Below are 65,754 nucleotides of genomic sequence, written 5' to 3' on the forward strand. Positions count from 1 at the left end.
AAAAATCGAGTTGGATCGGCCGAAATAGGGCCGATTTGGATTGGATTGGTCGGGTTGGCCAAACCATGTACACCCCTAGGTGGGTATATTATTTTTTTATCAAGAAATAAAGATCGTATTACTTCAAATCATTCAAAAGATCATGGTGTAAAGCTGGGTGAATATCCACACCAGCCGGCTATGATCAGCTACTAAATAATTGTATCTCGCTAAATAGTAAGCTACATTGTTTGTAAATCGATTGATGAACCTAAATAAAATGTTTTGGTTTTCAAACTTGCAAGTAGATTTGAACAATCTTCAACCACCTTTCCTAAATATGAGAAGCTGGCTACTGAACTCTGGATGGCCCGAACAATCTATAAGTAATTAGTTTCGAGCTCCACGTCTTTCACATGCTTCTGCTCAGGGCCTCCGATATGCCTATTGCTTCCGCTAGCTCCGGATTGATCTTACCTTGAATGAACCTGGATTTGGCATTTATAAAGTCCCCTGAATGATTCCGTATCACAAAGGCATGGTTGTAGCAATTAGAGTCTTCGAATATGGCTGCATCTGTGTCTATCTTAATTTTGTTTGTCATTGGTAACTTCCGGTGCTCATATCCGTCGTCTTGGGTCATATGACACATAAAACGATTGAAAGATTTGTGTTGGGCACTCTCCCAGTGATTAAGAACAATGTACGTGCGCATATTGCATCACTTCATTAACATTCATACCACGTTGGTTCCACACCAAGTTGTTCCGTCCATTCCAAACAATCCAACAAACTATAACAGTCTTGTGAATCTGTGATTTATCCCTCTGTTAAAAACTAGTCGAAGTCATTCTGAATACGATTGGAAATCACCAACACTGTCAGGTAGGCTTATTTTATTCAAGCACGTAGAGGCAAACGAACATGTTACCAAGCAATACAGGATAGACTCTGGATGTTCGTTACACATTGGACATTGTTCGTTCTTGGGACTCTTTTTACTCGTAATAAATCTTTTGTAGGTAAGCAATTTGAACAAGCCTTTCATAGAAAATTCTTGATTTTAGGAGGAATTTTTAAGTTCCAAAGACATCTCCAAAATCTTGAATTGTCACCATTACTAGTGTGCACATTATCCTTCTGCAATAAAGCATATGCAGTTTTTACTTAGTAGTTGCTAAAATTCTCCTTGCGCTAATACCAACTATATTTTTCTTTCGTGTTTACAGGAATTGATAAGATCAAGTTAGCTTCCTCTTTTTTAAACATATCAAACAACAGATCTCTGTCCCAACTGACCCTTTGCATGTCCAACAAAGCTGCAACCTTTTGATTAGTTATACAAGCATTGTAAGATTAAACATAAGGGTTGTGTTCCACTGATATGTAAGGGTCCTCTAGAATCTTGATAGAATTACCATTACCAACTTGACAATTCACGCCTTGCTACACTAAAGATTGAGCCTCCAAAACGCTCCTCCAAATAAAACTAGGGTTGAATTCAAGCTTCGCGTTCAAATAAGTAACATCTGAGTAATAAAAAGCTTTGTATACTCTACTCATTAGCTTGTCTGGATATTGGTAAGTCGTCATCCTTGTTTCCTTAAAAGAGAAACATTAAAATCCCTTAAATTACGAAAACCAATCCCACTTAAAGATCTCTTCATAGCCATGTTGTCCCAACTTTTCTAATAAATGCTTCTATCTTTATTTTATTTTTGCATTTGAGCTCCACTAAAACTTGCACATTAGCTTCTCAATTTCTCTGCATAATTCTATAGGTAGTAAGAATACAGCCATTGTAAAATTAGGTAGAGTTTGAGCTACCATCTTTAGTGGTATCTCTTTGTCACCCTTTGACAGTGTCTTCTTATCCCACCCCTGAATCCGCTATTTCCATCTATATTTTAAGAAGCTAAAGATTGACTTCTTATTTCTCCCAATCACATTTGGCAAGCCAAGGTATAAGTTGTGATCACCTGCTTCTTGAAACCTTAGAATCTAGCATTAGTCGTGCTTCGTTGCCTCACTTGTGTTCTGCTGAAAACAACTGATGATTTATCAGCGTTGATTTGTTGTCCTGCTGATTCAAAAGTGGATAGCAGAGTGTTGCCTAGTAAAGTAATTATTCAAGGGGGTTGGATACAATTACTAAATAAATCGATGTATCACAAAAGTAAAGTAAGCACAGATGAATCAAATAACAGTTTATATTGATCTTTAATAAAATGTTACAAAAATTATATCAAGAACAATATTCTTAAGAGCTGTTAGGTTATGCGAATATTGGAGTTAAGCACTTGTGCATTACACTATGTGATAACCTATTCTGTGTTTATATACTACACAACTACAACCAATCTCTATCAATTACAAGATATGTTACAGTATAACTCTTCTACTTTCTATACATATCTAAATCAACTACGATCCTATAAATCAGCACATTCTGATTTATTTCGTAGCTCTGACTTTTCATGCAAGTCATTATCAACAGATAAGCTGATCAACGAATATATATTATAACTTTAACGGATATTCATATGTAAGTATCAACGGATGACTAAATAGATTATCAACGGATGATACTGAAGCTCTCAACGGATAATCATATCCTGACTGTTGATCATATCATGATTGTTAGACAAATCCTGATTCTTGACTTAGCCAATTCCCAATAATCTCCCCCAATTTATGTTTGGGGAAAAAGTATAAATCTAATAGAATTGTCTAGTGCCAAAAACCAGATAGACAAAATATCGAGTGTAAAGAATACTTTGTTTTAGACTTTGATCTTCATATTTCTTGATAAACTCTGCAGTATCTCTGAATAAAAGTTTCAAATCTGTCATCAATCTTCTTCAACAGAATATCTTCTAGCTTGATCTTCAAATTCTTCTCATACCCAGTTTTATCAGACAACTGAAAGATAGCAGCTCTTAGATTTCTGATTTGAGCTCTTTCTATCATCATTTTTTCTAGTGACACATAACATGTTCTTTTTCGATCAGGATTCATGGTTATATGCCTCTAAGTAAGAACATTTTCAATGACAAATCCTCATTTCTTCATGTTGACTTCTTCCCCTTTAAAATGTATGTATGTAGGAATGTATGATCCAAAGTAATATCGACCATTATCTAGTATCCTTTTTCAGATATTGGAAAGAATCATATTTGACCATTATCTTGAAGTTTCATCTTCAACTCTTAGCAAATAGTGAATATATTTCAGTTCCTTTATTGACATGATCATCAGTTCATCAAGTGAAAGAACTTGAACTTGATCATTTTGCAATAAGGGTAAGATCTTCTTCTTGGATTCTGAATTATCATGTTTGTCAAGTATAATCTTCACAGCTTCAAGTATGTCCAAGTGATCAACAATAACTTCTTGATCAGGACTATCAACAAGATTGAAGTTCAATAACTTTAAATTAACAAGTTTAGCTTCATGATGTCCTATTCCAGCTCTTGTGAATGGTTCAATAAACTTCATATTCTTGGCTTGTACTAACCAAGACTTTTTATCTCCCATGGTATGAGAACCAGGTAAACCATCTACCCTTATACCTCTAGGAATAAAGCTCATTTCATCATTACAAATGAGATCATCAACTTTTTTCCGTTTGTATTTGTTCTTGATTTTTGGAATACTTGAGCTTTCATCTCTGCTCTTTCGTATAACATCTTCATATATGTACTCCTCCATCTATTCCTTTCAGATTTTCTAAGCATGTTTATGTATGCTTGATTTGCTTTGTCAACGACAATTCTGATTTTTCCTTCCTGAGCCCTTTCTTCTCTGTCAAAAGCCATTTCAGCTTTCTTGAAGTTTTCAGCATTAAAGACTTCAACATAAGTAGAAAGAATCTGTAAATCAATCTGAAATAGAATTTCTTCTTCTTCTTCTTCTTCTTCTTCTTCTTTAATTTTAACATAATCAGGGATGATTATTACTCTTTCAGTGTCAGGAACAGAATCAGAAACTATAACTTTGTTGTCAGGAATTGAACTTGGAGTAACAAGAACAACTTCTAATTTAGATCCATGTGATCCATCCTTAGAGACTTGGGTTGACTGTGTAGTTTGATTTTGAATTCCAGATATAGTTTGAACTATCACAGAATCAGAGGTCTTCTATGCTTGCTTATCACCATCATCATCAGGATTGGCATTTTTCCTCAAAACTGATTCAAGTTGACATTTTGTCTTTGATATTATCTCCCCTTTTTTTGCAGCTAGACTTTGTAGAAGAGAGAGAATAACATCCAACTTAGAATTTATAGCACATTGACCAGCTTCCAAAGCTGACAGTTTTTCAGACATTTGATCTTGTTTGGCTTCCATGCTAAACATCATCTTTATCAATTCATTGTATTTGTTTGAACCTTTAATAGTCACAGAAAGGTCACCAATCTCTTCTCGAAGATCAACATTATCTTGCTTGAGTGCAGAAACAGAAGAATGCAGGCCTTTGACTAAAACTGTTGTGGTCTTGATAGAGGTTTTCATGTCAGGATTAGAAACCAAATGAACAACATGATCAACTAGAATCTGAGCAGATTCCAAAGGAACCTTCTCACTGAGTAAGCTCCAAGAAAGATTCTATTCATGATTTCTATGAGCATTAAGGACAGGGGCATGTCTAGATGATGAACCAAAATTAGACAATTTAGATGCTTCTATTCCAGCTTTCAGAGCAGCATCATTAGGATTATCATCATCGGAATCTTCAAACTTATCTTCATCAGAAAATGTCTCAAGATCATCAGAAATAGGATCAGGAACTTTGCCTTTGAGCTTTAAATCAAGAATTGACTTAGAAGGTTTAGTTGCCTGTGATGAACCTGAAATAAGATAACCAAAACCTAAATCTCTCTGTACTTTTAAAGTGATTGCATCACTTCTCACACATATATTACTTTCAATAGTAATATCTAGCTCACTTTTATCACTTAAATCTACCTCGCCTTTTGCAAGTACAGGAGACTACCTCTCAATAATTTTGTTTTTCTCTTAATCTTTTCTCACAATCTCACTTGAAAGGCTCAACTTACTAGGAAAAGAAGAAATAAGATGTGGAAAAGAGGAGTGGTATGTAGTCATATAAATAGAGGTATCCCTATTAATAGGTATATTTATAACCAGTCTATCAGATAAAGAAAGAATTGTACCTTGAGTTTTATAGACCATTGGTATTGCTTTGAGTGGTTGTACCAAAATGGCTTTAGTGTTGTCTTTAGAAGTGACCAGTACATCAGGATGTGAAAATTGAGGAACAGCTTCATCAGGAATTGACCTTGTGTCAGAAATTTGCTTCTTGTCGGGAATTGACCCCATATCAGGATTTGATACTAAGTCTGCAACAATACTTTAAATTGTTGGTTCTTGTGGGACTTGAGGTGTTGAAGCTTCTTCAACTCTTTGAATTGAAGGTTCTTGTGTGCTTCCCTCAGAGATGGGATCATTGATGACAGCATCTAATGTAGCAATATGCTTCTGATGAGCTTTCCTTTCTTGTAATGTCTTCTGAATATCAGCACCCACAAAGATATGACTCCCTTGAGCAGTGTCAGGAATAGTCTGTTGAATTTCAGTAATTGCACTTACACTTTGAGCAGGTGGTTCTTGTGTAGCAGGGGCATGAACAGTTGCATCTTCATATTGAGAAAATGGTTCTTGTTTATTGTACCCCTTCTGTGAATACTGCTGCTTGGACTACTTTCTGACATATATTGTGTTGTATGCGGCCTTTCTTTTAGTTTTATCAGGATTTGACTATGCGAGATCAGAAACTAGTGAAAACTTATCAGGATTTGCAGGTCCCTGACCAAGAGCAACTTGAGCTAATACTTTCAACCTAGCTTGCTGTTGCTTAGCCTGATCCTTGTCAGCTGCTTTAACTAGTCTTATTTTCTTTTGCACATGACTAGCTGCTACAATTTCAGCTCTTACTTCTTCTATACTAGCACCAGTAACCTCCACTGGTCTAACAAGCAACTTAAAAACAATTGGGCCATCACTATCAGTATCAGCATTTGATGGCTCATCTACTAGCGTAACACAAGCTGCAGTCTTTCTTTTCTTTATACCTACATTCTCCTTGATGCTTGTTGGTGATGGTGCACTTTTACTCCTTCCTCCACCTTGTTTCTCCAATGATGTAAGTGAAACTGAACCAATCTTTGAACTTGATTGTCTTTGAGACACATCAGTCCTAGCTATTGGTTTTGATTTTGCAACTGATTCCTTTTGGAAGAATCAGAGGTGATATCGTGTTTAGATTTGGTAGTTTTAAGAGAAACACTTGGGTCGAGAACATGATTGGATGTGTCCTGTGCCATAGTGTCGGGATTTGGAAAACTGTACTTGTGAGGTATTTTGTTAGACAAAAACACCCACAATTTTTTTAATGAATTAGAATTTGAAATTTCAATGAAAGAGTTGTAATATGAGATTAATATTTGACCTTTATCTCTTTTAGGGAGTGTCTCTTTATCATATGTTGCTTCTTGAAATCTTTGTACTCTAACTGTTCTTTATTTGTCAAAAATAGCTCGAGTGGAAATTACTTTTGAACATGCATTATCAAAATATTCAATATTGACACATGCATTTAAGAAAAGAATATGAACAGTCATAAGTTGTAAAGCACACTAAAGTATGAAAATTTACTAGAACATGCATCACACTTTAAGATTGATCAAGCAAGAAATTTTCATTAATGATAGAAGATGATTACAAAAATAGAAGTACAAAATATTTTTAGAGAAAAACAGTCCTAACTCCTAAAATCTAGAATCTACTCCTTCTTCATCTTCTTTGTTGCTTCATGTCTCTTCATCGCTCTGCAATGATATATGCGAGACATGGAGGATGCAAGAGAATAATATTCTCTTGTAGCTCCAGAGAGTTGAGGCGATGTTACTCATCCTCTTCTGCTCTCCTCTCTTCTCCAAGGATGATCTCTATAATGAAGAATTGAATCTCCAGTTGATCATCCCAAGTGAGATGATCAATGGCTGACTGTGGAAAGTCAGCCGGATGATAAACTTCACCGTTTATCTGGAGTTTCAGACCGAAAGGGTCGAAGTAAAGATTCCCTTCAACAGGATTGTTGATTGGAAGATAAGCGCTATTGCTACGATGGAAGAGTTGTAGGTGTGCCATATATTTGTGTAAAAGAGAAAATTTAGGTCATGAAGAGAAAGTGGAGAGTTTATCAGAGAATGAGTTATTTTTTAGATGAGTTGTGTGATTATATAAAGGAGACGTGAGGAGCTGAAGAGACTCTATTGATAGTCGTGTAATAATGAGGACATCATGCATAATATTACGCGTATCTATGCAAGTAAAAAAAACAAAGTCTCTTTATTTACTACGATTCCCAAGTATAAACGGATACTGATGATAAATTTATCATTATTACTCTATAGAGAATAAAACAAATTTGCATCAATTAAAATCACGAATGAAACAATGTTAGCATCCTTTTAAGAAAATCAAGTCTTGTCCATCATGAGCTGAGATTATATCTGCACTCCACTTTAAAAATCAAGAAATTGAATCATGATTCTCCCCTTCAGCATTTGCATTGATGGATTATGTAAGTCATATGTCAGAGACCTATTTGTACATTCGAGGATTCAACTCAACTCAAATAAGAATGTAATAAGTAAATAGTGGATCGACCGTCAGAGAGATCTCGCAAAGTAATATCTGTCAAAGGATTCAGAAACAAGGTTCATCTACAGACTTGAGGAGTTAATTCACTGGAAGAAGTTCAAGAAGTTGATCATGCCTCAGTGATATAAATCAAGATCGTGGATTTAATCAAGTGACAGAGATCTCGTCAGAGTATCAATAATTACAAGGATTTAATCTGGAGAAAATCAAAGTGTCAAAGTCAAGACATGAAGAAACGTCACGGAAGTTAGTCACTCATGAACCAGACAGTACATCGAGTGTCAACATTGAAGTGGTGGAATTGATTCATAATTCTCAGTGATTTTCAGAAGATATTCAGAAGAATGGATGCTGCTCAGGGTTAGTATTAATTCTCTATTAATTAATTAAATCATATAATTTAATTAAGAAAATAAATTATATCTGCAAAGATTAATTTATTGATTAATTAAATTAATTGATTAATTAATTCAGAATTAATTTTAGGAATTTTCAGAATTTAAATTGGATTAAAATCTGCATTAAATCATCAAGACAATTGAAAATGAACTAGCATGACAATCAGGATTATCATACCGATTGTCATGCTAGGCCATTTTCAATAGTCTCACCGAAAGTTACACTAGGAGAAGGATTGTCTTGCTAGTTCATTCTGATTGTCATGCTAGTTCATTCTGATTGTCTTGCTAGTTCAATCAATTGTCCTACCGAAAGTCTTGCCAGCTATAGGATTGTCATGCCAATTCAATTCCATTCGGTTGTTGATTAAAAAGAGCAGAGAAGCAGCAACTAAACATCCAGAACTCATTTTCAAGAACAAAGAAAAGAAAGCAGCCGCCTTCAAACATTTTATTTTCTTCTCTGCTTACATCAAGATCAAAATTCTAGTTTGTTAATGTTAAATCCAAACCACTAGAATTATTTATCTTGTTCTTGTGTAACAATCTAGCGGATCAAAATCCCTAGAACTTAATCTCAAATTGCGTTTAGCATTTGATTCTAATTATTGCAAAAATAGAAAAAGTTCATGTCGAATTTATTCTAAATTTGTGATAATTAATTTGAGATTAATTCCTTGTAATCGATACAGTTGTTGTAACACCTTTCAAGTTTAATAATATTTTTATTTAACTTGAATTTTGTTTCACATTTTTTATTCCGCATTTAATTCGATTATTTGGTACTGTTTGTATTCAACCCCCCTTCTACAAACAAATTGGGACCTAACAATTGGTATCAGAGCCTTCTGATTAACGAACAAATCAAGATCCTAGACTTTTGTGATTTTTCAACTCCTTGAATTTTTATTTATTCAAAAATTCATAATGACTTCACATAAAGTTGGAACCGTTAAAATTCCACAATTTGATAAAGAGAATTATATCATGTGGAAGAAGAAGATGCTATTATTTTTACAAGTTGCAAATCCCAAATATTCAAACTTGTTAAAGAAGGGTATAAAAACTCCGATGGTTATTGAACCGGAGGTAATAATAGATGGTGTGGTGACTACTGAAGCTAGAACCTATCCAAAAGAGCCTGAAGATTTTACTCCTGCTGAGAAGGAAGAAGCCTCCTTGGATGCCAGCCTTCAATTAATATTAATTGATTCCCTTGATCCCTTGATGAACAGACATGTGATGAACTGTAAAAATTCCAAACACATGTGGGAAACTATTGAGGTGATTAATGAAGGCACAGAGGAAGTTAGGGAGAACAAGTTGGAAATCCTAACCTCTGAATATGAACATTTCAAATCAAATCCAGGAGAAGGAATTACTGAAGTGTTTGAGAGGTACAATGCGTTGATCAACAACCTGAACATCAATGGAAAGTATTATTCAATCAGGGAGGTCAACAAAAAGTTCCTTTTAACACTGCCAGCTCATCTTGAACATAGAATCACTGCCATTAGAGAAGCTAGAGATCTGAGTGAGATTTCTTTGGACAGGCTCTATGGAGTGTTAAAAACCTATGAGTTGGAGCAGATTCAACAGAAGGAAGTCTACGGGAAGGATAGAATGGTCAGCACATCTACTGCACTTGTAGCTGAAGGTCAACAACAACAACAATCTCAACAGTTAGAAAGAATGGTACAGTTTTCCAAGGGTGAGGAAAATGAGTTAGTAGCAGAATATGATCCTCCTACTAAAAATCAATCAAGTGATGATTTTTATTCCTTGGAAGAGCTGGAGCAATTGGAAGATGAATCAATGGCCCAAATTGTCAAGAGATTCTCCCATGTCAGATTCAGGAGGAATCCCAAGCTTAAGTACAAGTCCAACTACAACAAATTCCAGAAAGGTGGATCTTCATCCTCTAACACCAGCAGTGGTGGGTACAAAACAGGGATGGTTGATCGAAGCACCATTAGATGCTATAACTGCAATGAGTTGGGACACTTTGCCACAGAATGTAGGAAGCCAAAGCAAGTAAGAAAGAACTCTGAAAGGGCTTATCTGGCAAAGGGAAGAAGCTGGGATGATACTGACAGTGAAGATGAAGATGAAGGAAATCTTGCTCTTATGGCTATTGATGGAAAAGCTTCATCGTCAAGAATAGAGGTAAAACTTTCTGATGCTGAAATGGTTTATCATCTAAGAGGTAACTTAGATTGTGCACGTCGTGATAATGAACTGTTAAGTTTAAAGATCACAGACCTTGAGAAAGAGGTCAATGAATTAAGACTTGTGCATATTAATCAAGACAAATTAAAAAAACAGGTATCTTTTCTAGAGAATAGAGTTGACTGTTATAGAAAACTCGAAACTATTCTCAAAGACAAGATCACCGGTCTTGAGACTAAGGTTAGAGCCTACTTCAATTCTTGTTCGAAGGCTAAAGAGTTCTACAGTAAGCAAGCTGTTAATCAAACATCTGGAATAGGATATGATTACAATGCTGCTATTGGAGAATTAGGCATAAACTCCCCTCCTCATGTCTGTGCTAAAGGGAGGGAAGTACCACATGTGCTTAAGGGTGTTGATGAACCCCTCTATAAAGCATCAATTGCTGAACCATTTGATGCGACCTCTTCTGTTATTCAAGAAGAAATACGTGCTGAGGATCATGCTTATGAGAAGATTGTTTCCAAGTCAAGTGAGTCGAAAGTTCCAGTCAAAGTTGTGAAAGCAACTGAGACTAACTCAGACACACATGAGTTGGATAACAATAATGCCATGTCTACCATGCATAAATTACCTGCTGTTAATCACTCTCATAAGGCATGTGGTGTTCCTAATTGTATGTCTTGTGCTTTTAATATGATGTATGCTTATTTTAATGGTAAGCATGTGTCTAATGATAAGACTACTCCTCGTCAGCATGTGAATAACAAGAAGCATGACAGGTCTAAGACTGCCAGTCCTTCTAAGGCTAGAAAGGAGACATTTGTGCCTAAGCTTAAACAGAAATTTGTTAAGGCTGTTTACAAGGTCAAATGTTCAGTCATTGAGAAAGTTGAGACAATTAAAATTAAAAATGTTGTTTTGCCTGACAAAGGACAATTCTACAAGTATGCCGGGCCCAACCAAGTTTGGGTTCCGAAGAAGGTCTAATCCATTTGAAGTGCAGGGCATTAAACAGGTGTAACCGGTAGTGTGGATTCTTGATAGTGGATCATCAAGACATATGACCGGAGATAGAGCCCTGCTATCAAATGTGGATTGAGAAAGCTGGCCCCCTGGTTACCTTTGGAGATAACAGCAAAGGTTTATTTGAGGGATATGGCTGTTTGCAAGCTGGGAATGTTATCATTGTAATTTTGTATATTGTGCTAGGTTATTATCAGGATGCAGTATCTAACATATAGCACCAGTGACGAGACTTGAGAATATTACGACATATCAGACACCTGTTGCACATTACACTTGGAATTGTACTCTAGTAAGATGTGTACAAGTGTACTCCTGGTTGGTAAGTCAAAAGAGGAAGTCAATGCACCACAGTTCATGGACTTTGCAGCTGCAGATCTATTGGACTATGCAATTTCTTCTTCACAATCTCACTTCAGGTTGGTATGAACTAGTATACTGCTCAAGCAATCGTCAAGGACATGGTATGGCACTCTAACAGAAGTTATAATTTTATATGAATAAGTAGAGTCGTCATATTAATAACTATCTTATCACTAAGCACAATCGTATTGTTTTATATGTGCAGTAGTATATTGATTATGCAACATAACAATTAGTATCTAAAGTACTTGACAAGTATCGGTCAATGATATCTTGTTAACATTATGTTGCAGATATTTGTAAGTTTTTGACATGAATGAGAATTACTTAGACTTTACCCTAAGTGATCAATGTTTTATCAAAAACTCATTCATATTGAAAAACAAAATCAAACTTCTTTCTACATTAGTGATTTCTTATTTCATGTAAAATCTTTTGAAATCACTATTGTAAATCATTTTCTCTCTATTACCATATGTTCTGTGTTACAGGTTCAGTCTCCAATGACTTTCTTTCATTGACAGTCATGAGGTTGAAAACCCACAACGTCTATCCCAGACTGTAAAGACAAACACAAAAACAGAACCAACCAACACTCTTTTACCACTAAAAGTAGTATGAATGAGCGTGAGGGAGATAGTGCCTAGTGCACCACATAAGGAAGGTTCTGTAGTCAACCCAGTAGCTCTGTCTCCTACATAGATGAGTAGTATTTAAACCGAGACAACTGCTAGCCCCCATACATCTTCTCAAAAAGATGTAATGGCTGAAAAGGCACAAAAACAGTTACTAGATTCATTCTCTCAACAGGGTGCGTCTATTGAATTTTGCCTGTCGGCCAAGGTATCCGATGTAGTGTCACCACCTCAAATATAAACAATTCTTAATGCACAAGGAAAGGTTACACACACAAAGGATGAGTTGACGGAAACAAGAGTTTCGACCATTTTAAGGTCAGATTCGATTGTTCAAGGTTCGTTAATGGACCAATTGCCTTTACAGGTGTTAGGAGAGGATACTGATCCAAAAGCCATATGTCAGTGGTCAGTGTCTACCTCCCCAGGCTTAAATCCCCTGGATGCATCTGCGGATAGTGGATCTGACATAGGTGCAGATCGGCAACTTGTTGACAATGATTCAGATATTACCTGATGAGTCACAAGGAAATGTCTTCACAGGCATTAGAAGGGAACTGTGATCTTTATGCTAAATTCTTTGGATCATTGTTTGCCTTCCCAGAATTCAAATCTGGAACCCTAAAAAGGAAACTAGCAACTTGTAAATTATGACTCAGATTCATCTGACGAGTTTAACAAGGATGGGGATTTGTGAACTCCCATTGCACCACCTGTGACCTCCTTAAGGATGGCTAAGGTGATTTTCCTTGCAGGTACAGCTGGATTATGGAGCTATGAGAGAAGAGTGATACACTTGTGAGAATGAGTGTAAACACGAGTGGAGAGAAGAGTGAAACACATGTGAGGTACACTAAACAGGATCACACACTCACAGTGAGGAAGAAAGTGAAACTACTTGTTATTTCTTTTCCAACCAAGTGAAATATGAGAACTCCTTCTGACGACGGCATACATTCCGTCTTTAAGGGGGAGATAAAAGCTTAAGTAATAGTTTGGAGGATTCCTCAACTAAGGGGGAGAAATAGCAGGGAGTAAGAAAAAGATCCTACATGTACACTACACCACACCATTGTTGTTTCTAACTACGGATCCTATTGTACGGGAGAGGTGGTAAACACAAGGTGATTTCCTAGTAAGGGAAGAAGCAGTTAGGGGAGTACCATTGGTTTTTATCTGCGGATCCTATTGTACGGGAGAGGTGGTAAAACGAAGGTGATCTTCTTTAATCAGTTGATTCTCATAGGGGGAGAAGCAAGAGATATGGGCTTCTCAACAGGAAATGTGGTTGTACAAATGAAGATGGAACTACTTGAAGATATCTTCAGTCTAGAGGAACATCTACTTGGAATCTGGAAAATGTTAAATCTCATCCAGAACTTTTCTGCTATTTACTTTGCATGTATGTTTATATCTTTTTCTTATTTGTTAGTTGAGTTATCCTCTAGGTATTTGTGTGTTATTGTCTAACAAACAAATAGGGGGAGATTGTAAGTCATATGTCAGAGACCTATTTGTACATTCGAGGATTCAACTCAACTCAAATAAGAATGTAATAAGTAAATAGTGGATCGACCGTCAGAGAGATCTCGCAAAGTAATATCTGTCAAAGGATTCAGAAACAAGGTTCATCTACAGACTTGAGGAGTTAATTCACTGGAAGAAGTTCAAGAAGTTGATCATGCATCAGTGATATAAATCAAGATCGTGGATTTAATCAAGTGACAGAGATCTCGTCAGAGTATCAATAATTACAAGGATTTAATCTGGAGAAAATCAAAGTGTCAAAGTCAAGACATGAAGAAACGTCACGGAAGTTAGTCACTCATGAACCAGACAGTACATCGAGTGTCAACATTGAAGTGGTGGAATTGATTCATAATTCTCAGTGATTTTCAGAAGATATTCAGAAGAATGGATGCTGCTCAGGGTTAGTATTAATTCTCTATTAATTAATTAAATCATATAATTTAATTAAGAAAATAAATTATATCTGCAAAGATTAATTTATTGATTAATTAAATTAATTGATTAATTAATTCAGAATTAATTTTAGGAATTTTCAGAATTTAAATTGGATTAAAATCTGCATTAAATCATCAAGACAATTGAAAATGAACTAGCATGACAATCAGGATTGTCATACCGATTGTCATGCTAGGCCATTTTCAATAGTCTCACCGAAAGTTACACTAGGAGAAGGATTGTCTTGCTAGTTCATTCTGATTGTCATGCTAGTTCATTCAGATTGTCTTGCTAGTTCAATCAATTGTCCTACCGAAAGTCTTGCCAGCTATAGGATTGTCATGCCAATTCAATTCCATTCGGTTGTTGATTAAAAAGAGCAGAGAAGCAGCAACTAAACATCCAGAACTCATTTTCAAGAACAAAGAAAAGAAAGCAGCCGCCTTCAAACATTTTATTTTCTTCTCTGCTTACATCAAGATCAAAATTCTAGTTTGTTAATGTTAAATCCAAACCACTAGAATTATTTATCTTGTTCTTGTGTAACAATCTAGCGGATCAAAATCCCTAGAACTTAATCTCAAATCGCATTTAGCATTTGATTCTAATTATTGCAAAAATAGAAAAAGTTCATGTCGAATTTATTCTAAATTTGTGATAATTAATTTGAGATTAATTCCTTGTAATCGATACAGTTGTTGTAACACCTTTCAAGTTTAATAATATTTTTATTTAACTTGAATTTTATTTCACATTTTTTATTCCGCATTTAATTCGATTATTTGGTACTGTTTGTATTCAACCCCCCTTCTACAAACAAATTGGGACCTAACAATTGGTATCAGAGCAGTTAGGTGAGAAATAGCAGGGAGTAAGAAAAAGATCCTACATGTACACTACACCACACCATTGTTGTTTCTAACTACGGATCCTATTGTACGGGAGAGGTGGTAAACACAAGGTGATTTCCTAGTAAGGGAAGAAGCAGTTAGGGGAGTACCATTGGTTTTTATCTGCGGATCCTATTGTACGGGAGAGGTGGTAAAATGAAGGTGATCTTCTTTAATCAGTTGATTCTCATAGGGGGAGAAGCAAGAGATATGGGCTTCTCAACAGGAAATGTGGTTGTACAAATGAAGATGGAACTACTTGAAGATATGTTCAGTCTAGAGGAACATCTACTTGGAATCTGGAAAATGTTAAATCTCATCCAGAACTTTTCTGCTATTTACTTTGCATGTATGTTTATATCTTTTTCTTATTTGTTAGTTGAGTTATCCTCTAGGTATTTGTGTGTTATTGTCTAACAAACAAATAGGGGGAGATTGTAAGTCATATGTCAGAGACCTATTTGTACATTCGAGGATTCAACTCAACTCAAATAAGAATGTAATAAGTAAATAGTGGATCGACCGTCAGAGAGATCTCGCAAAGTAATATCTGTCAAAGGATTCAGAAACAAGGTTCATCTACAGACTTGAGGAGTTAATTCACTGGAAGAAGTTCAAGAAGTTGATCATGCCTCAGTGATATAAATCAAGATCGTGGATTTAATCAAGTGACAGAGATCTCGTCAGAGTATCAATAATTACAAGGATTTAATCTGGAGAAAATCAAAGTGTCAAAGTCAAGACATGAAGAAACGTCACGGAAGTTAGTCACTCATGAACCAGACAGTACATCGAGTGTCAACATTGAAGTGGTGGAATTGATTCATAATTCTCAGTGATTTTCAGAAGATATTCAGAAGAATGGATGCTGCTCAGGGTTAGTATTAATTCTCTATTAATTAATTAAATCATATAATTTAATTAAGAAAATAAATTATATCTGCAAAGATTAATTTATTGATTAATTAAATTAATTGATTAATTAATTCAGAATTAATTTTAGGAATTTTCAGAATTTAAATTGGATTAAAATCTGCATTAAATCATCAAGACAATTGAAAATGAACTAGCATGACAATCAGGATTGTCATACCGATTGTCATGCTAGGCCATTTTCAATAGTCTCACCGAAAGTTACACTAGGAGAAGGATTGTCTTGCTAGTTCATTCTGATTGTCATGCTAGTTCATTCAGATTGTCTTGCTAGTTCAATCAATTGTCCTACCGAAAGTCTTGCCAGCTATAGGATTGTCATGCCAATTCAATTCCATTCGGTTGTTGATTAAAAAGAGCAGAGAAGCAGCAACTAAACATCCAGAACTCATTTTCAAGAACAAAGAAAAGAAAGCAGCCGCCTTCAAACATTTTATTTTCTTCTCTGCTTACATCAAGATCAAAATTCTAGTTTGTTAATGTTAAATCCAAACCACTAGAATTATTTATCTTGTTCTTGTGTAACAATCTAGCGGATCAAAATCCCTAGAACTTAATCTCAAATCGCATTTAGCATTTGATTCTAATTATTGCAAAAATAGAAAAAGTTCATGTCGAATTTATTCTAAATTTGTGATAATTAATTTGAGATTAATTCCTTGTAATCGATACAGTTGTTGTAACACCTTTCAAGTTTAATAATATTTTTATTTAACTTGAATTTTATTTCACATTTTTTATTCCGCATTTAATTCGATTATTTGGTACTGTTTGTATTCAACCCCCCTTCTACAAACAAATTGGGACCTAACAATTGGTATCAGAGCAGTTAGGGGAGAAATAGCAGGGAGTAAGAAAAAGATCCTACATGTACACTACACCACACCATTGTTGTTTCTAACTACGGATCCTATTGTACGGGAGAGGTGGTAAACACAAGGTGATTTCCTAGTAAGGGAAGAAGCAGTTAGGGGAGTACCATTGGTTTTTATCTGCGGATCCTATTGTACGGGAGAGGTGGTAAAATGAAGGTGATCTTCTTTAATCAGTTGATTCTCATAGGGGGAGAAGCAAGAGATATGGGCTTCTCAACAGGAAATGTGGTTGTACAAATGAAGATGGAACTACTTGAAGATATGTTCAGTCTAGAGGAACATCTACTTGGAATCTGGAAAATGTTAAATCTCATCCAGAACTTTTCTGCTATTTACTTTGCATGTATGTTTATATCTTTTTCTTATTTGTTAGTTGAGTTATCCTCTAGGTATTTGTGTGTTATTGTCTAACAAACAAATAGGGGGAGATTGTAAGTCATATGTCAGAGACCTATTTGTACATTCGAGGATTCAACTCAACTCAAATAAGAATGTAATAAGTAAATAGTGGATCGACCGTCAGAGAGATCTCGCAAAGTAATATCTGTCAAAGGATTCAGAAACAAGGTTCATCTACAGACTTGAGGAGTTAATTCACTGGAAGAAGTTCAAGAAGTTGATCATGCCTCAGTGATATAAATCAAGATCGTGGATTTAATCAAGTGACAGAGATCTCGTCAGAGTATCAATAATTACAAGGATTTAATCTGGAGAAAATCAAAGTGTCAAAGTCAAGACATGAAGAAACGTCACGGAAGTTAGTCACTCATGAACCAGACAGTACATCGAGTGTCAACATTGAAGTGGTGGAATTGATTCATAATTCTCAGTGATTTTCAGAAGATATTCAGAAGAATGGATGCTGCTCAGGGTTAGTATTAATTCTCTATTAATTAATTAAATCATATAATTTAATTAAGAAAATAAATTATATCTGCAAAGATTAATTTATTGATTAATTAAATTAATTTATTAATTAATTCAGAATTAATTTTAGGAATTTTCAGAATTTAAATTGGATTAAAATCTGCATTAAATCATCAAGACAATTGAAAATGAACTAGCATGACAATCAGGATTGTCATACCGATTGTCATGCTAGGCCATTTTCAATAGTCTCACCGAAAGTTACACTAGGAGAAGGATTGTCTTGCTAGTTCATTCTGATTGTCATGCTAGTTCATTCAGATTGTCTTGCTAGTTCAATCAATTGTCCTACCGAAAGTCTTGCCAGCTATAGGATTGTCATGCCAATTCAATTCCATTCGGTTGTTGATTAAAAAGAGCAGAGAAGCAGCAACTAAACATCCAGAACTCATTTTCAAGAACAAAGAAAAGAAAGCAGCCGCCTTCAAACATTTTATTTTCTTCTCTGCTTACATCAAGATCAAAATTCTAGTTTGTTAATGTTAAATCCAAACCACTAGAATTATTTATCTTGTTCTTGTGTAACAATCTAGCGGATCAAAATCCCTAGAACTTAATCTCAAATCGCGTTTAGCATTTGATTCTAATTATTGCAAAAATAGAAAAAGTTCATGTCGAATTTATTCTAAATTTGTGATAATTAATTTGAGATTAATTCCTTGTAATCGATACAGTTGTTGTAACACCTTTCAAGTTTAATAATATTTTTATTTAACTTGAATTTTGTTTCACATTTTTTATTCCGCATTTAATTCGATTATTTGGTACTGTTTGTATTCAACCCCCCTTCTACAAACAAATTGGGACCTAACAGATTAGTTGTAAAATCAAGAATCCCATCAGTATTAGTCAGATCGTCAGAAATTGACAAATCATCAGTAATTGAATTACAACATCAGTTCCATGTGAAGCTCCCCCTGTAACAGTGTTATCAGCTCCTGATTGAATATATTTTTAAATAGTTGAAATTGCTCCCCCTCAACTTATGCATTGTCATTAGCTAACTCAAGGTCATCATGATTTGCCTCTTTTCCTGATTTAAGCTTTTTGTCTGTAATTACAACCTTTTCATGGGTGTCTTCTTTTCCAACTTTTATACACTGATGCTTTGGTTACCAAGCAATAAAAACAATCTTCTTTGTGATCTTATGAACTACTTCACAGTGAGTAATATAGAACACAACATAGAAACATCTGTTAGTAATTTGACTGATCTCAACAGATTGTGCTTCAGTCCATCTACCAGAGCTACGTTTGAGATGATGACATTTCCAATGATTATATTGCCATATCCCAGTGTTTTTCCTACATTGCCATCACCATAAAAAATTATTGGGCCAACCTTCTCCTCATATTCTGACAACAGGGATTTAGTTCCAGTCATATGTGCAGAACAACCGTTGTACAGTACAAGCACATTCTTCTTGTTTTCCTGTAATCAGAAATATGGAAATCAGTTAGAATTTTTAAGAACCCACATTTTTGGGTCGTTTTGGACATCTTATGTATTTTTGCAGTATAAAACTTCCTATCAGAAATTGATCCATCAGGAATTGCTCCATTAGGTTTTGTCTTGACAGTTTTAACTCTATAAGATGTATGCACATTGAGTTTAGCAGTTCTATTTAAAATATCTGTTTTATTGAATTTAGGTAAAGGATCATAATTGTTGTGATACAGACTATGATAATCTTTACAAGTGTAAATAGAATGCCAACTGCTACCACAATGAGAACAATGGTTTTGTGGTTTGTAAAATACTGATCTACCACTAATATCCGACTCAGGAATCTTAGTGACTTTCTTTTTAGGATTCCTGTAATCAATAGCAATATGATTAGTATTACCACAGTTAAAACAAGCCTTTCTAGAAGCATCAGGAATATACTTATAGTTGCTCGCTTATTTATTCCTTGTTTACCATTTCTACCTCTCTTAGACCTAGATTTGTGAGTCCTAGCACTTACCTCACAAATTTTCTTGTCTAACTGATTTTTAGAAAGAAGTCCTATATTTTTACTTTTTTCTTGTATTTTAGACTCTTATTTCTTTTATCAGAAACTATAGGTCCAACTTTCTTCTTATCAGGATTCTTAGATGTAGAACCAACTTCATAAATGGACTTCACTCCTTTTTCATCAGTTATAACAAACTTAACAGAAATAGTGTTATTAATAGCCTTATTGATATTCCTATCAGTAAATTTATTTTAACCTAGACATTACTTCCAATTTTTATCACTAATGAAACTATGAACTTTTATTCCCGAAGTCATCCATGTTTTAAAAACCTCTCTTTCTTTCTTAAGAACTTTCTCTAGTCTGGCATATTTTATGTTTATCTGAGTTTCATTAAGTTGGGCCTTTTTACATGCCTTTTTATTTTTATGCATGCATACTAACTCGGCTTCTAAGAAATTATTCCTTTCTGATAAGCTTCTTATTTTCAGCAATCAAGGTGTCACATTCAATAGTCTTACATTTAAAAGTGACATGCAGAGAGTATAAGAAAGTTTTCAGTTCAGAAAAATTATTAGTATCAATAGGGAATACAACTGAAGGTACCTTATCAGTTCCTGAAGCATCCTCTCCATGAGTTGCCATGAGTGCATATAATTCATCATCATTGTCAGTTCCCGATGAGTCCATCTAGTCTTTGTTGGAGTTTGTTGTGACCAAAGCTTTTCCAGTTGACTTGGGCAACTTAGTAGCCAGATGTCGCATTTAATTACAGTTGTAACAAGTCACCTTGGTTTTGTCAAACTTCCTTCCCTTAGTGTACTGACCTTTATTCTTTTTAAACTTACCTTTGTCATCTCCAGAGTACTTTCTGTTAAAACCACATTTCCTTTATGGTTTTGCAAACCTCATCCTTCTAAAGCCTTTCACCAGTATTGCAGCCATCTCAACAACTTAAGGATCATCCAGTTCAATCTCAGAATCCTTGTCAGTATCTATGTCAGGATCTGATGATTCATCAGTATCTGACTCTTCCACTATGTTCCTTCTTCTTGAACTCCCACTCATATTTTCCTTGCATTTATGAGTCTCAGTATTTAGAGCCACAACCTTCATCTTCTGACTCTTTTTATTCTTCCTTTGATGGATCTCCAAGTCATGGGTTTTCAGCATCCCATAAACTTCATCCAGCGTCAGTAAATCAAGATCATGGTGTTGCCTAATTATTGAGGCTTGTGTATCCCAATATTCTGGAAGAGCTCTCAGAAACTTGGTGTTTGAGTCTTCACTATCATACTCTTTTCTAACCAATGATAGATCATTCAGCAGTGTCATAAATCTATCATAGATGTCAGTAATTGACTCATCAGCCTTCGCATCAAATTGCTCAGATTTTTGCACAAGAATAACTCTTCTATTCATCTTTATTTCCGTTGTACTTTGACACTGTGTCTCCAAGGCATCCCATATCTCTTTTGAAGTTTTGCAGGTAATCACCCTATTGAACATCACATTGTCCAAACTGTTGTGTATAATATTTCTGACTTTTGCATCCTTAAGCATTGAATCCTTCTCAGGATCTGACCACTTTGATTTTTCTTTCCTGACATAGTGTTCAGGAAAATCTGGTGTCATAGCCACAACTTCCATAGGGTAAGGAGGTCCTCTTTTGATAATATCAACATATGCATCATCAATAGCTTCCGAGAACATCAACATCTTTACTCTCCATGTAGAGTAATCAGCTTTCTTCCGGATGGGAATTTTTATGCTTTCATACTTACTTCCAGACATCTTGACCTTTTCAAATTAACAGTTAATTTGGCTGCTCTGATACCACTTGTTTCCCGGTAAAGTAATTATTTAAGGGGGGTTGGATATAATTACTAAATAAATCGATGTATCACAGAGGTAAAGTAAGCACAGATGAACCAAATAACGGTTTATATTGATATTTAATAAACTGTTACAAAAACTCTCTCAAGAACAATATTCTTAAGAGCTGCTAGATTATACGAATACTCGAGTTAAGCACTTGTGCATTACACTATGTGATAACCTATTTAGTGTTTACATACTACACAGCTACAATCAATCTCTATCAGTTACAAGATATGTTACAGTATATGATGAGGATCAAGGAATGAATATGTTAATTTGGATTTGGTTATGCGTACTTGTGGTGATGTTCAATTGGAGAGGATGCAAATATGGGTTATGAAGCTTACTTGGACAACAAGGAATAAAGGAGCGATGCATGAAGTTGGACAAGTAGCTGATTATTATATAATTATTAATTCAAATTTTGCTTGCAAGTTTTTACCTTTCACTTGAAAGGGTTTTTCTTGTTTTAAGCACTTAGGATTTTATTTTCCTATTTGGGTTTTGTCTTTTTTCTATTCGGATTTGGTTTTTGAATTTGTTTCCTAGAAGGATTCAGATATTGGCTAATTCAAGCTGATATTGAATTTCTCTCGGAATCCTATTGGGTTTGGGTTATTGTCTAAGCCTATAAATACCCTTCTAATGTAATCTTTTAAGAGAGGCAATGGATGATATAAAACTTTTGTTTTGAGATAAACTATGAGTAGTTTTTCTTCCCTCTAAACTTCAATTACTGGATTGTTTTGAAGGTTAGATTCGAATTACTTAGTTTCTGGATTGATCTAAGCAATTTGAGATTCAAAGTTCACGTTTCTGGATTGATCGTGTTCTTTTGAAATATCCTCTTCTTCTCTTATCCCTTTTCTTCTTCTTCTTTCTTTATTTGTGGAGAGATCCACATCAATTTGGTATCAGAGCCAAGGCTTTTTCTCCAATTTCTTAATTGTTGGGAGATCCAGGTTTCAAAAAAAAAAAAATATTACTATTCACGAGTACTGTTCACGAGTACTGTTCACGGGGGTCACTGTTTAAAAAATTACTGTTCATTGGTACTGTTCACGGGGGGGTTACTGTTCACGGGCACTGTTCATCGCACTGTTCACCAAATTTTTTTTTCAGATTTTTCTTATGGCTACGGATGAATTGCTCAGAAAATTACTTGGAAAATTGGATGAGATTGATAAACGTACTCAAAAGCTTGTTAATTCAACGAAATCGAGGCTTGATGCATGGGATAAAATTTTAATTAAGGTGAAAGATAGTGATGAAGTCTATGATCCTGGTATAGATCTTGGTTATTTTACAGGTTTGGGTAGCATAGATGATTTTGTTGAATGGGTTACACAAGTCGACAAGATTTCTGCTTATACAGGTTGGACTGAGATGAGAATATTCAAAATTGCAGCGCTTAAACTTACAAAAAATGCAGGCTTGTGGTTTGATAATCTAAACACAAAAAGAGTTAGATCTGGAAAAGAAAAGATTATGACTTGGACATCTCTGAAGAAGAAACTTCATACAAAATATATTCCTTTGCATTATAAATTCGAATGTATAATGAAGATGACATCTCTCTCTCAAGGTACTATGAGTGTTTCTGAGTATACTTCTGAATTTTATAGATTGCGCCTTATTTGTGACTTGGAGGAGACGGAAACAATTAAAATTGGAAGATTTATTCGTGGATTGAATTTGCCAATTTATCGAAAGGTTAAATCAAGTCCATATATCTCGTTTAATGATGTATGCAATCTTGCTTTGGAATTTGAATATTTTCAACAAGACGAGAAATTGAAGTCTTCCCTTCACGAGTTTACTCTTTCAGAAGAAACTAAAGAAGAAGACTTTTTCAGTGTGAAGAATGTCGCGGATCTTGTTGCTGATTACCATGTGTTACATATGGCGACTACATCAAGTTTGGATGAAAAGGATGAACCAGTTACAAAAGAAGCTATAATAGAGAAGCACGAAGAAAGACAATCACTTGTTGAGAAAGTCTTGATTGTTGAAAAATATCAGATAGATGCATCTCCTAAATTTGTGCATGACGAGATTGTTAAAGGACAAGAGATACTAAAGGAGACGTTCGAAACTAAAGAGGTTGTGTACAAGGGAAACAACATTATCCTAGTGGAACACAATGATTTTCTGGGGGTAGAGAACTTGTTGAATTCACCTATCTCATCAAACTATCTTATTCTTTCGAGTTTACTTCCAAAGATATTGCTGATGGAATTGAAATTTAAGGCTTTCAAGTTCTACGAGAAATCACCTCGTTATGTGCTTATTCTTAAATACTTTAGAACTCGAGGACGAGTTTTCTTCAAAGGAGAGGAGAATGATGAGGATCAAGGAATGAATATGTTAATTTGGATTTGGTTATGCGTACTTGTGGTGATGTTCAATTGGAGAGGATGCAAACATGGGTTATGAAGCTTACTTGGACAACAAGGAATAAAGGAGCGATGCATGAAGTTGGACAAGTAGCTGATTATTATATAATTATTAATTCAAATTTTGCTTGCAAGTTTTTACCTTTCACTTGAAAGGGTTTTTCTTGTTTTAAGCACTTAGGATTTTATTTTCCTATTTGGTTTTTGTCTTTTTTCTATTCGGATTTGGTTTTTGAATTTGTTTCCTAGAAGGATTCAGATATTGGCTAATTCAAGCTGATATTGAATTTCTCTCGAAATCCTATTGGGTTTGGGTTATTGTCTAAGCCTATAAATACCCTTCTAATGTAATCTTTTAAGAGAGACAATGGATGATATAAAACTTTTGTTTTGAGATAAACTATGAGTAGTTTTTCTTCCCTCTAAACTTCAATTACTAGATTGTTTTGAAGGTTAGATTCGAATTACTTAGTTTCTGGATTGATCTAAGCAATTTGAGATTCAAAGTTCACGTTTCTGGATTGATCGTGTTCTTTTGAAATATCCTCTTCTTCTCTTATCCCTTTTCTTCTTCTTCTTTCTTTATTTGTGGAGAGATCCACATCAGTATAACTCTTCTACTTTCTATACATATCTAAATCAACTATGATCCTATAAATCAGCACATTATGATCTATCTCGCAGCTCTGACTTGTCATGCAAGTCATTATCAACAGATAAGCTGATCAACGGATATATGTTATAGCTTCAACGGATATGATTAGCATTCTCTGTATTGATTTTGCAGAATATATATGAATCATCTGTAAACAATATATGTGTTACGGAATGAGCTGTTCGAGCCACTCGTAATTCCTTAATAAATTTCTTTGCTTCAAAATCATTGGTCAATATGGTGAACCCCTCCATACAAATCAGAAAAAGGTAGGATGGGAGCGGATCACCTTGCTTGATTCCCCTCTGAGGGATTATTGAGCCAAAAGATTTACCTGCATGAGTAATTTGGTAATTAACAGAAGCCATGCAAGTCATGAATAACTCATTCAATCGGCGATCAAAGCCCATTTTTGTTAAAACAACTTCAAGAAATCCCCATTCTACACACTCGTAAGCTTTTCTCAGATCGAGTTTCAACGCCATACATCCTCCTTTTTCTTTATACTTTCATTTCATGTAGTGCATTACCTCGTAGGCTGTCATGATCTATTATCAGCATACCTGGAATGAATGCGCTTTGATTGTCCGAGATTATCAAATCAATAATTGATTTCACTCTACTAGCAAGCACCTTTGATATGATTTGTACACGACGTTGCATAGAAAAATTGGATGTAGGTCTGTCATGCGTCTCGGGTTCCTTTTTTTCGGAATGAGCACTATATTTGTATTCTGCAACTGATTATCCAGACTTTATGTGTCAAATAAACGATCTACTACTTGCACTACATCATTTCCAACATTAGTTTTTGAATTTTCGATAAAATCCTGGGCTCATACCATTCGTCCTGGGGGACTTATCTGGATGCATACTAAATAAAGCTTTCTTTACTTCTATTTCCTCCACCCTTTCTAGCATCCTGATGTTTTGTTCATATGTGAGTTTACTGGAAATACACCTTGTGACAACCTCCCAATCTATATTCGAAGCTGTGAACAACTTCATGAAATATGACACCATAGTGTCCTTGAGTCCTGAACCTCACTCCACCGTAACACCTGCATTATTATGAAGGTTAATGATATAGTTTGCCCTTCGTCTATTCTTTGTAGTAGCGTGAAAATATTTTGAGTTTTGATCCCCCTCTTGTAACCACATCAGTTTTGACGGTTGTTTTTGGAATATTTTCTGTTAAATATAGATTTCTGACAGCCTCTTATTTTTCTTCCTGGATAATTTTTATAGAGTCAGCATCTTGTCTGCCTTTTAGTTGCTCCAGAATCCTCTTGCATTGACTGATTCTCATCTTAAAATTTCCCGTTCCCTCTTGACCCTATATGGACAGAACATTAGTACATTCTGTTAACTTCTCGTAGAATGTAAACTGACTATTTATGGTCCAAACATCTTGAAATATTTGCTGGTAGGGTTCTTTGAGCCATTCATTTTCAATACGGAAAGGTTTTTCCTGGTGCACGTATTTGTTCATGCCAAGCTTCAATAGTAACGGGAAATGATATGATGTTGAAATCTCCAAGTTAATGAGTTTGGCATCACTAAACAAGTTTTGAAAGCTTGGAGATATTAATTCCCTGTTAAGTCTCACTTCTATACTATCATATGTTCTAAGATCACGTTCACATGTGAACTGATAGCCACTCAAGTCCATGTCGATCAAATTGTAGTCCTGTAAAACATCACTAAACCCTTGGATTAGCCATTGTGGGTATTGTCTCCCTCCCTTCTTGTCATTTTGAGATAACATGTTATTCATGTCGCCTATTAAACACCATGGATATGCATTATTATATGATAGTTCTTGAATTAGGTTCTATGTTTCCATTCTCTTCGAGCGATTAGGCTCACCATATATACCACTTTGTTTAAACTATTTTACCTCTCTCGTTTTTACCACTGCATCTATGTGGTTCTTTCTATACGAATTTAGCACTACTTCATCTTTATGGCTCCATAAAAGATCAATTCCTCCACTACGCCCCTGTGTTTCTACTACTAGCATGCCCTCAAACCCTATCGAATTTGCACTCGTTCAACTTTTTCTTTCTTCCATAGGATTTCACATAAGAATATGAACTTGGTTCTTTTGGAGATTTATCTACTTTAAGAATTGGAAAGCCCGTGGGGTCCCAAACTTATAGCAATTCCACCTTATGACACTCATAATGCTATGCGAGCACTTTCCAGAGCACCCGCATCCAATATGTTTTTGGATCCACTACGCCATAAGTGGGCTACTATAATGCAAGTGTTACAAGGAGCGTTACATTAGGTAAGAGATTTTTGACCTATTGTAACACCTCTCTTGCAGTGTTACAATAGCTATAAAGCTAGTGTTGCGGAAAAATTTCGGTGTTGGACAACATTTAACACCAACAACTGGTGTTACATTAAATAATTTTTTAATTTTTAAAAATATTAAAATAGAAATATTATCATAAATTAGTATTATTTAATTATATTCTAATTTACTAGTGAATGATAAATGTAACATATAATATAATTTAAATCTAGAATTTCTTATACATAAATTCAAAGACTTTTTTTTATTTTCCTATTTAATCAATAACAATTAAATAATTAAAAAGAAAACTGAAAATAAAAATAAAAATAAAATAAAAATATTCACGATTTACTCAGTGAAATATTTGGGCGGTATTTTCCCCCAAGTGAAAACTTCTTCGACAAATCTCTCACAATCTCAGACTCTCAGCCTCCTCCCCCGCTTCACTTGTTCCCTGAAGGTACTCTCTCTCTCTCTATCTCTCTCTCTTGTATTGACTACAATATCGATTACAAACTCTTTTTCTTCTTTCTGGTTAGATTTCTCAATTTTAGTTTTTTGTTTGATTTGGAGAAAATATTTAGGGTTTTGAACTTCTTAGCATCTTTTTCTCTCTGCTTCGATTAGTAATTAATTTGTGTTTTACTAATTAAGATATTTAAGTTGGATGTTTGAGTAATTAGGGTACGAATTAGGTATTTTGATGTTTGAGTAATTAGGGTACGAATTAGGTATTTTGATGATTAGGTGTCTCGATTACCGGATTCAGCTGCCAAATCAGGTATACACCATTTTAAGTTGATCTCTCTGTATTGATGTTTTATGTGATTAATTAATTTTATTTATAAATGTGTATGGTGAAATGAAACGGATTGGATTTTAAATTTGTCAGGCACTTGCATATATAATCTATTAATAACATGGTACTGGCATAACTTTTGGTGATTTAGCCCCTAGGTAGTCATATAACTAATTGTTCGTAGATTTAGTTATAGCTTTTAGCTTCTGTCATTATCCTGATGTACTGGACTGCTTTGAATACTCAAGTATGAAATAAAAAATCTGAGATCACACCTTTGAGTTGTACCTCTCCCATCCCGTCTTCTGTTTCTTCTCATCCTCGTACTTTGTTCATTATCTTGGCCTTTTACTTTTATGTTTTTCTTGTCTTTCCCTAGTTAATTACTTAGGCCAGCTTGTGAGCTCCAACTGAGGCTGAGAGAGAGCCTTAGTGACTGATTTATTAGATAGTATTATTGTGTACGATAGTTTGTTTATGGTATCTTGCTTAAATGGCCCAACCTGGAAACATTTTAAAAAAAGTAGTTTTTGACCAACTAATGTACTAAATGTAGTTTACCCAAAAACTATTGTGAAAAGTAGTTACTGAAATTCTTTCAAGTTAAATAATTATTTTGTTTGTAGATTGTAAGTATTGCTGTGACAGTACATGAATGAAAGGTTGGTATTGTTATGACAATGTCTTATATAAAGTACTCTAATTAATGATCTTTCTCTAATGCTGCAGTATACTGGAATGATGTTACTAGAAGAGATGGCTATCTTTCTCTAATGCTGCAGTATACTGGAATGATGTTACTAGAAGAGATGGCTTTCATTTTTTTTGACTCCTTATTTGCTTATATTTATTGTGCCAGAGGTAATAATTCCACATTCATTATATTTATCTGTTGCATTTTTGAAGTTATAAACCTACTCAACATCTGTTTACAATTGCAGCGAGTGGATGAAATTTTGCTGTTACATTGATAATTTTACAGCTGATGTTGAAGGTGTTGGTCATGTATGCAGGTAACTTTACAGTGGATACTATATGTTCATTCTAAACACCACTATCCCAGAATTTTGTTTTGTAATGGAAAAATAACATAAATCTACTAGCTTCTTGAAAGTTGTGATAAATTGTAAGAGATAAAATGACATACTTTTACCAACTTAATGTGTATATTTCTCATACTTTTGCAGCTTTAGTGCCTTCGACTTTCAAATGCATGGAAATATCAATTATGGTGCACCATGGAATTCAGCTCGTGATTTTACAAATATCTTGTTGTTTGTGTATAAATAATTAACTACTTGAAAGTGATGGTGAATTTACTTTGATCATGGTTTTTCTCTGTTAGGGTAGCTATACTTGTGCTTAAAAAGTGATGTTAAACAAGTAGATGTACTATTATATTATGCATATGTAATCTATGAATTAGCTACTGATTGTGTTTAAATTACTTTTTAGAAATGATAAGTTAATGTTTGAAGCTAGCAGATGGCAATATGAGTTGCCACTTTGGGATTAGTTAGGTTTAATATTAACTATAACTATAAGTCTATTAATGGTTTTATTTTCTAATGTACGATGTTTTGTGATAACTGCACTGCAAGGTCATAGTTCATCTGGAAGTACAGGGATTGATAGAAAGCATATATTGTAATTGGTTCAGCAAAAACTCTGTACCACATCAGGAAACTGCAGAAACACAAGTATTATTCCCTTTGCACTGCATTTCTTCAATGGTTATATGGTCTAATTGTGGTACCTCCATATTCTTTTGTTCATGCTGGTGTATTTCAGTTCTTATACTAGATAAATGCGTTATATCAGAAACATACTGTGGAAAAATATAATTATGTAAAATACTTAAGTGGCATGGAAATTATTTTGTTGTTCATTGTTCTAGAACCTGTTTTCGTGTTTTGATGAATTATATACCATAATTGAGAATTTTGATGAATTTTGCTTTTAGTACATAGAATAATAAAAACTTGCACCTACTGCTATAGTGATCTTACTAACAATTATCTGCATGGCACCGTACCCCGCGAATGGACTTCATTACGTCTGAATTACATACCAGAGGAAGGTGGGGCAGATTGGAAGATGGTGAATCAGAAGCAGCATCGGAAGATAATTCTGCAGGATCAGATGATAGCTCTGTTGATACTGTTGAAATTATGATATGAGAAGTATTGAGTTTTGAATAGTTTACTTGCCATGCTTTCTGGTTTTCTGGAACTAAAGTTTATTGTTATGTTTCCATCCATTTCCTATGTTTTCACTATCCGTTTATTTTTTGATCCTAGGCTATCACAAAAATATGATCATTAAAGCCAAGAAAAGGCGGTGAAGCAGAGAAAAATGATTATTGGGAGAAGCAAAAGCCAAGAATTTGTTATGGGAAGAAGGGGATCGTTGTAAAGTATTAATAACCTTCGTAGTTTGGATATGCTTAGAGTATGGTTAATTGATCAATCGTATTGTTGTAATTTTTTATGGTATTTGTAACATTTTGGATACGCTTGGAGTATGGCTAATTGATCAATCGTATTTCAAATTTTAAAGTTAAATGTTACATATACCTATTATAGTGTAATATATGTTTTAATTTAGTGTTAGATTATAAATGCTACTATTACTTAATTAAAAAGATTGATGTTACAATTGATAGACCAGACTGTTATAATAAGTTATATGGGACCCACATGTGGTCCCACATATGCAATCATGATCAAGCTATTGTATAACTCATTTTACGTTACATTTAGGTCCGTTAGTGTTACAGTAGGCGCCTATTGTAACGTTTTCCTCTCTGTTACAATTTACAATAGATCAGTGCAGTGTTATATTAGGGTGTCTATTGTAATGCTCATATACGTAACGCTCCCTGGTGTTACAATAAACCTATTGTAACGCTTTTAGGGCCTATTGTAACACCATTTAGGCATTACAATAGCCCACTTATGACGTAGTGGTCTAACGTGGACTTTTTACTTCAATATTCATATCTTCCACATGTTCTCGTACGATCACAACTTCAGCGCTAAGGCCCATATCATTATTAAAGGCCAACCCATTACCAGTCTTGCGTTTTTTAGTTTTTATAAACAGATTATTGTTATGATTATCCTTTTCCTTAATTATCGTATCAACAATATTCTCAGCATCTATCCCTGATTTTCCGCCCTCTTTTGAATATGATTCTGATTTGCTCCACAATTGCCTCCATGCTTAACAACCCCCACTTTTGGCGGAACAAATTACAGATCTAGATTACCCTCTTCCCTGCACTGTTTCGTGTAGCTTCCTACGTTTGAATTCCTGGAACTTCTTTCATTGCCGCTACGTAGTCACTTAGCTCCAATTGGCTTCACTTGTCATTTGAACGGGGCACACATCTAATCTCCATAAGGCCTAGTAATAACCTGCACTTGGGTGACAAACAGCTGACTGCAGAATTTATATAAATTTCTGAGCATTTCATATATGAAACAGAAGGTGGGGACGTTTTTATATTTAAACGTGATCCATGAATCTCCAGTTTGCCTAATTTTCATAGGCCTTTTAAGAGGTTTTGACAGGTTTATGGTGACACGAACTCGCATATACTCCCTCCATGCTCCCACAAAATTGCTGAGACATGATTTCACATAATTACCAATATAGTCTCCAACTTGCTTAATAATCTTCTCCGACACGAATCCCACTTTTAGATCAGAGCTCGCCTATTCAAGGATCATGGACACCCTTCCATTACCCTCTTTACATCAACTTCATGATATAACTAAAAAAGAAACAGGTTTGGTTCCAGTTCTTTAATGTATACACCCATCCCTGACTTCCATAATACTATTAACGTTTGTTGCGTTGCCTGAAAATCCACATACCCTTCTGATGTCCCTTGCATTAGCCTCTTTATGCTTCATGATATAATTGCAAAAGAAACAGGTTTGGTTCTAGTTCTTTGATGTATACACCCATCCCTGACTTCCATAATACGGCTAATATTTATTGCATTGCCTGAAAATCTACATACCCTTCCGATATGAATCTCGCTACGACACAACGCTTTGCATTAAAAGCATTATGCTCTTATTGGTTGACCAAATCTTGCACATCCTCCACTGCCAATCCTCCTTCCTCATTGTATTCTAATGTAACATCGTCCTCCAATGTAACATCTACTAAATTACTAGTTGGATCCATTGAAACCGATAAAAAGAACATTGAACTGTAAGAGAGAAAACGATGACTAAACAAGACTTTCAAACCATGTCACATAGACAGTACATCCTATAACAACATCGTTTAATACAAATCATAAGAAAAATACAACTTCATAAGACGTGTAGACTTGTTAACTGTTACATGGGTGGGTATATTATTAAAAAGTATTGATAAAATATTGATGTAATAAAAGTATTATTATTTGGTAATATATTTTGATTGGTGCATGATCTTGACTATAATATAATTCTTTTTTTACGAGATTTGATATAAAAATCGTGATTGTTTACGGCAGAAAGGCTGAAATTAGCTTTTACCCCAACTTTTTGACAAGTTTTTAGGTCAAAACATTTTTAACTAGCCCTTTTGTGGGAAGAAAATAAAGAATTTATTTAAATTTCTTAATCCTTTAAAAGAATATAAAAAGTTAATTTTTGGAAACACTAATTTAATGGTAAAAAAATGAACAGATATGAACATTTTTATTAAGAAGTGTTAGATTTCTCAAATTTTTCACATGGTTAATTTTGATTTGGGGCGTATATCCCATATTATAATTAAAGAAAGTTATTATTTATATATTGACACGTTGGGAAAAATTTGGGGTTCTGGCATTTTTCCTCTATGATTTTCTTTTTAAGTAGTTTTTACGAAGATATTTGAGAATAGAGAAAAAAAAAGATTACAAGTGAAATTCTTTGAAAATTTCATTAATTTTTTTTGCAAAAATCAAATGATTATCAAGGAAGAAGTTCTCATACACATTTTCAATTTCTCCGGCATATTGTTTTTTAAAAAATCAATTTTAACTAAACTCAAGGAGCATTTCTCTTCCATTATTTGCTACAACAAAAAACTTCGGGAGTATATTGTATAGAAAGCATGTGTTATACCATAAAATTGTCATGGATATTTTATCGGATCTTTAAGGATATGGGTCGGATCACTGCCGAGGAAGAGGACGGACGAGCTCCGGAGGGCGCCCCCTATAAAACGCTCCTATATGGGAGTCGCTTACGATGACTATTGATTATGAGAAGTTATGACAATGATTGGTGAAGTTATATATGAAGGTTTACGATGAACATTACGACGGAAGATTACGACGACCATGGTGGAGGAAGTGAGCGACGACCGCTAAGACGACGGTACCATGACGGTCGCTATAGTACATGACGACAGCGACGAACAAGTATTGATAAGGAGTATATAAAAGATGATCTCAAGTTAGGGGAGAAGAATTAAAATGGTCAAAAAATGAAGAACGACCCAGGCTCTAGGGAAGTGTCCCCGGACCCTCATGGAGCGTGTCGCATGCTATATGGCCGCACGGGGTGGCCGTCCCGCAACACAAGTAAGGTGACAAGGAAGAATTAGCGAGAAGGTTGCTCCCAAAACTAAATTGGGAAGTGAACAAATTATAAGAATCATACAAGGAAGAAAGAGGAGCCCCGGAGGACATTTCCATGCTTAGGGCGCGCCCTAGGCATGGGGAGGACTTCAGAGAGCACCAACCCTTCATAGGACGCGCATCGTGAAGGAAAAGGGCCCTCTGGGAGACCCTTATCCCAAAAAGATGTTGTAGGTGTCGTTCGGTAGTCTTGCGGGTTATCCTCGTAAGGGAACGGTCGTAAACATCTAGTATGTGCTTTGGGACCCCTGTCTCCATATTTGGCGGGTTGTCCTCAACGGGAGACTTTGGGGTTATCTCGTAATTTGCACTTCTATGCTTGGGATCACATGTCATGTAGTCTGGTGGGTTATCCCCATCAGGGGATAATGATGCACTTTTATATTTGCGATAAGTCATGGTTATACCTGCAGTTATGGTCGATGGAAGTAGCGAGCAGATGGGGATATCCTTCGGCCGGGAGTTTCCTTGTTCGTGAAGTCCCGAAGTCGTAACCGGGACTTGGGCCTTTGTGACTAGGCCGCATCGTTAGGCATTCCTAAAGCAAATCAATATTTGAGTTATAACAGGTTGTTGGTTCGACAACTCCTTTTGGGCCACCGAATGAGAAGCCAAGTCCATCTAGGTTTCTTGTTCCCCAAAAACTACATCCTCCTTGATCCGTTATAAAAGGAGGTACATAGGTACATTGTGAGGGCTCATGTTTGAGAGCTCTGAGAAGGCAAACATAAACCCTAGCAATCTCAGCCATTTTTTAAGTACAAATCAACGCACTACGGTAATTTCTCCGATCACCAACAACCGCAACAAATCTTGTTTACGGCCGCAAACCTCAAATCTTTGTGAACCAAATGGTGGAAACTCTCGTAACAACGGCTATGACTCTGATGGTGAACGTACACGCAAGATCACCATGAAGATGGACACTTCAAGTAGTATGAAGATGGACGCTTCAAGCAACATAAAGATGGACGCTATGATCAAGATCAACATAAAGATGGACGCTTTAAGCAACGTGAAGATGGACGTTATGATCAAGATCAACTTAAAGATGGACGCTTCCAGCAACATGAGAATGGACGCTACGATGTGTGTGGAACTCTGCTAGTTAGCGGAACGCCACCAGTACTTATCAGTAACACCGACATAATGGAACAACTCTATCGCATGGGAGATATGCTAAATCGCTTTGGAAAAAAACTAAGTTCCATTGAAAAAAGCGAGAAGAAGAAGGATAAATGCTATTCTCACAAGTATTTCTCCAAGAGAGCCTCTGCTCAAGAAAAACCCAAGGAGAATTATGAAGAGTAAAACAAGGAAGGTCGTGTATCTCACGACAAACGCTTTTAGGGGGTAACATCATGTCACTTGAAATACACCAAGGACGTTCTGTTTGTGGAAATCCCAGGTTATGAACAATGGCGAGTGAAATCAAGAACGAAGAATAATCCCCTATGCACATCGCTCAGGACATACTCATAGCGAGATCCGTCACGATGACTTGGAGATTGAAAAGCGACGAAGGAGACTATCTTGTTTGAAGAAAAGTATCAGTATCCAATTAAGTGACGAGGATCTAAAGAAGTTGATCACAGAAACACAAAAAAATGATCAGCATGAGAAAGGACTAAAGGATGAACCAATACACCTCTTACAAGGAAGAAAGGCCTCACAATAACAAACACCCTTCCTCGGAAAGAACCAAAAGAAGCTTTGAACGTAGGAGGAAGGAAAAAGAACCTGAAGATAATGATCGCAGGAGCAACAGCTGGAGAAGTATAAGCAATAGTCAAGGACTCACATATCGACAATAATAAAATAGTAGATATCTACACATCCCAATCTATAATAATGAAATGAGGTAAAAAGGAGAATATCAATGGTCGGAAAATCGACAAAATATCAATACTCAGAATACCGTACGACCACAATTACAAGTTATTGTGCCAACACAACCACAAGGGGTCATGCCTCAACCGCAAGTTGTTGTGTCAACACAACCGCAAGGAGTCATGCCTCCGCCATAAGGTGTTGCGCCAACACAACCACAAGGAGTTGTGCTTCAACCATAAGTTATTGCGCCACTACAACCGCAAGGTGTGATGCAATCCCAAGCTCAAGTAGTGGCAACACATGTGACCTTACCGCAAGCCAATATCCAGAACATACCCGGAGTTGGAAACATCAATATGGATGATTTAACGAAGTTATTGTCGCACTTAAAATACGGAAAAGTCATGACATCCGCGCAAACTACATCTCCATTTACTTCAGTGGTTATGGAAGCACCTTTACCTACATGATATAAGAGTACCACTCATGACTTACGCTTTCACGAAAATTCTGACCCGGTGGAGTTTTTGTGAAAGTTCAATATTGAGATGGACGTGTATCAAGTACAAGATTTGGCGAGATGTAGGCTTTTGGCGGCAACCTTCAGGGATAGTGATTAATATTGGTTCCAAAAGTTGGGACTAGAAGTAGTTTCATCAGGGGAACAAATTAAGATGATGTTCCTCACTCAGTTTCAATCTGTGATGAAGTATACGCCACCGGTGACGGTCTTGGTGAATGTAAGACAAAGAGAAGGGGAGACTTTGCAAAATTATTTTAAGAGATTCAAACCGATAAGGTTTAGGGCGCTCCCGAGAAAGAGAAGAGAAGGAAAAATCTGACGATGTCGAGTTCGTCAAGTCAGGAAGTATCCACGATATCTTTGGAGGACCTCATTATGCAGGAGACACAAATGGAGTGATGAACTGGTATGCTAGGGAAGCAAGAGGACCTATATTCACTAACGTCAACCGTCTCGAGGAAAGACCTCCCAAAATGTTCCGAGGAGAGACAAGGGACATCACTTTCATGGAAAAAGACGCCAAATGGGTTCAACATCCTCACAATGATATTTTAGTGGTGAAGGTCTACATTATAGCCATGAATGTCTATCGTATGTTCATCGACAATGAAAGCTGGTCAATATCCTTTACTATGATGCTTATAAAAAGATGGGATTTCTTGACAAAGATATGAAATGCAAAAACATGTACATTTATGGTTTTGGTGGAGAAGCGGTAAAAGTAAAGGGGACAGTGAGACTCCCTGTCACTATTGGGGAAAGTCCTTTTTCGACAACACAGATCATCCAGTTCATGATGGTGGATCATGAGTCATCTCAAAATGCTCTTCTAGGACGACCATATATGAAGGACATGTGAGTTGTCACCTTCATTCATCACTTATCCATGAAGTTCCCAACACCTAACGGTGTAGGATGCATCTGAGGATGTCAAGTGGATTCGAGGGAATGTTATAACAAGTCTATAAGAGAATTCCACAAGAGGACTTCTAACCAGAGTGAGAGGATCAACATGTTATACTCTCTTGACAAGTCAGAGGAGGACAATATGAAAGTGTTAGGGCGAAAACACGCGCTAATATTCACGCAAGTATACGCGTTCGCAAGTAGTATAAGATATAAATCAGATTCGTTCCCACAGAGACTGGTTTAGGTTAAGTTCAATTTATGCACCTATGCAACAATGTAAGGTTATCGCTCAATGCTAAGACAAATAACAAATTGGGTTTTTATTAAACTAAGAGATTATACTAAATAACATTAACTAAGAGAATTGAAGTTGAATTAATATATATGATAAACATGGGATTCTATCTTCATTAAATACTTCATTCAATAGCCTTATTGTTCTTAACCTTAGCATGTGATGGTGATGACACTAATCAGATAACACGAAACTGATAAACGCCAACTTTCGTTGCACGAATACCATTCTACCAGACATCCACAAAAGAGATAGAAGCTGAATAGGCACCAATTATATTGAGACCCTATATGTCTATAGAATTTGACAACATAACGGTTTAAGAACAAGTTATCTATCTTGATTACATAGGGCAAGTAAAACGGTTAGAGTTACCTACGAATCATGCATACACATACAAGAACCTATGCTAGCATGGCAAGTTCTAAACCTCTATATTCACTGTCGCTTCAATAGAGATTAACACGCTATCTTATATGTTAGCTACTCACATAAGACGAATAAGCACAACCAATACTAGGATATCAATCAATCACCACACACCAAGATATCGAAACAATTAATTAATGAAATCCATAAGTAAATCCGCTAGAATCCCATGACAACGATTAGCCCATAATCGAACTCATCATCACCATGGGTTCCAATGAAAGCATGGTATAAACAAGGTCTTAATAAACTAAATAATAATCAAAGTACGAATAAACGAGATCTAGGTTCAACAAGAACGAAAACGAGCATCCAAAGTTACAACTAATTCAAAGAATCACAAGTTGAAAACAAGATCTTCTTTTTCGGAGTTGTTCTGTGCTTCTAGGTCTTCTCCTTGGTATCCCAATCTTCCCTTCTTGCGCAAAACACAATCTTCTTCTTCTTAAAATCCCCCTGTGAAAACGTCTCAAATCTACTTATATAATAGTCCCATAAAACTCAGATTACATAGAAGTTGGAAGCCAAACAGAAGTAGAAGTCTAAAATAATTCAGCAAAATTCCCGACCCTGCGCGGCCGCTCAGCATAGCTGCGCGGGCGCGTAGGTTGCTGCGCGGCCGCTCAGCATAGCTGCGCGGGCGCGCAGGTTGCTGCGCGGCCGCTCAGCATAGCTGCGCGGGCGCGCAAGCCTCCACTGGAAAAAATCCAAGTTTACTCCGTTTCTTTGCCGTAATCTGCCCGTTCCTTTCCTCTCGCAATGGTGAACACATGCCAAGGCTTATTCTTGATGATTCCTCCCCCGAAATGTAACTAATACCCTGAAATACATGAACACTAGAAAAACGCATCAAATACACAAAATACTTGATTTCAAGACACCAATTTAAGCCATTTTAAGACGTTCTAAGTGGTATAAAATGCCACTTATCACACCCCCAAACTTAAATCGATGCTTGCCCTCAAGCGTCACAGACTCAAAAACAAATAAAAATATGAATGAATATAATCTATATGAAAATGCAGCGATCCCCCTTACTACAATTAATCAACCAAATTGCCACATCTCAACGAATGCAGTTAGACAACTAAAGATCAATAAACTCATGCAAACGGACATACATCCAGAAACGTGGTGTGTGCAAATGCTTAACAGATATGCTTCGGAACTAGACCAATTACTATGACTAGACTATCCTCAAGGCAATCCTACGATTATACCAAGAATAAAAATTCCAGGCACAAAGTGATATACAACACTACAAGAAGTCTGGAGCATACTACAAAATCGTGCTTTTTATTTACAACTCAAATGCTTATTTGACCGTGCATTGAGTGAGGTCCACAAAAGACTTATACAATGATATCCATGTAACGAGCGTTAGGTTAGCGGATCCCAGACTCTAAAAGCCTTAGGTCGCTAGGCACAAAGTCCCCTAAGAACTTAATAACTCGAATACCAAAGAGCCCACTCTTAATCAATTATGCAATTTTTTTTTTTTTAATTTCTGAGCAAGTGCGTTTCGCTCCATCTTGCTCAACCCTAGACTACTCGCAACATACGCGAGCCGGCTACTAGCCATTCGACGCCTAGCCACAACTAGCAACAACTTCCATATTTTTTTTTCTCCAAAATTTTTCTTTTTCATGTCTTTATCACTAAGAACCTATAATCAAATTCTAAGCATAATAAGTAGATTGACCTTGAAAACAACCAAATCATAACACAATCTAGCCCTTTCGCATTCTCTAAGACTTAGTGGACTTACAATTGTTTCTAGCATGCATATCAACCTACACAACTTAATATCACTTTAATGCTATCACTACACTCGCATCAATATCACAATTCAGTCGATAAATCATTGCAAAAGGGATCATGGTAAATGCATGAGCTACATGACATTCATAAAAAAAAAACTATATGGCATAAATTATGCAACTATATGAACTAAACTATCATGAATATGCAACTAAATGACACACACACAATATTCCTTAACTACCACCCCCATACTTAAAATTTTCAATGTCCTCATTGAAGGCAATAATAAGGATTTCAGGCATACCTAATTAGCGGGAGATTCACCCTCGTCGGGTGGAGGATCAGGTGGCCAATCAACCTCGCCACCAGTGTCTCGAACAACAGTACCGAAAGCATGTGTCAAATCTGCAGCAAAATGACGGTGAATATCGTGCATGGCCTCCATACGCCTAGTTACTCGCCTGTACTGCTCATCACCAACACCAGTCCTATCAACTATCTGCTGCACATGAGAAGAACCCTCTATAGGCACTGGAGGATCCGTTCGGCTACCCTCTACATCATCAAAGATATATCCCAACCCCTTGTCAGGGGGTGCACCTAACAATGAATAACTCAAGTAATCTGGCTGTCGGTTGAGCTCAAGTATGGGAGCATCTTCAATAGACGACTCGAGACGATCCTGAGAAATTTTCAGCTCTGCTAACCCAAGAGAATCGAATGGTACATCCAACTTCCTCTTCCACAGAGGTGCATTCAAAACCTGAATTTGCTCTACTTTAAAGCACTCCTCTTTAGCTGTGGGTAATTTTATTTCCTTGAACACATTGAAAGTGACCTTCTGATCATGAACCTTCATCGTAAGCTCTCCTTTTTGCACATCGATCATAGTTCGGCCTGTAGCCAAGAATGGTCTTCCCAAGATAATGGGAATCTTCTTATCTTCCTCGAAATCAAGAATTACAAAGTCAGCAGGGAAGAAGAGTTTATCCACCTTGACCAAGACATCTTCCACTATACCTCGTGGATAAGCGATGGAACGGTCAGCTAGTTGCAATGACATGTATGTTGGTTTCGGCTCAGGCAGACCAAGCTTCTTGAAGATAGATAAGGGCATCAGATTGATGCTAGCTCCTAAATCACATAAACACTTGTCGAACGACAAGTTTCCGATGGTGCAAGGAATAGTGAAGCTTCCAGGATCTTTAAGCTTCGGAGGCAACTTCTGTTGCAGCACAGCACTGCATTCCTCCGTTAGAGCAACGGTCTCTAAGTCATCGAGCTTCACTTTCCGAGAGAGAATACCTTTCATAAACCTCGCATAGCTAGGCATCTGTTCAAGAGCTTCAGCGAAAGGTATGTTGATATGAAGTTTCTTGAACACCTCCAGAAACTTCTCAAACTGCTTATCCAGCTTTTTCTTCTGCAGCCTTTTAGGAAAATGAGGTGGAGGATAGATCTGTTTCTCCCCTGTATTACCCTCAGGAGGAGTGTGTTCCACAGTAGTCTTCCTTGGTTCCACCTCTACTTCCATCTGCACATCTTCTTCAGCCACAACTGCATTTTCTGAATCTTGAGATTTTTCAGGCTCTTCGTCTTGCTGAATTTGGGGGCTTGCGACCTTTCCAGACCTTAAGGTGATGGCGTTCACATGTTCTTCAACTTCCCTCTTTCCTAGATTGGCTTCTGTATCACTAGGAAGCGTTCCTGGTGGTCGATTCAATAAGGCATTAGCAATTTGCCCTATTTGGTTCTCCAAAGTCTTGATAGAAACGGCTTGGCTTTGGCATATAAGAGCCTGGTTTTTGCACATAAGCCTCAACTCCTCTAATTCAGATTTTTCATTCGAAGATAGACCTGCATCATGAGTTTGTTATTGAAGTTGGAGTTATTGCTGAAAACCAAGAGAGTTGAACAGCTTATTTCCAAATGGCTGGAACGGCTGTTGCATCACATTCTGATTGTTGCTCCAGCTGAAGTTAGGATGATTCCAGTTGTCAGGATGATAAGTGTCTGGAACTGGTTGTTGCGATCTCTGAAAGTTGCTCACAAACTGAGCTGAGTCGCTAGATATAGCGCATTGCTCTGTCGCATGCGGACCTGCACACAGCTCACAAACACTTATTATCTGCTTAACACCATAGTTAGCCAGAGAATCGATCTTCATAGACAACGCCTTTAGTTGAGCAGTGATAGCCGTAGCTGTATCCACTTCAAGAACTCCTGCTACCTTGCCCTGTGGATATCTCTGGGTTGGATACTGATATTCATTAGCAGCCATCAGTTCAATTAGATCATAAGCTTCCTTATAGCTCTTTGCCCATAATGCTTCGCCTGATGCTGCATCGAGCATGGGTCTGGACTGTGCTCCCAACCCATTGTAAAAACAAGTGATGATCATCCAATCAAAAATTCCATGATGAGGACACTTCCTAAGCATCTCCTTGTAGCGCTCCCAAGCTTCACTTAGCGATTCTCCCGTTTGCTGCGCAAATTGAGTAATAGCATTCCTGAGTGCAGCTGTCTTCGCCATAGGGAAGAATTTAGTAAGAAACGTCTGAGCAAGATCTTCCCAAGTAGTAATCGAACCAGCTGGTAGAGAGTGTAACCAGCTCTTAGCCTTGTCCTTCAGAGAGAATGGGAACAGTCTCAGCTTCACAGCATCTTCAGAAACACCGTTGAACTTGAAGGTGTCGCATATTACAATAAAATCCCTAATGTGTGTATTGGGATCTTCCGTTGGAGAACCCCCAAACTGGACTGAAGTCTATACCCATTGAATTATGTCAGGCTTGATCTCAAAGGTATTAGCTGTGATAGCTGGCCGGACAATGCTAGATTTAATGTCATTGATCTTGGGTTGAGAAAAATCCATCAAGGCTTTCGTTCGTGCTGCTGGATCTCCCATTGTAATGAGTACCTGAAACACAAACAAATAAACCGTGAAAGTAAAAGAATCCGAGTCAGTGAACTTTATAGACCACTGATGAAAAGCACATAAACTAAAAATTAACACCGAGTCCCCGGCAGCGGCGCCAAAAACTTGTTAGGGCGAAAACACGCGCTAATATTCACGCAAGTATACGCATTCGCAAGTAGTATAAGATATAAATCAGATTCGTTCCCACAGAGACTGGTTTAGGTTAAGTTCAATTTATGCACCTATGCAACAATGTAAGGTTATCGCTCAATGCTAAGACAAATAACAAATTGGGTTTTTATTAAACTAAGAGATTATACTAAATAACATTAACTAAGAGAATTGAAGTTGAATTAATATATATGATAAACATGGGATTCTATCTTCATTAAATACTTCATTCAATAGCCTTATTATTCTTAACCTTAGCATGTGATGGTGATGACACTAATCAGATAACACGAAACTGATAAATGCCAACTTTCGTTGCACGAATACCATTCTACCAGACATCCACAAAAGAGATAGAAGCTGAATAGGCACCAATTATATTGAGACCCTATATGTCTATAGAATTTGACAACATAACGGTTTAAGAACAAGTTATCTATCTTGATTACATAGGGCAAGTAAAACGGTTAGAGTTACCTACGAATCATGCATACACATACAAGAACCTATGCTAGCATGGCAAGTTCTAAACCTCTATATTCACTGTCGCTTCAATAGAGATTAACACGCTATCTTATATGTTAGCTACTTACATAAGACGAATAAGCACAACCAATACTAGGATATCAATCAATCACCACACACCAAGATATCGAAACAATTAATTAATGAAATCCATAAGTAAATCCGCTAGAATCCCATGACAACGATTAGCCCATAATCGAACTCATCATCACCATGGGTTCCAATGAAAGCATGGTATAAACAAGGTCTTAATAAACTAAATAATAATCAAAGTACAAATAAACGAGATCTAGGTTCAACAAGAATGAAAACGAGCATCCAAAGTTACAACTAATTCAAAGAATCACAAGTTGAAAACAAGATCTTCTTTTTCGGAGTTGTTCTGTGCTTCTAGGTCTTCTCCTTGGTATCCCAATCTTCCCTTCTTGCGCAAAACACAATCTTCTTCTTCTTAAAATCCCCCTGTGAAAACGTCTCAAATCTACTTATATAATAGTCCCATAAAACTTAGATTACATAGAAGTTGGAAGCCAAACAGAAGTAGAAGTCTAAAATAATTCAGCAAAATTCCCGACCCTGCGCGGTCGCTCAGCATAGCTGCGCGGGCGCGCAGGTTGCTGCGCGGCCGCTCAGCATAGCTGCGCGGGCGCGCAGGCCTCCACTGGAAAAAATCCAAGTTTGCTCCGTTTCTTTGCCGTAATCTACCCGTTCCTTTCCTCTCGCAATGGTGAACACATGCCAAGGCTTATTCTTGATGATTCCTCCCCCGAAATGCAACTAATACCCTGAAATACATGAACACTAGAAAAACGCATCAAATACACAAAATACTTGATTTCAAGACACCAATTTAAGCCATTTTAAGACGTTCTAAGTGGTATAAAATGCCACTTATCAGAAAGCGGAAGCGGAAGACATGGAAGTTGAAGATGAAGTACAGGATGAAACGACTTTGGCCGTAAAGGATGAAGCGTCGGAAAATCTTCCGAAAATAGATGAACAAAGGAAGGTTGAAGATAAAGAGGAAGAACTAGAAGATGAAGAGATGAAAAAAGAGTTTGATACCAGCTTGTGTATGCCATTCGGTTTGTATAATGCTGGAGCTACAAATGAAAAACGGGGATTCCTCATGTAAGACGCAGCTTCGGCCCCTTACTCGCTTATATATATGAAGTTGATTCAAGTAGGGCTTAGCACGAATAGTAGACTAGCAATAATAAAATTTCTCGTAGCCTAGGGGGTAGTGTATGTACTATCTCGCACAGTGTTAGTCGTGGGATGTTTACTTTCATTTATTTTATTCACCAACCGGCAATAGCGTCACCCAAAATGCATTATTAATAAAATTTTAAAAATTTGTGTTCCAAAGTTTCTATCTTGAAGATATGGAGAACAACTCTTATTATTATGATAAGTTTAAGGTATGTTAATCATCGAAGATAATGATTATTTCTAAGCTAGCTAGAAGATGCGAAGATAGAAGACGCGAAGTTCCCCGATGAAGTGTTACACTTCATAAGGCGCGCGCCCTAGGAAGACTTCCTCCGAGGGTACGATTGTTTAAATTAATTTTTTAGAGTTACAGGTCCACTTATCACTTTGTTATGATTCTTAAAAGCTTCAAGAACAACTCCCGGACATGCCAGAAGAAGCAAGACCCCCAGAAGGAGTCACATTCCCTTAGGGCACGCCCAGGGAAGGATTCCTCCAAGCGAAGGAATTTTGGATTTGCTCCACTGTTGTTACTTATCCTTTGGTTGTTGTTTTTGCAAGATGGAAATATTCTAAGGCAAGAACAAAGAGATAACAAGTAACAAGATACACAATATGAAGTCTAAGTATGAAAGTGTGATTAAGGAATAAGTACGTACAAATTGTAGGGATTTTAGAGAGGCCCGCACCATGAATAAAGTCATAAAAGTAGTCACAAAGTAGCAAAGGGAATATGATACATAATACAAGATGTAAAGGGCCTAAATGGGCACCTTCATAGAAACAGAAGGCCTAGCAGGAACACCCTTACTCTCTGGGGGTGGACAGGAGATAGTCAGTGTAAGGAGAAGTCGCGGGGTGAGGAACGCCACTCACAAGCATAACATCATCTGTAAGAGTAGCACTGTCTGGAGGAGCACCAATATTGGTGCATCAGCCACGACTCCTACCATGCATAGTGCTATGACTTGCGTACCCTAATCCTGAACATGGCGGTGATCGAATCTTAAGGAAACCCTCCTCTCAATAATGTCCTAATAATGACATGTACATTGTCCTTCCTAAAATCGTCAACATAAGACAATATCTCTGCGTCGAATAAGCTAAAGTCATAAGCGGGATCGTTGGCCAAGAAAGTAGTGAGAAGCATAGAAAAACCCTGCTCGATCCCCTGGTCATGAATCTTGCTTCTCTCCTCCGGCCAACTGTGCAGCTGATTCTCTCGAAGCTCATCCACCTGAGTCTAAAATTGACACTTCTCAGCGAGTTTCGAATCCAAAGTGTTGTGCAAGTCGGTGATGATCTCTCTCTACTGTGTTAGCTCCTCTACCTGTCCGTAAATCATAACATCTTTCTCCTCAGAAACCATCTTCAACTTCTCCTCCGAAGTGGTGGCACGTGCAAGTAAAATCATACGCTCCGTCTCAAGGCTCTGTAGACGAGCCCTACCCCTCGGAGCCTCGGAAGCATCCTACAAAGAAATAAACAATAGCTGTGTGGCAGCTTTAACTCTAGCACTATCTTTGTAAGCTGGTACTAAGTCCCTTCAAGAAGATAGCTCGTCATCTCCAAGAAATAAAGTAACTAAAGGACCCAAGTGAGATTCCACTTGGGAAAAAGAAGAAAAAGCCTCTACCTTCTTCGAAGTACCAACCCTCGAACTAGCTCTGAAATGCTTCGGCAAAGAGATTGGAAGCGCATAAACGACCTCCATGGTAGGTGGACTAGGGCGCGCCCCACGCCGAGAAGGAGGCTCAGTAACATTTTCCTAAGGAACTGCCCTCTCGGAAGTCAAGTCGAGTCTGAAACACCTTGGTATCTTAGGAGCCATATGATAAGTGGCATTTTATACCACTTAGAACGTCTTATAATGGCTTGAATTGATACCTTCAAATCAAGTATTTTGTGTATTTGATGCATTTTTCTAGTGTTTATGCATTTCAGGGTATTACTTGCATTTGTGGAGAGATTTCATCAGGAATAAGCCTAGGTATGTGCTTGGCATTGCAAGTGGGAAGTTAGGAGCCGAACGCAGCAGAAATCGGGAGCAAAATAAGCATTTTTCCAGAAAGGTGTTGGGCGCCCACTCAGCCTGGCTGGGCGGCCGCTCAGGAAGCTAGACGCTCGCTCAGGATTGTTGGGCGGCCGCTCAGGGTCGTAAAATTAAATAATGATTTTTTGAGTTCTATTTCTGTTGGACTTCTGACTTCTGAGATAGCTGGGTCTTGTGGGGCTTCTATATAATTAGTTTTCAGAGATGTTTCACATGTGATGAATCGTGGTATCAATCAAAGAGCAAGGAGAGAAGGAAGAAGACCGTTTTAGCACATCGCAACGAAGAAGAGGAAGCATACATTTTCTTGTGATTTTTTTATTCGTTGTATTAGTGGATGCTAGTTTTCTTTACTTTGAACCTTATTACTCTTGTGATGTACTCTGATTTTAATAAGTATTTTATTTAGTTTATCTTGTGTGTTATTATCATGTTTTCATATGAACCCATGGTGACGATGAGTTCTATCATGGGCTAATCGTGATCATGGAGTCGTAACGGATTTACTATAGAATTCTTTAGTTAGTTATTTAATACCTTAGTGTGTGATGATTGTATGATATCTAGTATAGGTTGCGCTTATTTATCTTATGTGCGTCGCGAACATATAAGATAGGGTGTTAATCTCTTCTGAAGCGACGGTGGATATTGAGGTTTAGAACTTGCCATGCTAGCATAGGTTCATGTATGTGTATGCATGATTAGTTGGTAACTCTAACCGTTTTACTTGCCCTGTATAATCAAAAGGAATAACTTGTGCTTAAATCGTTATGTTGTCAAATTCTGTAGACATATAGGGTCTCAACATAATTGATGTCTATTCAACTTCTATCTTAACTGTGGATGTTTAGTAGAATGGTATTAGTACAATGAAAGTTGGCTTTTATCAGTTTCGTGTTATTCGATTAATATCATCACTGTTACATGCTAAGGGTAATAACAATAACTATTGAAGGAAGTAGTAATGAAGTTATTATCTCATGTGTGTTTAATATTGATTAATTCAAGTATCAATTAAGTGTTTAATTCTCGTAGTTAATTATAGTTAATAATTAGTTAATCAATCTAATTATTATTTTCTTGACATTGAGAAGTAATCATACATTGATGAGTAAGTGTTAATTGAACATAACTAGTCCGAGTTTCTGTGGAAACGAACTAGAAAGTATTCTATATTACTTGCGAACGCGTATACTTGCGTGAATTATTAGCGCGTGTTTTTGCCCTAACAAGTTTTTGGCGCCGCTGCCGGGGACTCAGCGTATTTGTTTAGTTTATGTACTTACCATCAGTGGTCGTTAGCACTCATTGATTAAGACGTGTTACTTATTGTTTCCGGTTGTGTTTCAGGTACTTTAGCGAGCATTTATGCAAAAACGTTCTCGTACTCGCAAGAGGACTTTAGATACAGCTGAGGAGATAGACTCAGTTCTTGATATTCCGGAGAAGATAGATTTTGAAGATTCGGATAAAGAGAGTGAGCAGAAAGAACCAATAATCATGGGTGATCGTATAGTTCCGGCAGATCCAGCTCTTAAATGGACTTTTCTCGGTCAAAAATTGATGACTTTCAGTCAAGCATCCTTCATCCGGCTATTCAGGCTAACACTTTTCAAATCAAGCCGGGCACTATTCAGATGGTGCAGAATTCTGTTTCTTTCGGAGGTGCTGCAACTGAAGACCCCAACATGTACATCAGGAATTTTGTCGAGATATGTAGTACTTTCAAATATAATGGTATGACTGATGAGGCTATCAAGCTGAGGCTTTTCCCATTCTCTCTAAGGGATAAAGATAAGGACTTGTTACATTTTGAACCAGCTGGGTCCATCACTACTTGGCAAGACCTTGCGCAAAAGTTTCTAGTAAAGTTTTATCCAATGACAAAGACTGCAGCTATGAGGAGTGCTCTTACTCAGTTTGCGCAGCAACCAACAGAATCTATGTGCGAAGCTTGGGAGCGCTACAAGGAGATGTTGAGAAAGTGTCCATATCATGGTATGCCTGACTGGATGGTGATCACTGGTTTCTATAATGGTTTGGGGGCCCAATCTCGGCCAATGCTCGATGCAGCAGCTGGAGGCGCCTTGTGGGCCAAAAGCTATACTGAGGCTTATAATCTTATTGAAACTATGGCTGCAAATGAGCATCAAAACCCAACTCAAAAGATGATGCCTGGGAAGGTAGCAGGTATTCTGGAAGTCGATGCAGCTACAATTATTCCAGCGCAGCTCCCAGCGCTGTCTTTGAAGGTCGATTCGTTAGCCACCTATGGAGTCAATCAGATAGCTATGGTCTGTAAGCTTTGTGCATGTTCTCATGCTACGGATCAGTGTTCTCTTATTAATGAATCTGTTCAGTATGTGAACAATTATCAACGACCGCAGCAGCCTGTGCCAGCTACTTATCATCCTAACAATAGAAATCATCCCAATTTCAGCTGGAGCAATAATCAGAATGCTGTTCAACAACCATATCAGCAGCCTATCAGTAAGCAGTTTAATCCACCTGGATTCCAGCAACCACAACATTATGCTCAAAGGCAATCATATCCTCAACAAGGAGGTGCTGCTCAACCTTCTAGTGCTGATTTCGAGGAGCTCAAGCTGTTGTGCAAAAGTCAGGTTATTTCTATCAAGACCTTGGAAAATCAAATCGATCAAATAGCTGATAAGTGGCATTTTATACCACTTAGAACGTCTTAAAATGGCTTAAATTGGTGTCTTGAAATCAAGTATTTCGTGTATTTGATGCGTTTTTCTAGTGTTTATGCATTCCAGGGTATTAGTTGCATTTCGGGGGAGGAATCATCAAGAATAAGCCTTGGCAAGTGTTCACCATTGCGAGAGGAAAGGAATGGGCAGATTACGGCGAAGAAACGGAGCAAACTTGGATTTTTTTCCAGTAGAGGCCTGCGCGCCCGCGCAGCAATGCTGAGCGGCCGCGCAGCAACCTGCGCGCCCGCGCAGCTATGCTGAGCGGCCGCGCAGGGTCGGGGAAAAAGATAAATTATTTTAGACTTCTACTTCTGTTTGGCTTCCAACTTCTATGTAATTTGAGTTTTATGGGACTATTATATAGGTAGATTTGAGACGTTTTCACAGAGAGTATTAAGGGGATTATGTTTTAGATTGTGTTTTACGCAAGAAGCAAAGGAGATAAGGAAGAAGATCGATTTAGCACACTGCAACGAAGAGGAAGCATATTTTCTTGTGACTCTTGTTTCGTTGTAACGTTGGATGCTAGTTTTCTTGCTTGACTTATTTACTCTTGTGACGTACTCTGTTTTAATATAATTATTTTAGTTATTATTTTCTTGTGTTTGTTTATCATGATTTCATATGAACCCATGATGGCGATAAGTTCTATTATGGGCTAATCGTGATCATGGGGTTGCAACGGATTTATTATGGAATTCTTTAGTTAATTGTTTAATATTTTAGTGTGTGATGATTGCATGATATCTAGTATTGGTTGTGCGTATTCGTCTTATGTGCGTCGCGAACATATAAGATAGGGTGTTAATCTCTTGTGAAGCGACGGTGGATCTTGAGATTTAGAACTTGCCATGCTAGCATAGGTTCATGTACGTTGAGCATGATTAGTGGGTAACTCTAACAGTTTTATTTGCCCTATGTAATCAAAAGGAATAACTTGAGCTTAAATCGTTGTGTTGTCAATTTCTGTAGACATATAGGAATTCAACATAATTGATGACTATTCAACTTCTATCTTAATTGTGGATGCTTGGTAGAATGGTATTAGTACAATGAAAGTTGGCTTTTATCAGTTTCGTGTTATTCGATTAATATCATCACTGTCACATGCTAAAGGTAATAACAATGGCTATAGAAGGAAGTAATAATGAAGTTGTGATCTCATGAGTGTTTTATTATTGATAAATTGAAGTGTTAGTTAAGTGGTTAATTAAGTAGTTAATTATAGTTAATATTTAATCAACAATTTTAAGTGTTATTATCTTAACATTGAGAAGTAATCATACATTGGTGAGTGAGTTTAATTAGACAATAATTTAGTCTGAGTCTCTGAGGGAACGAACTAGAAAATATTCTATATTACTTGCGAACGCGTATACTTGCGTGAATATTAGTGCGTGTTTTCGCCCTAACAAGTTTTTGGCGCCGCTGCCGGGGACTCGGCGTATTTGTTTAGTTTATGTACTTACCATCATTGGTCATTAGGACTCAGTGATTAGGACGTAGTAGTTACTTACTCTTTTCGGTTGTGTTTCAGGTACTTTAGCAAGCGTTTATGCAAACTCGTTCTCGTGCTCGCAAGAGGACTTTAGATACAGCTGAGGAGACAGACGAAGTTCTTGATATTTCGGAGAAGTTAGATTTTGAGGATTCGGATTCAGGAACTGAGCAGAAAGAACCAGTAAACATGGGAGATCGTATTGTTCAAGCTGATCCAGCTCTTATGGATTTTTCTCGGCCTAAAATTGATGACATTCAGTCAAGCATCCTTCATCCGGCTATTCAAGCTAACACCTTTGAAATCAAGTCGGGCACTATTCAGATGGTGCAGAATTCTGTTTCTTTTGGAGGAGCGGCAACTGAAGACCCCAACATGCACATAAGGAATTTTGTCGAGATCTGCAGCACTTTTAAGTATAATGGCGTGACTGATGAGGCTATCAAGTTGAGGCTTTTCCCATTCTCACTGAGGGATAAGGCTAAAGACTGGTTACATTCTGAACCAGCTGGGTCCATCACTACGTGGCAAGATCTTGCGCAAAAGTTTCTGGTGAAGTTTTATCCAATGGCAAAGACTGCTGCTATGAGGAGTGCTCTTACTCAGTTTGCGCAGCAACCTACAGAATCTATGTGCGAGGCTTGGGAACGCTACAAGGAAATGTTGAGAAAATGTCCACATCATGGAATACCGGATTGGATGGTGATCACTGGTTTCTATAATGGTTTGGGGGCTCAATCTCGGCCCATGCTCGATGCAGCAGCTGGAGGAGCCTTATGGGCTAAAAGCTATACTGAGGCGTATAATCTTATCGAGACGATGGCTGCAAATGAGCATCAAAACCCAACTCAGAGGATGACGTCAGGCAAGGTAGCAGGTATTCTGGAAGTTGATGCAGCCACCGCTATTGCAGCCCAGCTTCAAGCGCTATCAATGAAGGTTGATTCTCTGGCTACGTATGGAGTTAATCAAATAGCTATAATTTGTGAGCTTTGTGCAGGTTCTCATGCTACGGATCAGTGTTCTCTTGTCAACGAATCTGTTCAGTATGTGAATAATTATCAGCGACAACAGCAGCCTGTGCCAGCGACCTATCATCCTAATAACAGAAATCATCCAAATTTTAGCTGGGGGAATAATCAGAATGCTATTCAGCCACCATATCAGCAAGGAGTGAGTAAACAGTTTAACCCACCTGGATTCCAGCAACCACAGCAGTATGCTACAAGGCAATCATATCCTCAACAGGGAAGTACAGCTGCACCCACTAGTGCTGATTTTGAGGAACTTAAGCTGTTGTGCAAGAGTCAGGCGGTTTCTATCAAGACCTTGGAAAATCAAATCGGTCAATTAGCCAATGCAGTGCTCAATCGTCAACCTGGCACTCTTCCCAGTGACACGGAAGTACCAGGCAGGAAGGAAGCTAAAGAGCAAGTCAAGGCTATTACCTTAAGGTCTGGAAAAGTGGCTGATGCTGAAAAGGCAAGGAAAGTCGAAGCTGAAGTTAGAGATGAAGAATCTAAGCAAAAGGAGAAAGCGGCGGAACCAAGGAAGACTACTGTTGAACACACTCTGCCTGAGGCTAATACAGGGGAGAAACAGCTCTATCCTCCACCACCTTTTCCTAAGAGATTGCAGCAACAAAAGCTGGATAGACAGTTCGGGAAGTTTCTGGAGGTGTTCAAGAAACTTCACATCAATATACCTTTCGCTGAGGCTCTGGAACAAATGCCTAGTTATGCGAAGTTTATGAAGACTATTCTTTCAAGGAAGGTGAAACTGGATGACCTTGAAACCGTTGCTCTCACGGAAGAATGCAGCGCTGTTCTGCAGCAAAAGTTACCACCAAAACTGAAAGATCCAGGAAGCTTCACCATTCCTTGCACCATTAGCAATCTAACTTTTGACAAGTACCTTTGTGATTTGGGAGCAAGCATTAATCTGATGCCGTTGTCGATCTTTAAAAAGCTGGATCTGCCTGATCCAAAACCCACATACATGTTACTACAATTGGCTGATCGTTCCATTACTTACCCAAGGGGCATAGTTGAGGATATGCTCGTCAAGGTAAATAAGCTCTTCTTTCCAGCAGATTTTGTTATTCTGGATTTTGAGGAAGATAAGAAGATTCCCATAATCTTGGGAAGGCCTTTCTTGGCTACTAGCCGTACCTTGATAGATGTGCAAAAAGGTGAACTTACTATGCGGGTCCAAGATCAGGATGTGACCTTCAAAGTATTCAAGGCAAAGAAATTCCCTACAGAAGATGAGGAGTGCTTAAAAGTGGATGTGATTGATACTGCGGTTACTTCGGAACTCGATCACATGCTAATGTCTGATGCATTGGAAAAGGCCTTAGTGGGGGATTTTGACAGCGATGATGAAGATAGCAACGAGCAATTACAATATCTGAACGCTTCTCCCTGGAAGCGAAAGCTGGACATACCATTTGAATCTCTTGGTACTTCTGACCTCAAGAACGCTGAAGGGAAGCTCAAACCATCAATAGAGGAAGCACCTACCTTGGAGCTCAAGCCATTACCTGAACACTTGAGGTATGCTTTTTTAGGTGATTCATCTACGTTACCTGTTATTATTTCATCTGACCTTTTAGGTAGTGAGGAAGACAAGTTCTTAAGGATTTTAAGAGAATTCAAATCGGCTATTGGATGGACCATAGCAGACATCAAGGGGATAAGTCCTTCATATTGTATGCATAAAATTCTGCTAGAGAAAGGTAGTAAGCCAACTGTGGAACAGCAGCGAAGACTGAATCCCATCATGAAGGAGGTGGTGAAGAAAGAAATTCTGAAATGGCTAGATGCAGGCATCATTTATCCTATTTCTGACAGCTCGTGGGTGAGCCCCGTACAATGTGTACCTAAGAAGGGAGGTATCACTGTGGTCGCAAATGAAAAGAATGAGCTCATCCCTACTCGAACAGTTACAGGATGGAGAGTATGCATGGATTATAGAAAATTGAACAAAGCCACAAGGAAGGATCACTTCCCCCTTCCATTTATTGATCAAATGCTTGACAGATTGGCGGGTCATGAGTATTTTTGTCTTCTGGATGGTTATTCCGGGTATAATCAGATTTGTATTGCACCAGAGGATCAGGAAAAGACTACCTTCACTTGTCCATTTGGCACATTTGCTTTTCGCAGAGTTTCGTTTGGGTTATGTGGCGCCCCGGCCACTTTTCAGAGATGTATGATGGCTATATTCTCTGACATGATTGGAAATAACGTAAAAGTGTTCATGGATGACTTCTCCGTCTTTGGACACTCATATGATGAATGTTTGAATAATCTGCGCGCCGTACTCAAAAGATGCGTGGAAACTAATTTGGTGCTTAATTGGGAGAAATGTCATTTTATGGTGCGTGAAGGCATTATCCTTGGGCATAAGGTCTCTAGCAAGGGTCTGGTGGTGGACAAGGCCAAGGTGGGAGTCATTGAAAATCTTCCCCCACCTAATTCTGTGAAAGGAATCCGTAGTTTTCTTGGTCATGCGGGTTTTTATCGGCGATTCATCAAGGACTTTTCAAAGATATCTAAGCCGTTGTGCAATTTGCTTGAGAAAGATGTGCCTTTCAAATTTGATGATGAATGTTTGGCAGAATTCGAGACTCTCAAGGAGAGTTTGATCACGGCACCAGTCATTACAGCACCAGATTGGACATAACCATTTGAGATGATGTGTGATGCGAGTGATTATGCGGTAGGTGCAGTTCTGGGACAGCGCAAGAAAAATCTCTTCCATGTGGTCTACTATGCGAGTAAGACTTTAAATGGTGCCCAATTGAACTACACCACTACTGAGAAGGAGCTTTTGGCTATAGTCTTTGGCTTAGAGAAATTTCGATCTTATCTGCTTGGTACGAAAGTAACAGTATTCACTGATCATGCAGCTATTCGCTATCTGGTTTCTAAGAAGGATTCGAAGCCGAGACTCATTCGTTGGGTGCTTTTACTTCAGGAATTTGAGTTAGAGATCAAAGATAGAAAAGGTACTGAGAATCAAGTAGCTGACCATCTCTCTAGGTTGGAGAATCCCGATTCTACTTCATAAGATAGGACGTTAATCAATGAATCTTTTTCAGATGAGCAGTTGTTTGCAATTCAGGAGGAAGAACCATGGTTTGCAGATATTGTAAACTATCTCGTCAGCAATATAATGCCTCTTAATTTGACATCCGCTCAAAAGAAGAAGTTTTTGCATGAGGTGAAGTGGTATATGTGGGATGAACCATATTTGTTTAGACAGGGAGCTGACCAGATCATCAGGAGATGTATCCCGTTCTGTGAGACGGAGGGGATATTACGAGACTGCCATTCCACGGTTTATGGTAGACACTATGGAGGTGAGAAGACGGCAGCTCGTATTCTGCAAGCAGGTTTTTTCTGGCCTACTTTGTTCAAGGATGCTCATCAGTTTGTTTTAAGGTGTGATCGTTGCCAAAGAGTGGGAAATTTGTTAAGGAAGGATGAAATGCCATTAAATGTGATGCTTGAAGTCGAGGTCTTTGATGTATGGGGAATCGATTTTATGGAGCCTTTTATCTCGTCTTGCAATAATCAGTACATCTTGCTGGCAGTCAATTATGTCTCAAAATGGGTCGAAGTTAAAGCTTTACCGACAAATGATGCAAAGGCAGTGCTAAATTTTCTTCATAAGCAAATTTTCACAAGGTTTGGAACACCTCGGGTAATCATAAGTGATGAAGGATCGCATTTTTGCAACCGTAAGTTCACTTCTATGATGCAGCGTTATAATGTGAATCATCGAGTAGCTACTGCCTATCATCCGCAAACAAATGGTCAAGCGGAAGTGTCTAACAGAGAGATAAAGCGTATTCTAGAGAAGGTTGTTTGTCCGTCAAGGAAGGATTGGTCTTTAAAGCTCGATGAAGCTGTTTGGGCTTACAGAACAGCATATAAAACTCCACTTGGGATGTCACCGTTTCAGTTGGTGTACGGTAAGGGATGTCATCTACCGGCGGAGCTTGAGCATAAGGCCTACTGGGCATTGAAGAAATTGAACCTGGATTTAGATGCAGCTGGTAAGAAAAGAATGCTTCAGCTTAATGAACTTGATGAATTTCGACTTCAAGCGTACGAGAATAACAAAATGTATAAGGAAAAGGTGAAGAGGTGGCACGATAGGAAGCTACATCCTAAGTTATTTGTGCCAGGGAAACAAGTTCTTTTATTCAACTCTCGGCTCCGACTTTTTCCTGGGAAGTTGAAATCAAGGTGGTCTGGACCTTTTATTGTCAAAACTGTGTTTCCACATGGAGCGGTGGAAATTTTTGAGAATAATTCGGACCAAGCATTCAAGGTTAACGGTCAGCGGTTGAAGCACTACTATGGGGACATGGCAAACCGAGAGGTGGTTAGTGCCATTTTGTTGACTACTTGAGAAAGGTACGGAACGTCAAGCTAATGACGAAAAAGAAGCGCTGCGTGGGAGGCAACCCATGAATTGTTGTTACAGGAACCCTTAGAAGTTAATAACCTATCCAAAAACACAAAAAAATCAGAAAACAGGGGCTGAAAAAAAAAAATCCAGAGACCCTCTGCGCGCCCGCGCAGCTATGCTGAGCGGCCGCGCAGGGGTCGAGTTCCAGAAATTTTTTTACAGTTCAGAAAAAAAAACAAACAAAAACACAAAAACAGTTTTAGCCCATAAACCCACGAATTGTTCCCACTACCCCATCATTTTATCCCTTAATTCCCAAACCCTACTCTAATCCACACCCTATATATACATACACCTATCCTACATATCTCCCACAAAACTTCCTACACTTAAACCCTCTCACAAACATCAAAAATCAGTTTTTACACACTTTTATTCACGAATCAATGGCACCCAAGAGAGCACGCACTATTGACAGCAGCAGCATAGTTCCTACTGCTGATTCATCGAGGGGTACTGCTGCAAGACCTCGGTTAACTGACAGAGCTGCGGAGGAGGAGTACACTAGGCTGTTGGGGAAGCCGATTCTGAAGGAGAGGGGGTTTTTACCATCAGGGAGGGATGGTGAGTTGTTGCCCATGATTGCAGAGAAGGGGTGGATAGCTTTTTGTGAGTCACCCGAAGCAGTACCGATGAGCGTTGTTCGCGAGTTCTACGCGAACGCGAAGGCTGAAAAGAATGGGTTTTCTGTAGTCCGTGGGCTGACGGTTGATTATCATCCTGCGGTGATTCGCCGTGTGATTGGACAGCGAGAGAGGAAGCCCGAGGAGGAGAACTGGAATGAAAAGACTGCTGAGGATTTTGACTTGGATTTGATTTGTGCGACTCTCTGTCGACCGGGCACAGTTTGGACCCGCAGTCCAGGCAATAATGAGTATTGTCACTTTCCGGCGATCGCCATGAACAGGTATGCCCGTGCATAGAATGCATTTATATGTGCTAATATTTTGCCTTCTTCACATGCACACGAGGTCACAGTTGAGAGAGCACAGTTGTTGTGGGGAATTCTGCATGATGAGTACTATGTGGACCTTGGTGAGTTTATCTACCAAGGAATTCTGAAGTTTTTGAGGGGAGCAAAGCATATGAACATCCCTTATGCATCCACGATTACGAAGCTATGCCGAGCAGTGGGAGTGAACTGGCCGGCTCATGAGCAGTTGCAGTTGCCAGCAGCTTCGATTGATTCTGGCACTCTGAATGGGATGCAGGAGTGGACCGGTGGTGAGCCTGAGGAGCATGGGCTGGGTTATCGTCTTCCAGGAGGGCGTCCAGCACGAGGTGCTACTATGGCTAGGCCAGGGCGTGGTGAGGCTGGTTCTTCGAGAGCTCAGGAGGGTGCTGGGATGGGTGATGCCCAGTATAGGAGGCTTTCACGGTGGATGGATGCCATGTATGAGACGCAGAGCAGGTTTGCTCAGGAGCTCACCCTTGCGTTAGGGACTGCTTTTCGAGGCCTTGGAGCTGATATCCAGTGGCCAGTTTTTGGTGAGGACTCTGCATACCCGCCGCCTGATATTCCACCCACTGAGGGTGATGATGATGATGACTCCGAGTAGGTATACCCTGTGTTCCTTTCTACTACTTTCACTGAGGACAGTGAAGATTTTTAGTTTGGGGGTGGTAGTTAAGGAATATTGTGTGTGTGTCATTTAGTTGCATATTCATGATAGTTTAGTTCATATAGTTGCATAATTTATGCCATTTAGTTTTTTTTTATGAATGTCATGTAGCTCATGCATTTACCATGATCCCTTTTGCAATGATTTGTCGACTGAATTGTGATATTGATGCGAGTGTAGTGATAGCATTAAAGTGATATTAAGTTGTGTAGGTTAATATGCATGCTAGAAACAATTGTAAGTCCACTTAGTCTTAAAGAATGCGTAAGGGCTAGATTGTTGTTATGATTTGGTTGTTTTCAAGGTCAATCTACTTATTATGCTTAGAATTCGATTATAGGTTCTTAGTGATAAAGACTTGAAAAAGAAAAATTTTGGAAAAAAAAATATGGAAGTTGTTGCTAGTTGTGGCTAGGCGTCAAATGGCTAGTAGCCGGCTCGCATATGTTGCGAGTAGTCTAGGGTTGAGCAAGATGGAGCGAAACGCACTTGCTCAGAAGTTATTAAAAAAAAAAAAAAAATTTTTTGCATAATTGATCAAGAGTGGGCTCTTTGGTAGTCGAGTTATTAAGTTCTTAGGGGACTTTGTGCCTAGTGACCTAAGGCTCTTAGAGTCTAGGATCCGCTAACCTAACGCTCGTTACATGGATACCATTGTATAAGTCTTTTGTGGACCTCACTCATTGCACGGTCAAATAAGCATTTGAGTTGTAAATAAAAAGCACGATTCCGTAGTAAGCTCCAGAGTTCTTGTAGTGTTGTATATCACTTTGTGCCTAGAATTTTTATTCTTTGTATAATCGTAGGATTGCCTTGAGGATAGTCTAGTCATAGTAATTGGTCTAGTTCCGAAGCATATCTGTTAAGCATTTGCACACACCACGTTTCTGGCTGTATGTCCGTTTGCATGAGTTTATTGATCTTTAGTTGTCTAACTGCATTCGTTGAGATGTGACAATTTGGTTGGTTAATTGTAGTAAGGGGGATCGTTGCATTATCATATAGATTGCATTCATGCATATTTTTATTTGTTTTTGAGTCTGTGACGCTTGAGGACAAGCATCGATTTAAGTTTGGGGGTGTGATAAGTGGCATTTTATACCACTTAGAATATCTTAAAATGGCTTAAATTGGTGTCTTGAAATCAAGTATTTTATGTATTTGATGCGTTTTTCTAGTGTTTATGCATTTCAGGGTATTAGTTGCATTTCGGGGGAGGAATCATCAAGAATAAGCCTTGGCATGTGTTCACCATTGCGAGAGGAAAGGAATGGGCAGATTACGGCGAAGAAACGGAGCAAACTTGGATTTTTTCTAGTAGAGGCCTGCGCGCCCGCGCAGCAATGCTGAGCGGCCGCGCAGCAACCTGCGCGCCCACGCAGCTATGCTGAGCGGCCGCGCAGGGTCGGGGAAAAAGATAAATTATTTTAGACTTCTACTTCTGTTTGGCTTCCAACTTCTATGTAATCTGAGTTTTATGGGACTATTATATAGGTAGATTTGAGACTTTTTCATAGAGAGTATTAAGGGGATTATGTTTTAGATTGTGTTTTACGCAAGAAGCGAAGGAGATAAGGAAGAAGACCGATTTAGCACACCGCAGCGAAGAGGAAGCATATTTTCTTGTGATTCTTGTTTCGTTGTAACGTTGGATGCTAGTTTTCTTGCTTGACTTATTTACTCTTGTGACGTACTCTGTTTTAATATAATTAGTTTAGTTATTATTTTCTTGTGTTTGTTTATCATGATTTCATATGAACCCATGATGGCGATAAGTTCTATTATGGGCTAATCGTGATCATGGGGTTGCAACGGATTTATTATGGAATTCTTTAGTTAATTGTTTAATACTTTAGTGTGTGATGATTGCATGATATCTAGTATTGGTTGTGCGTATTCGTCTTATGTGCGTCGCGAACATATAAGATAGGGTGTTAATCTCTTGTGAAGCGACGGCGGATCTTGAGATTTAGAACTTGCCATGCTAGCATAGGTTCATGTACGTTGAGCATGATTAGTGGGTAACTCTAACAGTTTTATTTGCCCTATGTAATCAAAAGGAATAACTTGAGCTTAAATCGTTGTGTTGTCAATTTCTGTAGACATATAGGAACTCAACATAATTGATGACTATTCAACTTCTATCTTAATTGTGGATGCTTGGTAGAATGGTATTAGTACAATGAAAGTTGGCTTTTATCAGTTTCGTGTTATTCGATTAATATCATCACTGTCACATGCTAAAGGTAATAACAATGGCTATAGAAGGAAGTAATAATGAAGTTGTGATCTCATGAGTGTTTTATTATTGATAAATTGAAGTGTTAGTTAAGTGGTTAATTAAGTAGTTAATTATAGTTAATATTTAATCAACAATTTTAAGTGTTATTATCTTAACATTGAGAAGTAATCATACATTGGTGAGTGAGTTTAATTAGACAATAATTTAGTCTGAGTCTCTGAGGGAACGAACTAGAAAATATTCTATATTACTTGCGAACGCGTATACTTGCGTGAATATTAGTGCGTGTTTTCGCCCTAATAATAGCCAATGCAGTGCTCAATCGTCAACCTGGCACACTTCCCAGCGATACTGAAGTGCCAGGCATGAAGGAAGCTAAAGAGCAAGTCAAAGCTATTACCTTAAGATCTGAAAAAGTTGCTGATGCTGAAAAAGCGAAAGACGGAGAAGCTGAAATTGTTGATGAAGAAGAGAAGCAAAAGGAGAAAGCAGTGGAACCAAGGAAGAATATTGTTGAACACACTCTGCCTGAGGGTAATACAGGGAAAAAACAGCTCTATCCTCCACCACCTTTCCCTAAGAGATTGCAACAACAAAAGCTGGATAAGTAGTTTGGTAAGTTTCTGGAGGTGTTCAAGAAACTTCACATCAATATACCTTTCGCCGAGGCTCTGGAGCAAATGCCTAGTTATGCAAAATTCATGAAGAGTATTCTTTCAAGGAAGGTGAAACTGGATGACCTTGAGACTGTTGCTCTAAAGGAAGAGTGCAGTGCTGTGCTACAATAAAAATTACCTCCAAAACTTAAAGATCCAGGTAGCTTCACCATTCCTTGCACCATTGGCAAGTTGTCTTTTGACAAATGCATGTACAATTTGGGAGCAAGCATTAATCTGATGCCGTTGTCTATCTTCAAAAAGTTGAATTTGCCTGATCCAAAGCCCACCTACATGTCTCTACAATTGGCTGATCGTTCTATTACATATCCACGAGGCATAGTGGAGGATGTGTTAGTCAAGGTGGGTAAGCTCTTCTTCCCTGTAGACTTTGTCATTTTAGATTTTGAGGAAGATAAGAAGATTTCCATAATCTTGGGAAGACCTTTCTTGGCTACATGCCATACCTTGATAGATGTATAGAAAGGAGAACTTACTATGAGGGTGCAGGATCAGGATGTGACATTCAATGTATTCAAGGCGATGAAATTCCCTACAGAAGACGAGGAGTGCTTAAAGGTGGATTTGATTGATTCTGCGATCACTTCAGAACTTGATCATATGCTAATGTCTGATGCCTTAGAGAAAGCCTTGGTGGGGGACTTTGATAGTGACGATGAGGATGGCAATGAGCAACTACAATATCTAAATGCTTCTCCTTGGAGGCGAAAGCTAGACATGCCATTTGAATCTCTTGGTACTTCTGATTTCAAGAATGCTGAAGGAAAGCTCAAACCATCTATTGAGGAAGCACCTACCTTGGAGCTTAAACCATTGCCTGAACACTTGAGGTATGCTTTTTTAGGTGATGCATCTACTTTGCCTGTTATTATTGCATCTGACCTTTCAGGTAGTGAGGAGGACAAGCTCTTTTTTAGGTGATGCATCTACTTTGCCTGTTATTATTACATCTGACCTTTCAGGTAGTGAGGAGGACAAGCTCTTGAGGATCTTGAGAGAATTCAAATCGGCTATCGGATGGACTATAGCATATATCAAAGGGATCAACCTTTCGTACTGCATGCATAAAATTCTGCTAGAGGAAGGTAGTAAGCCGACTGTTGAGCAACAACAATGACTTAACCCTATCATGAAAGAAGCGGTGAAGAAAGAAATTCTGAAGTGGCTGGATGCAGGAATCATATATACTATTTCTGATAGTTCTTAGGTGAGCTCCGTGCAATGTGTACCTAAGAAATATGGTATTACTTTGGTAGAAAATGAGAAGAACGAGCTCATCCCCACTCGAACAGTCACAGGATGGAGGGTATGCATGGATTACAGAAAGTTAAACAAAGCCATGAGAAATGATTACTTCCCTCTTCCATTTATAAATCAGATGCTAGACAGGTTGGCTAGTCATGAGTATTATTGTCTTCTGGAGGCTATTTGGGGTATAATAAGATTTGCATTGCACCAGAGGATCAAGAAAAGACTACTTTCACTTGTCCATTTGGCACGTTTGCTTTTCACATAGTTTCGTTTGGCTTATGTGGTGCTCCCGCCATTTTTCAGAGATGTATGATGGCTATATTCTCGGATATGATTGGAAACAATGTCGAAGTGTTCATGGACGACTTCTCCGTCTTTGGACATTCCTATGATGAATATTTGAATAATCTTCGTGCGGTGCTCAAAAGGTGTGTGGAAACTAATTTGGTGCTCAATTGGGAGAAATGTTACTTTATGGTGCGTGAAGGCATTATTCTTGGGCATAAAGTCTCTAGCAAGGGTCTTGAGGTGGACAAAGCCAAGGTGGGAGTCATTGAAAATCTTCCACCACCTATTTCTGTGAAAGGAATCCGTAGCTTTCTTGGCCATGCGGGTTTTTATCGGCGTTTCATCAAGGACTTCTCGAAGATATCTAAGCCATTGTGCAACTTGCTCGAGAAAGATGTACCTTTCAAATTTGATGATGAATGCTTGGCGGCATTCAAGACTCTCAAGAAGAGTTTGATAACTGCACCAGTTATTACGGCACCTGATTGGACATAACCTTTTGAGATGATGTGTGATGTGAGTGATTATGCGGTGGGAGCAGTTCTTGGGCAGCGCAAGAATAATCTTTTTCATGTGGTCTACTATGCTAGTAAGACTTTAAATGGAGCCCAAATGAACTACACCACTACTGAGAAGGAGCTTTTGGCTATAGTCTTTGGTTTTGAAAAATTTCGATCGTATCTGCTTGAGACAAAGGTGACAGTATTCACTGATCATGCTGCCATTTGCTACTTGGTCTCAAAGAAGGATTCGAAGCCTAGACTTATTCGTTGGGTGCTCTTGCTACAGGAATTTGAGTTAGAGATCAAGGATCGAAAAGGTACTGAGAATCAAGTAGCTGACCATCTCTCTAGATTGGAGAATCTCGATTCTACTTCACATGAAAAGACATTGATCAACGAATATTTTCCGGATGAGCAGTTGTTCGCAGTTCAGGAGGAAGAGCCATGGTTTGCAGATATTGTGAACTATCTTGTCAGCAATATAATGCCTCCTAATATGAATACAGCTCAAAAGAAGAAGTTTCTGCATGAAGTGAAGTGGTACATGTGGGATGAACCATATTTGTTTAGACAAGGAGTTGACCAGATCATCAGGAGATGTATCCCATTCTGTGAGATGGAGGGGATATTACGAGACTGTCATTTCACAGTTTATGGTGGACATTATGGTGGAGAAAAGACAGCAGCTCGTATTCTGCAAGCAGGTTTTTTCTAGCCTACTTTGTTTAAGGATGCACATCAATTCATTTTAAGGAGTGATCGTTGCCAAAGAGTGGGGAATCTTACGAGGAAGGATGAGATGCCGTTAAATATGATGTTGGAAGTCGAGGTCTTTGATGTTTGGGGAATCGATTTTATGGGACCATTTGTCTCGTCCTGTAATAATCGGTACATCTTGATGGCAGTCGATTATGTCTCAAAATGGGTAGAAATCAAGGCTCTACCGACGAATGATGCAAAGGTAGTGTTGAATTTTCTTCATAAGCAGATTTTCACAAGGTTTGGAATGCCACGAGTAATTATAAGTGATGAAGGGTCGCATTTATGCAATTGTAAGTTCACTTCTATGATGCAGCGCTACAATGTGAATCATTGTGTTGCTACTGCCTATCATCCACAAATGAATGGTCAAGCTGAAGTGTCTAATAGAGAGATCAAGTGCATTCTAGAGAAAGTTGTTTGTCCGTCAAGGAAGGATTGGTCTTTAAAGCTCGATGAAGCTGTTTGGGCTTATAGAACAGTATACAAGACTCCACTTGGAATGTCCCCCTTTTAACTTGTTTATGGTAAGGGATGTCATTTACCTGCGGGGCTTGAGCATAAGGCTTATTGGGCGTTGAAGAAGTTGAACCTTGATCTAGATGCAGCCGGGAAGAAGCGAATGCTTCAGTTAAATGAACTTGATGAATTTCGACTCCAGGCGTACGAGAACAACAAAATGTACAAGGAAAAAGTGAAAAGGTGGCACGACAGGAAGCTATATCCTAAGTCATTTGTGTCGGGGCAGCAAGTTCTTTTATTCAACTCTCGTCTCCGACTTTTTCCTGGAAAGTTGAAATCAAGGTGGTCTGGACCTTTTATTGTCAAAACTGTGTTTCCACATGGAGAGGTGGAGATTTTTGAGAATGATCTGGGCCAAGTATTCAAGGTTAATGGTCAGCGATTGAAGCATTACTATGGGGACACGGAAAACCGGGAAGTGGTTAGTGCCGTTTTATTGTCAACTTGATCGAGGTACTCTACGTCAAGCTAATGACGTAAAAGAAGCGCTTCTTGGGAGGCAACCCAAGATTTGTGACTATAGGAACCCTTAGAAGTTAGTAACCTATCCAAAACCACAAAAAAATCAGAAAATTTGGGCAAAGAAAAAATATTGTCCAGAAACCATCTAGGCACCTGCTCAGCTTTGTTGGGCGGCCGCTCAGGATGTTGGGCGCCTGCGCAGCTTTGCTGAGTGGCCACTCAGCCCCCGACTGTTAAAAAAAAATTGCCTTCTAAAAATCCAAAAAAATCAGAAAAATTCAAAAAACAAAAATACAATCCATAACCCACGATTTATTTTCCCATAACCCACATTTTTTCCTCACAACCCCATTCATATTCAATTTGTAACCCTAATTCCTACCCTATATATACATACAACTCCTCCATATACACTCCCACATACTTTCAACTTTAAAACTCTCTCCAACACTCAAAACACAACTCTTAAACACTTTTTTTCAATTTTAATGGCACCCAAGAGATCCCGAACTATTGATAGCAGCATCACCGTTCCTACTGCTGATTCTTCGAGGGGAACTGCTGCGAGACCTCGTTTGTTTGATAGGGCTGCTGAGGAGGAGTATACTAGGCTTCTGGCTAAGCTGATTCTGAAGGATAGGGGATTCTTACCATCGGGGAGGGATGGTGTGTTGTTGCCGATGATTGCTGAAAAGGGGTGGATTTCTTTTTGTGAGTCGCCGAAGGCGGTTCCGATGAGCGTGGTTCGCGAGTTTTATACGAACGCAAAGGCTGAAAAGAATGAGTTTACTGTTCTTAGTGGGCTTACAGTTGATTATCAGGCCGCAGCGATTCATCGTGTGATTGGACAGCGACAGCGGAAGCCCACAGAGGAGAATTGGAATGAGAAGACCCCCAGGGACTTTGATTTGGATTTGTGCTACTCTCTGTCAGTCGGGCACGGTTTGGAAGTTTAAGACGGGAACTAACGAGTATCGTTCTTTTCCAGCGATTGCGATGAATAGGTATGCACGTGCATGGAATGCCTTTATTTATGCTAATATTTTGCTTACTTCACATGCACATGAGGTTACAGTTGAGCGAGCAAGGTTGTTATGGGTTATTTTGAATGAGGAGTATTATGTGGACCTTGGTGAGTTCATCTACCAAGGGATTTTGAAGTTTTTGAGGAGAACGAAGCACATGAACATCCCTTATGCATCTACTGTCACGAAGCTATGCCGAGCAGTGGGAGTTCATTGGCCTTCTCACGAGCAGTTGCAGATGTCGGCCGCTCCTATTGATTCAGCGACTCTGAATGCGATACAGGAGTGGACGGGTGGAGAGCCCGAGGAGCATGGGTTGGGTTATCGTCTTCCAAGAGGACGTCCAACAGCTGGTGCTACCATGGCTAGGTCGGGTCGTGATGAGGCAGGCTCTTCTAGAGCTCAGGAGGGTGCTGGGATGGCTGATGTCCAGTATAGGAGGTTGTCGAGGAGGATGAATGCGATGTATGAGTCACAGAGTAGGTTCGCTCAGGAGCTCACCCTTGCACTTGGGACTGCTTTTAGAGGCCTTGGAGCTGACATCCACTGGCCCATTTTTGGTGAGGACTCTGCTTATCCGCCTCCTGATACTCCAC

The 65,754-nt window shown here is 38.1% G+C and overlaps 2 protein-coding genes, 1 long non-coding RNA gene and 2 other non-coding genes across 7 annotated transcripts; 2 read left to right on the forward strand and 3 right to left on the reverse strand.

Annotated features, from left to right (window-relative positions):
• Positions 1 to 20,760: 20,760 nt before the first annotated feature.
• On the reverse strand, positions 20,761 to 21,600 carry LOC141660404 (uncharacterized). The gene has a single exon (XM_074467388.1). It carries the CDS (start codon positions 21,598 to 21,600, stop codon positions 20,761 to 20,763), a length of 840 nt encoding a protein of 279 aa, XP_074323489.1.
• Positions 21,601 to 26,074: 4,474 nt separating this feature from the next.
• Positions 26,075 to 26,515, reverse strand: LOC141660405 (uncharacterized). The gene has a single exon (XM_074467389.1). The coding sequence runs from the start codon at positions 26,513 to 26,515 to the stop codon at positions 26,075 to 26,077; it is 441 nt and encodes a 146-aa protein (XP_074323490.1).
• An 878-nt stretch (positions 26,516 to 27,393) lies between these two features.
• Positions 27,394 to 30,405, forward strand: LOC141724533 (uncharacterized). 3 transcript variants are annotated; one of them, XR_012576727.1, is made up of 5 exons: positions 27,394 to 27,503; positions 28,572 to 28,703; positions 28,784 to 28,855; positions 29,030 to 30,025; positions 30,143 to 30,404. It is a non-coding gene; the product is annotated as an uncharacterized LOC141724533 (long non-coding RNA). The 3 variants fall into 3 exon arrangements; XR_012576725.1 differs by having other exon boundaries at positions 29,030 to 30,405; XR_012576728.1 differs by lacking the exon at positions 27,394 to 27,503 and adding an exon at positions 27,566 to 27,824 and having other exon boundaries at positions 29,030 to 30,405.
• An 11,233-nt stretch (positions 30,406 to 41,638) lies between these two features.
• Positions 41,639 to 41,745, forward strand: LOC141662339 (small nucleolar RNA R71). The gene has a single exon (XR_012550460.1). It is a non-coding gene; the product is annotated as a small nucleolar RNA R71 (small nucleolar RNA).
• A 9,160-nt stretch (positions 41,746 to 50,905) lies between these two features.
• LOC141662577 (small nucleolar RNA R71) lies at positions 50,906 to 51,012 on the reverse strand. The gene has a single exon (XR_012550685.1). It is a non-coding gene; the product is annotated as a small nucleolar RNA R71 (small nucleolar RNA).
• Between the last annotated feature and the right edge of the window lie 14,742 nt (positions 51,013 to 65,754).

The sequence above is a fragment of the Apium graveolens genome, chromosome 5, assembly GCF_009905375.1.
Source record: "Apium graveolens cultivar Ventura chromosome 5, ASM990537v1, whole genome shotgun sequence".
NCBI classification, from domain to species: domain Eukaryota; kingdom Viridiplantae; phylum Streptophyta; class Magnoliopsida; order Apiales; family Apiaceae; genus Apium; species Apium graveolens.

What these genes read in the sequence shown, in the direction of transcription:
- LOC141660404 (XM_074467388.1), bottom strand. Translation starts at nt 21,600, where the DNA reads ATGTCTGGAAGTAAGTATGAAAGCATAAAAATTCCCATCCGGAAGAAA.
- LOC141660405 (XM_074467389.1), bottom strand. Translation starts at nt 26,515, where the DNA reads ATGAATAACATGTTATCTCAAAATGACAAGAAGGGAGGGAGACAATAC.